Below are 70412 nucleotides of genomic sequence, written 5' to 3'. Positions count from 1 at the left end.
AATACCCCCTTCTGACTAGTTATAATTCTGAAATAATCCCCTTAAAATAAAACCGGTCTGATGTTGGAATGGACATATTTTTTTCGATGTGTGTGTGTGTTTTCTCTTGATGTTTTGACATGTTTCCTCTTACAGGAAAACTTCATCCTGTAAAACAGAAAAACAGCGATCACACCTGTCGGGAAAACAACATGGCCAATTTTTCAGTACGTTTGGTTTTTTTGTATCAACTACAGTCTAGAATAACAAATATTATGTTTGGTAAAATAATCTGCATATGTGTAAAGACCGTAATCATTGTTACTGGTGACAATGGATTCTGGTCCAGACTTGAATTCAATTTTAATGAATGTTTCTGTTGACGTATGACGCATAGAACAAAGAGGCTGGAGCAGTTCCATGTGATCTGGGTTGATGCCTATTGGTGTGAGAAAATATCTCTATGTGTTTGTGTATGTACTCTCAACAATATTAAAATCAACAATATTAAAATACACAACAGATAATTTTTTTTCATACAATATTTTTTGTGACTTTTTATGTAAGAGACAACCCAAAACATATTTCATATCAATAAGAGACGGTTTCTTTTCGAGTCCCCTCTTTAAGTCCCCAAATCCCTTCAAATGCCCATGCCCTTGATATTTTCAACCCTCCCCGTCAATTCTCCTGCCCCCCTAGAGGTGTTTGTGACTGCAACCTATAAATAGGAAAAGACGGTGACATCGAAACAGCATCAGATGTGTATACAGTATCACTGTCCGTCTGAAATACAAAACATAAAACGTAAGAAATTAACTTTTCTGGAAGGAATTACCGTTAACCTTCAATCCTAAGCGATGCAATTGAAAATGCAACCCCTCATCCGTATGGGTGAATACTAAGAATAAATTTGACGACATTGTCTGTGAACTTTCACGCCTATACTTGTACATGGTGTCAACTTGGTGCTATGATCTCTTTTTTCAGTAATGTTACTTTAAAATGTTCCACATACAGCTTATTTATTTTGAAACTGGTATTGCATTCCAGATCTTGTTTTCATATTTCTGAGAAGTCACATTTACAAATATTACTTTACTTTATTCTCAACAACACACTCAGGGAGTGTGGTAAGGTAAAAATTACAAAAATCAAAGATGGAGACTTCAACAAACACTGGACGAAGCTGCTGCTGGGGGAGGAACTAAAGTACAAGAAATAAATTTGGCAAGAGGTAGTTTATCTTTGTGAGTAAAAATATACATGAACTTTTCTCTGTCATTAAAATCAAGAAAGCCAGGATTACAAACTTGTGGATGAAAATAGAATTCTTGATTAAGTGCTGTATTTTGGATATTCTATAACAAAATGAAATTCATCCTAAACTAAAGACTTACAATGTTTGCAGAATCTTTCTTGTGCAGCAACTTTTGGAATTGACCTTCTACCCAATTCTATTTGAAGGTTGTGATCCGAAATTCTAGGTTTTGTTAGCCACTTCCTATAGGTAAAAGATTTATATCTAACAAGTAACTTTCAATTTCAAAATTTGTCTTAAATATAAGTCTGTAAGTTCGGAACTTATTCTTCTGCATTCCACACTTCCTTGTATCATTCTAAATATTTTTTCAGCCATATTTGTTCATAACTTTCACATAAAATATCATATACATTGAAGATGGCGTGCTTTGTTTGTGTTTATGTACATCTAATTTTAAAATTAAACACGGCTTTTTCCAGGCGAGGGTGGGCTTCTCTGCTATCTTGTCTGTTTATGTTTGAATAATTAACCAAAATACGCTGAGGAGCGGGTCCTTAGGAATAAAAGGAGTCAAAGGCACTACGACTCTCCTGGTCCACAGAGAAAACTAACTGCCGGGTGTGAAAAGAGCAGAAGTACCATCGCTTCTTCTGAGCAACTGCAGTGAAAGCGACAAAGCTTTGAATGCAAAAAATGGACCTTGCTTGAACTGTATGCAAAAGGAAGTAATGGTTTGTTGTTTCAGGGCGAGTATTTCGAACAACTGTGTCAAAGTATCTCTCTATGAGTTCACGGGGAGCTCTATTTTCTCTTGCTCACTGATTTGCCATCCTTGACCAAAACGTATTGACCTGGAAAAAGTACGGGTCATGTTCGTGGCCCTCGGAAGTGCATCGGCCACATCTAAATTGGGTTACATTGTTTATAAATCAATTGTGAAAGAACATCGGGTTACAAGCTCTCCGTCAGAAGAAGGAAAGTTTTTTTTGCAGACACAGACCCGCGTAGAATGGAGACTTTCCAAATTTGGACGTGTTCGAGAAGGTGGCAACATTAATTGATGACGTCATGGAAACATACCGTATGCAAACTGAACTATGCCACGTCGTAAATATTCTTTTCTGACCGCGACACTTTTACAGTGTCGGAAGTTTATTTAAATTTATTGGTCTGAGCCGTTCAAACCGACCCATATTGTTGATTGGCTGCATTGTCATTAACGAGTCGCTGTTCTGCATAGTGCCCTCAACGGTCAACAATGCTTTTCTTGTGAACCGCTGTTTTCACCAACATCAAATACTAGGATTAGGCATTTGGATAACATCGTCCAATATAAATTTGCAGCCTTAAGAAATGATTATACTTTTGTTTTTTAAAGTATTTTTTGTGAACTAATGCAAAAACGACTGTATTCCCCTAAATTATAGTGTGATTTTCAAGTACGTATGCACACTTGGAGCCCTACTGGCCACTAATTTTATTTATGGTCCGAATTACTGGCCACTAATTTTATTTATGGTCCGAATAGAGGAGTTTTAAGCCCGTTTTGATTATGCTCAAATTTTCTGCTTTTCCCTTTTTTCCCATGGTTCTTCGTCTGTTAATTTTCTCCACATCGTACAAACAGATGTCATACGCAGACTTCGACAGCTCGATGTAGTACCATTGTTTGGCAACATAATTGAAACACCTAGGGTGGGCATTAAAACTGCAGTGGGTAATGAATGTGCAACGAAAAGGCAACGTAGAGTCCTGATGGCCGTCAATGATAGCATAATCCAAAAATCAGAACAGTGTCACTTTGAAAGACCCTAAAATGCCGAACTACTTTAATTCAACGTTCAGTTATTGTGTAGCAGGAGTGGCATTGGCAACTACTTCTCGTACCTTTGTCTAAATCAGTGACCCTCCCTACTAACCTCCCTACCCACTCAAAACACATTTTGTAGACTTCATCTGTTTCATGGCCAACCCGCCTCGTGCCATTGGTAGTCTGAGTACGTTTTTTATGAATCTGAAAATATTTTGTTGTTTGTTCTTTTAACAGTTACAATGGAATGAGCAGTAGGGTATTTGCCTTGGCATCACGGACTGTATCTATAGCTTTCAACCACTTTAAAGTGTGGAATTCAACCTTTAGTGTTAACAATTGCCTCTGTTTGTACATGTACAATTAATATACACTTCGCGTTGACAGTAACATCGGCGGAAAGATTGAGTACATACAGTACGCTGCATTCTGGGAAGTTAAAAAAGTTTCATTCGGGTATAAGCCACAATTTGTTTATAAATTTTGGATGACCTTGTATGACTTCTGACCTACTTTCAAGTCTCAATTAATTATGCACACACCTAATTTTAGGTTATCAAATATGGCAAGAGGATTTATCTTTCTTGAATGTGGACTAGTAGAGGACCAATATTTCTTTCCAGAGTTTTGGATGATGTTTGGTCACCTAAAACTTTACCCTCAGGTATCTCAACAACTACAACAGGAAGAGCTCTGGTATTAAAGGTATACAGTCACCTGTAATCTAAATATACCCATATATGGTCAAAAGGGCGTTCTATGGTATTTAAAATGCACATGTGAGGGCGCTGTTTTCAAAAAGCGGCCACCCGCTTAAAATCTGTGATTGGTTAGATTTTCTCTTTCCATGGTAACTGTGGCAAAATTAGAACAGGTGACAGTATACCTTTAAAGGGCCAGTAACTGTAATTTTTAGTGATTTTTTTTCACTATATATGTTTTAAATGTCAACCACAGTCTCTTGTTCTACTCCCAAAGGCATGCTGAGATACACAGTATTCAGCTTGTCGACACAGCCTGTACATGTGCAGACTGTGTTAACGTTGTTATTGTTGACAAATGAATCCCGGTTCAGACTAGAATTCATTATGTAAGCAATAACAGTGCATTTTGTAATTGACATACATAATTAATCAAAGTGAAAAACAAATCTTCAAAAGTTACAGCAACTGATAAGATAAGATAAGATAAGGTAAGGTTAGATAAGATGCCCGTGTAAGAACAAGAATACCTAATTTATTATTTGCATAATTAATTAAAGTCTACCTGTTAATGCTAGAGTAATGGTGTTTGCCATTTCGATGGATGTCGCTAACTCTGACAATAAATTCTTTCCCTAATTTGCAGTGACCTAAGACCTACTTTCACATATTCAAATATAATATTTAACATGCGTAGATCTGATATAAAATGAAACATGAATTTCTTCTTCCGTTTTCGCACATACCTCTATAGAAACTTGCAATCTTTTGCCAACATGATTAGGCCCCGTCATTGCTGCTTGCTGCTATATTCACTTCTGCTGCTGCCAATTTCATCGATTTACGGTTCCATCATCATCATCATCATCATCATCATCATCATCATCATTTCATCATCATCACCACCACCACCACCACCATCATCGTCATCATCATCATCATCATTGTCGTCGTCGTCGTCGTCGTCATCATCATCATCATCAAGATATCTATCATTGTCGCATGTCTTGCAGGTCTTGTAAAGTTTCAAATGACTGACATTGTTTCACTGTTTTTCTATTTACTGCTCCGTCTTCGTGAGCTGCTAACGAGTTATTTGGTCATGGCAATTAGTCTCCGCGTTGTGATAGCTAGAACAACTTAGTGAAGGGGATCATAGAGGTAAATTGACACCGTAAAATTTGTTTGCGAAAACAGAAGGTCACTGTATCGTATCCATTTCGTGTTAGTTTCACACAACATGAATGGGGTCAAAATCTTGCTGTTCATTGTGTTTGGTTTGTACCTCTTAAAATGCTTATGACAGTCAACTTTCACAGTCCATTTCTTGTACTATAAAACTACATGTATTATGATACACATCTTTCAGTAAGTACAATACCATCACTTAAGGTACGTTAAGTGTTGGGACCGATATTTGGACTCTCAAACTTTTACAATTCTCTTGGGGGTCAATTTGAAGCTAATGGAATGAATACTTCCTACCTCCATGAATACTGTAAATAAAATTTTCATCGGCTTATTTTTGCTAAAATTGAAGATTTTCCACCATATAGTTAACACAGGGATGGCGGCCATTTTGAATTTCAAGACCCGGTAAATATTGGGTCATTTGTTTCTCTGGTTCCAAATTTTGCTCAATGAACTTGATTTTCAATCTTGATTTAGAAAGGATATGGTTTCAAGGTTTCTTAAGAAAGGCTTGCAAAAGTTTTAATCTTTCAGTACTGAGACGCACGCTATGCTGGACAGCTTTGTTGAAGTGAAGGCAGCATGAATGGAAAAAACCCAAAAAAGTACAATGAAATGATTACAATTCTTTTCGCCAATGCAGACGACATGCATTTAGGCGCATCATTATTATCAATGAAGAACGAACATTTATTTATAAATGGGCACCAATTCCTTTGTGGACATGCATGCCCCGTGCATAAAGGCTGTTTTCGCACGCCAAGCTATTAAATGCAACGATATTTCAATAAGGAATTTGAAATTGATTACCCTTTCAAACTATTTCACTCCTAATAGAATCTAATTCCCCAGACATTGATTTTACTTCATAAGCGGGACCAAGTTCTTGTACTGCATTGGCAGCATGAAATTCAAGTTCAGGGCCAGACATAGGACAAATGCTATGCTTACTTAGCGCAGTTTATCTTCTCCCGCTGCGCTCTGACAAGCCTAGGCCTCTTGCGTCGAGTAAAGACTTTGAAAATATCTGCTGATATATCTGTAACTTTTTGCGAAATCAAAACAGCTGTTCTATATTCATAAATGCCCTTGTGCCAGATTTTAGATCAGCCTCTGGCCGAGTAAACAATGTCTCAGCATAGACACTATCGTTTTATAAGAAAGTATCACATAGACAGATAAAAACGCGCTTTATTCTTGGCATCAGCTATGAAAACGTCGACAGTAGAAGCGCAGCGCGGACGGGCTAATGTTATTCTGCGAAATTTGGAAACATCGAAATGACGAAATAGCGAAATGAAGATATAATGGAATAAAGTAACTGAAAATTGAATGCTAAACAAAATCCGACAAACAGCAAATTGTATTGCCAATATTAACACGAGACGGTTGATTCGATGTAAATTATTCAAGCTTCTCACTCTCCCTATTTTTTGAAAAAGATATTTATTCCAAGAGAGTGGCAAATAAAAAAAATCTGCATAACTGTGAATGTGTTGAGTGAATTGACAAAATTACAAAGTAACTTGTCTGGAAAAAAACCCAGTCATTTAACTAAGAAGAAGAGAACAAGAAACCAAAACCATATCATCATGTAAATGCGTTCAGGTGCATCCTTCTCCTTCAAGTCATACAAGGCTTGAAAACTTCCTGATAAAATCCTCAGCTTTGTTCATCACCCTATAAATTAAATACAATGTATTCATCCATGAAGAAAGATAACATTCTAATTGCACAACATAGGATTGGATGGTAACTTTAATCCCATCAAGAGTTGCTGAATTTCTAATATTCCAAACTGTGTATTTTACAAAGGAAGTGAGTATATGTCTATTGCATTATACTTTTCAATTCCTGCAATTGGTAATTTTTTGATATTGGTATTGTTATCAAAGTATTGTTTTCTGGCAAAGAAAGAAATATATTTCTCCCAGATTTCTTTTACATATTTACACTCAAATAACATGGGTTCTAGTTTTCTTCTTAGCCACAAATATGATAAACACGATTGGAACTAATTTGGGATAATTGGATGGTGAAGTCATGTCTATTTAATCTGCAAATGTAACCTCATCTGCTTTTCTTTTTAAGTTACACACTTGGTTTTATCAGTAATTTGTAATACGATCGCAACATTCAGCCATAGGCCACCTACTAGTAACATTTTTGAAAAATGTGAAAAATATGAAAATCCAATTATCCCAAATTAGTTCCAATGGTGTTGATATTTCCCATCACTTAAATCAAAGGTTTTGGCCATGCTTCTTGTGATTAGACCTCTGTGAAATATTTATCATTTACTATATTTCTAATATTTCCTGCGAATTAAGACCACTGAATAACGGTTTGTCACTGTTGGTGAGAGTAAGATTCTCAGCCCATTTTTGACCAATTTGACCTTTGACTTCATGCCATTTCTTATCAACTAATTTCCAATAAAGTGATTTGGTTTGATATCACGTTTTCAGACCATAATACTCTACGTTTAGTTTTCTTCATTTTGGATGTTTGAACTGATTATTTGATTCTAAGAATCTGGAATTGAATTGAGGAGTGTTTCATACTCTATTTTAATTTCCTCTTGCACATGTCTATTAGTACCCCTCTAATTTTTGCAATTATTATTTCCCATTGTTAAGCCAGTCATTTCTGTTTTCATTCCAGATATCTTTAAGCCTTAAGATTCTACTCTTTGGCCATTTTTCATGAAAGAGGACATCTCCTTCATTCTTTATGTATTTGTGTACCACGGACCTTCACTAAGAAGATTGTGTTTCGATGATGTTAAATTCACTTTTGTCTTTATAGTCCCACCCAGTTATCATTCAATTCAGTAAACCACTTCAATTTGAGTGCATTAATTTTTTTTCTTCTATGTACAACTTTTTGCTAGAATCAATATATCTTTGAATGAAAATGCCCCTTTTTACAACTTCTTGTTTGCCTCTCCATAATTTCCTGTTTGCTTCATAGGTGATCAAACGATACCATTTCGACGCAGCTAGCATATTAGCTATTAATGCCCTGCCGATAAAGGACAGATTTCTCTGTTTCTTATTGTTTCTCTGTATACTATACTGAATGACTAATTCTCGAAGTTTATCCTTTCCTTTGTCCAACATGTTTGGTCAGTCAACAATGATTGACTCTTTCAAAGTGGCTTTTCCTTTTAGAGGGGGAAGACTGTCATCAAACCAAAAGGAGGGTGATACACAATGGTAGGGCAACTGATGAAGGGACCCCCACTTTGACCCCGAAACACAGTTATGAGGAATCACAAACATAAAACCGTTTCCCCAGGACCCAAGTAACATGGCCACAGGCAAAGCACTATCAATTCACCGGTGTCTCGCCATGTATTCCACACAAACTAAGGGAACCGTAACTATTTACGGCCAGGGGGTTCAGAGGAATGACATTAGTAACTCCGAAATTTCGAGTAACCTCCCCTCACCTCCAGCCAGCCATGCTAAATTTGAGAAACCCCCTCCTCTCTACCACAGAAATTTTTACTGAATCCCCTCGGAAAAGTTAATATCAATACACCTATTTGTATAATTTAAGGATAATGCGATTGTAAATACCTTTCAAATCCTGGTTTACCCTGCTAGATTATCATCATTTGCCACATGACGGTAGACTTGGTTCAAGTCGGTGAATTTTAAAAAAATAAAATCATTAATAGTTTCTCTTGTGTCTCTCCTATTTCGTACAAACCTATTCGGAATTTGGCAGCTCACACCAGGTTTTCCCAGCGATTGAATGCGTCACGTTTGAGTCTGCGCAGTAGTGAGTTTCTGTCGGATTCCGGGTGAAACTCCGCTGTATAGCTTTCACTCCACTCATCGCGTTCACCCTACTCATCGCGTCCACTCACGCGCGCGTTTCACATGAAAGCAAAATACAAATCATTGCGTTCACTCCACTCAAACATTCACAAATCACAGACTTGAACCAAGTCTAACATGATGATTGAAAAAGTTGAAACCAACAAAATAAAATTAAAAGTCACAACAAAACATAGATATAAAAGCTCACCCTATAAGAAGTATCCAATCATATAGTATTATTTAATTTGGATAGCTATGGTTAAAGGGTGAATTCACACCAGTCCACTTTTGTCCTAGATCCTGTGCACTCATAATGGCTGAGAGCATTCCCAGCTCTCCTTCCACCTCTAGTTATAACACTTGGCACACATACATACATCAAATTATACTATGTTTTTTATAAAATTGTACCATTTTCAGTCTATAGTCTCATATCATTGTTAATCTAATATTTTGTATCATTTCATAACTGCACTAAATATGTCAGTACAGAGTATATTTCCCAAACAGTTGAGTAGCCCCCTCTTCCTCTCCACATTTTGAGCAACCACCTTGCAGGTTTCCATTTTTTGAGTGACCACGTCAGATTCCTCTGACCCCCCTCCTCCCCGGCCATAAATAATGATGGCTCCCTAACTGCAATGATCCACTCATTCACTATATCCTAGCACTAAGAGCAGTAGATTCAAGGTGTGATGTTGTCTTCATTTTATTATATTTCTATGCCCGTATCTTGTATTTTCTTTTTGGGGGCGGGGTTCCATGACATGTTGCCACGGTTTATTAGCATACGTGTCGCCAATAACGAAACTGTGAAACATCTATCTTGAGTTTGGTTAGCACATCCAAGGTTCTGTGGAAGGTCATTGGGGTCAAGGTAATCGATATTCAAGATGGCGTTCAAATCAATCTACTAATATTGAATGTGATGATGTCCTGTTTTTGTAATCTGAACTTTGGGATGTCTCCAGTAGCCTGTACCATGCACACTACTGCTATAGTGAAATTAGTACATTTTTTCCTGAAAAGTGGCACTGTATTTGTGGACCTTTTTGAAGGTGGTAATACTCTAACTCAACAAGTCAAAGTTGAACATTATGATTAAACATGGAGGGGCAAAATTAAATGACCAGAAAGCAGAAACTTTTGATAATTTTTTTTTTACTTATTTTGATTTCTATGTCAATCACAATTTTTGTTCTACTCCCCAAAGCATGTTGATACGCCTTATATCAACAGAGCATCTACATGTGAAAAATCCATTGTTATTGTTTACATTTGACTTCTAGTCTGGACCAGAATTCTGTTGTCAACAATAACAATGCAACACGTACAGGCTGAGAGCAACATGCTTGGGGGAGTTTACAACAATAAACTGTAGTTGATATTAAAAACAAAAATAGCAAAAAATCATCAACAGTTACAGCTACGGGCCCTTTGAGAAGAAACCAATAGTTTCATGTGATCTGAGAACCTGATGAAATTCAGAAGTTTTCAATTCTTATCAGATACATTCTGCAGAATTGTTATCACGCTGAATGACACTATTCTACAAAATGACCAAGAAGCCAAGTCCATTGTATTTTTGCCATGTCCTGCCATTGTCTTAAACACACTTTTAAAAGAAAAAATACAGTAACGCATATGCTCTGAAAAACACATGATATGTTTGATAATATTTTATTACATTTTGATATACGTATTTCTCCAATACTCTCAATATAGAAAATTTCACAGAGTGACAAACAACACATTAAAACTTATTACCCTAAATCAACACCAACATCTGTTTTTTATTTACAATAGGATGTGATAATTATTCACTTAAAAAATATGTACATTCAGTTTCTTTCACAGCAGCATTATATGCTTGAACATAACATTTGATTCATCAATATTTTGTTCTAATACATACAAAATTTGAATTGCACAAAACATTTTCCACCATTCCTAAGACGACCATCAGTTGAATCACATTACAAAATATGTAATGTTATCCTAAATGTGATGAACAAGAAATTGAATTACATGTACTTGTAGCAAAGACTTTATGTAAAAAAATAATTTATCCCTTATTTATAGTTTCTAAACCTTCAATCTCTATGTTTTCAATTTCAGCAAAATGTTTGCAAAGTTCTACAAATATACATACATCAGTGAATTAAAAAGACAGTTTCTAAAAGGTAATTTCTATGCTAAACTTTGCAACTCTCAGTCCAGTTTGTGTGTTTGCTATGTTGTGTGACAGCATTCTATTAATTATCATCTATATATACAACTTCATTCCATAATTGTGTAAAATCTAAATGAGGCATCTCACGTCGTAGCCGTAAAACACACTTGTGGTAGATATTAGCCAAGCGCCGCAGCCTTGGTGTCATCATTAGGATTTTACCGAAGTGATCATACCCATCTGATCCCCTGTCTGTTGAAAAAAAAGGGATTTACGTTGAGGTAGTGTGCGTCTCAAAAGTGAAAGATTTAAACTTTTGCTAAAACTTTCCTCAATGAAACTTGTACCCATTCTACAGGTATTATCAAAACGAAAACAAAGGTCACAACAAAGGTTTGGTACTGGAGAAATAAATTACCTGACAATTACCAACATTTGAAATGTCATTGATTGCAATATCAGGTTTGTTACTAAATGTAGCAGCGTGCATGCGATATTGGACAATGCTGCCTAAAATCCGGACAAATTTTGTTGTTGCATGCGCAGCTGTAGTTGCAGCTTGTAGTCTGAACCATAGATTCATATGAATTAGTGTGACTTTTAGTAGCCATAGTCACACTAGCAAGTTTTACTTTTACCATTTATGCCGAAAATGCGGACAAATATTTATTTATGCATATTAATGAGAGATAAATGATGTCACTTGCGATCAGTGCTATTCAAAATGGCCACCATCCCTGTGTTAACTCTATGGGGAAAGTAAAATTTTAAATTTTCGAAAAACTAAGATGATTAAAGCATTTCTCACTCAAAGAGCTTTAAAATGAGCCCCAGCAAATAATAGATCAGAAAAGAGTTGTTAAAAATTAAGTCTGAATATCTGTCCCCAAGGTGCATTCTATGTTTTAGAGTCTTGTGTATTATCAAGCTAGATAGAAATAAATGGTTAGAATCAGATGTAAACTGAGAGATAGATATCTATTTTAAAGGACAGAATAGGCAAGGTTTACTAGATATCCACACAACTTTGACAACAAGCAACCTGGCAGGCAGTATACGTTTGCTGTTAGTTTTTGCGAATGTTGTTACAAATGAGGTTGCTGCATTATACCTGGAAGTGTAATACAAAGGCAACTGAATTGTACTGAATTTTTTGACAAAAAAGTCACTAGTGTAGAATATTTGACAAATATATAACAGAAGCAAAACAAATTTGATTGAAGACACTAAGACTCCTCTACAAAGTTCATAGGCCCTACAAAGTCACAATCATTATTAGATACAATGGGGAAAAACAATGAAAAGGAACCTATAAGCCACATTTGAAATAAATTTGACAAAGACTCCAAGTGACAAGACAAAATTTCCACAAAACAAAAAGGGTATTGGTTGGGTAACTATCATTTGCACAAACCTGGGTCAGGTTATCCATTGTACCAAGCAGATTTACAAGTACTGTTTCAAGTAATTGCTACTTTGCATTTTTGACCAATTATTAAATCAAGAATCGCTGTGGTGTGTTACTGGCATTGACCTTTAACCTGCACTATTGCTCTGCTGGAGGTTGCGCATTGTTGAACCAACAATCCTAACTAGCATGTTCAAAATAATTTTTGATTAAGGGTTATACATTCAAAATTGAAAAGTGATACTGAAATACATTTAGCAGTATCAACAATGTAATTTGCGTAGAGTAAGTAAAGTTTTCACTTAGCTTCGTCAAAATCAAAGTTCACAATAACTGACGGCCATTTTGAATTTCAAATATCTGTAAATGCTAGGTAATTTGTTTCTTTAGCATCATGTTCACATGGTGACCCCTGATTATTCTTGACTGATTTGGTAATCGTATGGCTGATATCCTTGCAGAAAAATTGAGCAAAAGTTTGAGTCTTTCAGTTTCAAGCCGCATACTACATTAGCTGTAGTCAAAGATAATTTGAAGTGCAACACCACTTGATTGCTGATTCGAAACTTACGAAACCTTACCAACAAATCAAACAGGTTATATCAAAAGGAGGCAAATTCAGTATCTGCATGTGTACTGGTAGTTTGTTAAAAATATGGAGAACATGTCAGTACTTGTCATGATGAGATGCAAATTTTGACTGATGCCAAACGAAGTACAAAGTCTGCCTCCAGAAATTTATGTCACAGCTGAGGTCATATTAATATTGCCCAATAAATTAAGCCTCCCCTCAATTATTGAGAGAAAATTTAGTTCAAATTTGATATTTGCCTTTGTCATATCTTACATTCTCTCTTTTTCATTTAATATATTAGGAGAAAAAGCTTACGTTGACAGTATTCTTCTAATGCCAGGCAGATCTTGTCTTGGATTTTTCCAATCGGTGAAGTGTTCTTCAGCCCGGGCCAATCTGTTAGGTAAGCAATTCAACCATACAATTGGGTAATGTCATGCATAGGTGAATAGCTTGAGTTCATATCAGTGATGAATAACTGCTCTAAAACAGTCAACTACTTATTGACATTTGAATAATATATACAAAGACACATTTTGTCTGCATACCGGTACAATAATCACACAGCAATTCACTTTTTTCCTTTTTGGGATCAAGCTCCACTATATGCTTCATAATACTGGTATACTCAAGAAATAAACCACCCCCAGCAATGGTATACCATGAAATTGTGACCAGTTCACGACAGAAATGCACGAGTGATAGCGAGTGCATATATGAAGTGAACTGGTCAAAACCGAGAGGTATAGCGTCGCTGGGTGTGATTTATTGCTATTATATCATAACAGTATATTGAAATTCTTGCATGGAACTTCAAAAAAAGAATTTTTGCTCTTGCTGAAAGCTTGCCCATCTGCCAAATGTGGTATATCACAAATATACCATAGTTCTTTTCACGTCTCAACCAATCAGATCGTTGTATTTGCCCCATCAATATACCGGTATGATATAATATGAATTATATCACACCAGAATATTGATGGTGCTATTGCTGCGTTCTAATTGGTAGAGACATGATAATAACCATGCTATATTTGTAATATACCATGGTTGGAACAGACACAAGTTCACAGCTAGAGAAAAATCCCGTTTTTGACATTTCACACCAGAATCTCAATTTAATATCATGATATAATAGCAATAAACCACCTCAGCACCAGGTATACCAGTTAGCTCCAAACCAGTATACATGTATACACTCGGTGTCGCTACTGCACATATGTTGTGAGCTAGTCAAAATCTCACGGTATACCATTGCTGGGTGTGCTTGATTGCTTAATTTCACCCTATTGACTGTAAACAAGTCATCGTTGATGACACAGTCCCCACTTGTTAATGGGTACTTCGATTACAGGTTCTCAGAGAGGATAGAGTCCTCTTCATTTGGTCTGTGATAAAAATGCTTTTGAATAAATTAGCTTGATACATGTCTGAGTTGTAGTCCAGGACATGAAATAATTGTAATAAAATGGCCACACGGTGGCCATATTGGATCGTATCACAAAACAAATAAATGTGCATATGTATGACATAGGTCAATATCCTTGTAGCAAATTTGATTAAAATCGGCTGAGGTATGCCTGAGTTATGGCTTGTACATGAAAAAATCATAACAAAATGGCCGCACAGCAGCCATATTGGATGGTATCACAAAACAAATTAATGCGCATATGTATGACATTGGTCAATCTCCTTGTACCGACTTTGAATAAATTCGCTTGATACATGTCTGAGTTATGGTTCTGGACATGAAAAAACGTAATAAAATGGCCACACGGCGGCCATATTGGATCGTATCACAAATCCAATCAATGTGCATGTGCATGACATAGGTCAATGTCCTTGTACCAAGTTTGAATAAAATCGGTTGAGATATGCCTGAGTTACGGCTCTGTACATGAAGAAATCGCAACAAAATGGCCGCTGTGTGGCCATATTGGATCGTATCACAAAACAAATTGATGTGCATAGCTATGACATTGGTCAATGTCCTTGTACCAACTTTGAATAAAATCTGTAGAAACATGCCTGAGTAATGGCTCTGTACATGAAAAATTCATAACAAAATGGCCGCACGGCGGCCATATTTGATCGTATCACATAAAAAATTGACATGCACATCTATGACATTAGTCAATGTCCTTGTACCAACTTTGAATAAAATCAGTTGAAACATGCCTGAGTTATGGCTCTGTACATGAAAAAATTGTAATAAAATGGCCGCCTGGCAGCCATATTGGATCGTATCACAAAACAAATCGACGTGCATATGTATGACATATGAAGTAATCCTTGTACCAAGTTTGAATGAAATCGCTCCAGGCATCTCTGAGATATCTGCGTGAACGGACGGACGCACGCACGCACGGACGCACGCACGCATGGACGCACGCACGCACACACGCACGGACATGACCAAACCTATAAGTCCCCCCGGACGATGTCCGTGGGGACTAATAACACTTATCTAATTGACCAGTCAATCCCTTGCTGACCTATGAGTCACCTGAAAATTTTGCAATTTCGAATTCTTAACAAGCCCCCTTTTCAAACTACCGGTACTATGTTTCTCTTGGAGAATTATCCATGTGCTTGAATGATAACGTGGTCATACTCAAATGTTCTCTTTAGTTGCACAAGTCAATGGTCAATGAAACACCTATATTGTTAAGTCTACCACTCCTACCAAAATAAAATTAGCTCCATGGTCAAGATACTGTGAACTACATACAAAGGTGAACACTCTGTTTGCTTTAGTATAAAGTTACTGTGCACAGTAGAGCTTAAATAGGCAAATTAAATGATAATCATGGATCAAAACAAATTTTCATATTTGTCGCTCAGTGCACAAAATATGCTTAAACTAGTAAAATCAACAATAAGTCCCTTATTGTCAAATTACCTGTATAAGACCAAAATATTCCTTGGCATACATATCTGAGTATGAAACTTTGTAGTAACATTTACATATATGTTTGGGGATGAATGCTTAATAAAGTTCCTGCACATTATTAACACACACATGCATACAACATTAACCCTTAAAACACAGCAGTGGCACCTTGGGGTAACATACCAGGGTACCAAAGTCCACGGTTGTCAATAAGCGATGTCCAAGAGTCATTCATTTATAACAAAACATATAGAGAATGTTTACCTGTAGCTGTAAGTTGTATAGCAATCAGCAATGCATTTTCTACGTCATCCAAATTCAACAGAGACAGCGCTTCCTCGAATATCTCCATATCAGAACTCAAGACACCAATCTGTGGAAACAGGAGTTTCACTTTCTCTGTTTCCTCTCTCGACATGGAGAAGTAATTGTACCTCATTTCTGTTTTGTTGTAGTCTTTAGCCAGGACTACCATAACGATCTGAAACACTGCATTCTGCACCATAGTGATCTGATCTTCAAGCTGACATGAACGAAACCCTATTAGACAGAATGCAGAAGTTTATCATAAAATATAAAAGCACTTGGCAATGACAATGCTTGCGTTGAAAATCTTAATGATTTCAGAATAGTTGGAAATTGCAATAATCCTATGGGATAATTGAATTTGAAATATCAATCTGAGTTTGGGTTCTATGCCATCATGCAAACTGATCAGTGAACACCATAATGGTGTCAATAAAGTTTTAATGAAAAGTAAAATTGTGTACTTTGGAAGTTTGGCAACTTTCGACACAGGCATGCTTAAGATGGCTATTTTCAATACAGGCATGCACTGGATAAAAATATTGCAGACTTCAAAATGATCTCCCTCACTTTTGCTAAAGCAGCTTTCTTTTGTGCAGACTATATGATGTTTGTTTTCAAACTTTGTCTAACATGAAACAGAGCGTAAAGTCCTCATCTGAATATGATGCTGACTTCTAATATATGAATCATAATCCTATGAATGTTTAAACTTCAACAGATTTAACAGATTAATGTGTATGTACAGATAAGATTGACCCGAGAAGCTCCTGTGGTATATTAAGTGGTACTAAAAGTTACATGTATGGGGAATACATCCATACACAGTACAATAAATTACCCACAATTCTCTTTGATTTGTATCCTTGAAGGTTACTTTTCTTACAACTTTTCAGTTCTGTATGCAAGTAATAATGTGCAGCATCAGAATAATTGATAAATAATATCTAGTAAGAGTATGTTTAGATATTTCAGTGAGAGTTTCTAAATAACCATTAAACAATCATATACCGGTAAGTAACATTCTGTAGGTACTACAAATGCCATACTTTTGGGCAGCAAGTTATGACAAACTGAAGGGGTCACTCTCTGAGAAAACTTAACATGCAAATTTTTTTTGTCATTTTCATTGGAAAAAAAATCACAATCCTTTTATTTCATAAAACTGGTGCAACTAGTCTCCGTACTTTCCATACATTATTCTGTATGGCTGAAGATACAATCAGAGGAAAATTTTACAATGAGAATTGAGAATTTTTACAGAATTTTTACAACTAGACTATGAATTTGTCCACACATGGAAGACATGATAGACTTCACTGAGGAATCTCCGAGGATACAAATCATAATGAATTACGAGAAATCTACAGTACTATGCCATATAGAATCACAAGACATTGCTTGAGTTACAAACTCAAGAATTTTTACAGAATTTTTACAACTAGACTATGAATTTGTCCACACATGGAAGACATGATAGACTTCACTGAGGAATCTCCGAGGATACAAATCATAATGAATTACGAGAAATCTACAGTACTATGCCATATAGAATCACAAGACATTGCTTAAGTTACAAACCAGGAAGTTTCTTGGAAAATCTTAGGACACAGTGAATATGCTTGGAGAAAAGGTTCATTATCTTCTCCCAAAGTGTGTTGCTGGTCATACATCCTGAAGCCAATCTTGGTATCGATGGAGACTGAATAACATGGAAAAGAACAAAACAGGTGGGATGTTATTAAAGGGACAAAGTCGGCCATTTTTCATGAATTTTTTTGATACAAGATACTACATATATTGTTTGGCATGTTGAAAGATATTGAATGAATGGGTGACAATGCATATATTTGCTGTGTTTCCTCTATGCCGTAAAATTACTAATTTTTTAGATGATTTACTAATTTTTTTCATTGTTGATTCTTAAATATACGAATGCAAGGAAGCAGCTAGTTGATTGAGAGCTGAAGGCCCCCAAACCTCAAAATAGTTCTGTCTAAGCACATGTTGTACTTAATTTGAATTTGATTGAATGATATTCCGTATTGGAACGGTTAAGTTTACTTATGAATTTCAAAATTTACTAAAAGTTTCAATACCCAATTCGTAAATTTAGTAAAAAATTTCAGAAGCCAGAGGAAACACAGATTTGACCCAGTTTCAGACATGTAAAACAACATAAGTACATGTAGTATTTCGTATTAAACAAAATTTATGAAAAATGGCCGGTCCCTTTAAGGCTGAGTGGTCAACACTTCACCAATCATGTTCACAAAACAACAGCATTTTAATACAATGAAATGAAACTGATGAAGCGATGTAGCAAAATCAAAAAGATTTCTTTTCTCATCCTGTAGCTTGTGTATAAAAAGAGAAATTTGTCACATATCATCATTTAGGGGTACCACTATTCAATATTGGATCTACCTATCATCAATAGAACCTACACATGCAGACAAGCAAGTTTAATTGCTAGTTGGTACTGTGCATGGCTGACATCCATGATAGCTCAAATATATGTCTGAATTGACTTCGGAAAATTGACTGTAACTTACTTCACATCTTATTGGTTCTAACTCCTGCGCAGCTGAAACAATACTGTGAACAAATGAGGTCAACTGTGGGTCTGAAAAGGCTGCTTTGCTTTGGACCACAGAGGCCTTCGGACAATGGATTTTTGGAGTCGTTGGACGAGAAGCTGTGATAAAACTTCCCATAGAAAAGTCCCTATTCAGTTGCTGATGTGTATCTTGCTCATAATTTGTGGACGACTCTTCGGGTCTTGTTAGTAGTTTGTGACGGGTTTCCCACGTATATTCACGGACATATTTGTATTGTTCTTGCTGGTTAGTTGGCTGCATTCTGAACAACAATTCTTCTGTTATGTCATCGCTATCAGCGTCACATGCATCATCACTGTTCTCATAATTAAATTGCATGGCTTCTGTATCTTTCATGCTTGGCACGCCTTTGTAATCACCAGAATCACAACATTTTGGTGATTCATAGCATTTGGAATGCTGATGTCTTGTGGCAGTTGGAGTATGTTGGGCTAGATGTCCCATAATCTGAGTTGGACAGGATAGAGTGCTATGGAGAGAACATGTGTGCAATTTACTAGTGTTTGGGTATGGCCTTCTGGGGCCAGTCCTTCTATGTCTGTGCCGCCCTGAATGTTTTGCTGAGTAAGTTGGTTGAGTATGCCTGTCATGGTGATACTGACGCATGATTGCTTCAGTCTGATTTGCAGAGCACTGTGAATCACAGCTTTGGCATGCAGTTATACCAGTTTGTGAAGGTACATGTGGTTTCCAAGGTTGCGTTCTGGTAAGTGATGAAGCACACGACTTCTGCAAACACTGACCCTTTGTCATTGCTTTCTGCAAAGAAGCAGTATCCTGCGTATACAATTGAACATTATTGGTGGTGTTAGTCTGCAATTGTACTGTCTGTGGTGATGATCTTGTTGCCATCATCAGTATTGAAGGTGAAGTGGTTTCATCTTCATCTGGATCTGGTAAGCTTTCCAGTAAAGCATCTTTAAGAGGTTTACACTGACTTAGTTTTTGACAATTGCAATTGTTAGTCCTAGTGTGCTCTGGTGATGTATGATTCTCAGTGCTATTCTTTCTTGATCCTGTTGCTGGGATCAGTAGTTCTGAAATGGACTTGGCATTGTCACTTTCATTGGCAGTTGCCACAGTTTCCTTCAATCTCTTAGTTTTATTATGCTGCTGGTCTGCTGTGTCATCATCTACAGGCACAGAAGGTTTGCAATCTTCGGACAATTCTGAGTTTCCAGGCTCAACCAGCTTTGCTTCTCCTTCTTCAGCTTCCATTTTGGATTCTGCACCAAGGACTTCATGCGGACGTTTTCTCGGCTGACCAAAGTTGACATTGCCTTTCAGTAGTTGCCTCTTAATGTGAATTGGTTGCCTTCCGATCCTGCTACCTGAAAACCATGTCAGGCATTAAGGTAACTGGGATTTAATAAAATGCATTTTACTTTGTGGTAAAAGTAAGCATCAGTATGATCTATACGTGAATACTGTAAGTGATCTTGAGAATGACTGTGGTATGAGGTCATTTTACAGAAAGTTTTATAAGTAATGTATGAAAAAAATCTGTAAAACATGTATTGGTATTGGTATTGGTATTGGTATACATATTGAATTGATTGTACTATTCTGCATCCAGTGGTTACTTTACACTTATCCACAAGTCATCGCTGATGACACAGTCCCCGCTCGCATCATTAATTAACTGTGATGCACATGCACACTATAATACAATGTCTGTGTGCCAAGTTTGAATGAAATCTGTTCAGGGATAGTTGAGTAATGATTCAAAAACATTAAAAAATCGCAACAAAATGGCCGCCTGGTGACCATATTGGATCGTATCGCGAAATAAATTGACGTGCATATATATGCACATATATATATAGTACTTTATCTGTGTACCAACATTGAACGAAATCGATAGGGATAGCTGACTTGTGGTTAAAAAAACATGAAAAAGTTTTAATATCCAAAATGGCCACCTGGCAGCGATATTGGATCATATTGCAAAATAAATTGACAAGCATATGTATGGCACAGTACTTCATCCTTGCACAAAGTTTGAAGAAAAGTAGCTCTGGGGTGAGTAAGAAACGGCTGCTGACGGACAGATGGAAGGGACCAAATCTATAAGTCCCTGCCGGACTGGATCCGCAGGGACTAATAAACTGTGAGGAACATAAACTCACGTTAAGGTAGAATGTGACTTGAAATTGAAACACTCAAACTTTTGCTCAAACTTTCAGAAAGAAACCTTTAAACCATCCCCATTTTGAAAACATAGGGCCAAAGTCCCTGAAGCTACTATAGACATGGATACAAAATTAAGTATTTCCTTACTGTATGAAATTATCTCACTATGGTCATCCTACGGACAAGTAAACTAAATATTAAAGCTGTCTGACCAGCGGTTTTGAAAGAACAAGCAACTCAACAGTTGACAGAGCTCTGTTGAGTTATGTAGAGAATAACCTTTTGTGACACATGTATTGATGAAGAAGGTGGATATCTTTGATTAACATTGTGAGTTCTGTTTAATAAGTTGAGACTGTACATACTCAGAGAAAGCACACTGAAGAGACAAAGGTTTGAAACTTAAGAAGTTCAAGGTCATCAAGAGCATTATAAGGAATCATGCTACACTTTCATTGCACTGTTTACACAGATTGCATAATTGCTATAAATAGCACATGAGGAATCTTTATACAGCCCAGCTTTACCATAAAAACCCTATCACTTTGACCACTCTTTTAATTGACCACTCTATTTTTTTCCTCAAAAAGTAATTTCATTTTATCCTTACCAAGTCAACCATAAATGGAAATTAGAACTTTCTCTATCTCTATCTCTATCTCTATCTCTATTGACTATTTTGAGCAATTTCTTTTAGATGACATACAGGGCACAATAAATGACGGTTCAGAATATGTCAAAGTTGGGATTCAGGAAAGTTGCCTTTACATGTTTTAATCCTCCAAGATGGTAAGCATTTCACTATGAACTGTCAAAAAAAGTTGAACTTTCTGATAATTCCACACTAAAATTATTTTGGCTTTGATGATTTCCTAATTAATTCAATTATTTAAAATCATATTAATTATTTTTTTCTGGGTGAATTGATAGGGTTTATACAGTACAAGAATTACATACAATGTAAGTCAAATTTTGACCAAAAATGACAAAAAAATTCCTTAAAAATACAGATTTGCATATTTCATCACAATTTGAACAAGTCTAAGTGGGTTACCCCTAGGGACCTGTATACCAAATAACAAAGCTGTCTGACCAGCGGTTATGAAGAAGAAGATTTTTTACCAAAAACACCTTTTTTGGCATTAATTTGCCTATTTTCAACAATATCAAAAAATTAAAAAAAATAGTTTCTCAAAATCATATTTTTCATCTACACAACAAATATCAAATCAGTAAGTACTGCGGTTCTCAAGATATTTGAGTGGACGGACGCCTCACAAACGGACATACATACATACATACATACATACATACATACATACATACATACAGACTGACGCCGGACGCCGGACGGATACCCATCCCAATAGCTTCTATAGACTATAGTCTATAGTAGCTAATAAAAAAATAAAAAATCAAGTGTCATCATGCAAAATTTGGTACAAGAGAAATAAATGACCCAATATTTATTGACATTTGAAATTCAAAATGGCTGCCCTTGTTATCCTGTGCACACACATCATCCATGTGTTAACTTATGGAAAAAAAATTAAAGTTTCAATTTGCACAAACCGGCAAAAAATTAATTTACTCTAGATATGAAGTATATATACAGATGCATTAGATTTCACCCAACATCAACAAATCATTTACTCTTTCCATGAAGGAACATATGGAAGATAATAAAAATGTTACACATTGCCAAGTTGCAGTGACAATTGTGATAAAATTCACATGAATGTATCCTCAAAACTGAAATGAAGGTTCATGACCATGTCCCCCATACCTGTTATTAAAAGGATGGTACAATTATTGAGGTATCAGCTTAGTAACTCATACCAGCTATGGCAAAAAAGTAATTCCACGGTATGATGAAGTACATGCTGTACCGGTACATGTTAAACCATGGTTGCCCCCACCCCCATGGGAGTTGAGTCACTTAGCCTATACTATTAAAAATCTTACACTCCCGTTGAACATTTTGAATTGTTCTAAATATCTTACTAACAATGTGTGCTTCATCTAATCCCACTTTGTACGCTAGAAGCTGCAATGTACAATCACTATAGTATTGAATAGAAAACACCAAAATATCATTGAAAGCTATGACAACTTGAGTTTTCTTACCTTCAATACTCATCCCCACTGACAAGCACTTTTTGTATCTGCAGTATCGGCATGTATTACGAGTACTTGATTTGATGGTACAGTCTCTGTCACTTTGGCACACATAGCGATCACCACCTCCTGCCTTAATTGTTCTCCTGAAGAAACCCTTAAAAATTACAAAATGACACTATTTTGATCACTACTGCAGCTTTACATTTTAATGTTAGAGCAACAGTTAAACATAGAAGAAACTGTTGAAGTCATTCACTTGGCCTATTTCATATACTGCAATAAATTATAAAAAAAATGTTATTCTGAATGACTTTAATATTTTTGCAGGCTCCACCGTTCAAATTAGAAATTAACATTCCCATACATTTCTTGATGATATAAAAATGTCAAATGTAAATATTTTTGGCTAAAATGACTGTTATAAAAAACATGGAAATACAAATTAATGACAAACAGTATACCAAGTGTTGCTACATTTTTAAAAAAGATCAACAGTAGGTACTGTACATGTAGCCAGATTTCTTGTTATACAGGAATTTCTATTTGATCCACCTCCATTTTTGTCATGAGATAAATAATTATACTAAAGATGCTATTGAGCTAACTTGATCACCACTGTGATAACACCTTAAATACTATAACAATACTACCACTATGCTACTGAATGCTTTTTTCTGTGTTGCAAATATCCATTCACATGGCTCAAAAATTTTGGCCATGGCTAACGTATCTTGCATGCATTTTCCACATGAGAAGATTGTAGCTTATAGATAACTGTCTGACAGCAAACACCGATTGAATACAGCAAAAACAGACTTGCATAAATACCTGACAGTCTGTATTGGAGGTGTAATGTACACGTCGCATTTCTATCAAATTTTGTAGAATTCCCGCAGCATTTAATTTTATGAATTTTACCCCTGGCATTAAAAAATATTTTTATTTCTGAAGGGGTGTCCTTTTTGGAAGTGACTCATTTCAACGAGAAAAATACTTACCTTGCACCCTTCACATGTAACTGCACCAAAATGAAACCCAGAAGATTCCGCCCCACACACTTGGCAAAGTATTTTAGCATAAATAGGAGAGGACTCACTTTCAGCAGTACGTGCACCTATTCATGAAAAGATATAAAAATACATTATGAAGTTAGATTATACCACAGGGTCCGGCGAGCAATATTCGTCTAGAAATTATGAATATGATCAATAAATGTCTTGTATTAAACTTTTTTTTCATTATACAAGCCTTACCTGTGTCTAGTGTGTGCCTATTACTTTACCCTAGCTATCTGTAGATAGTATTTCAAAGAAAACAGTCTATATCTGTTAATTGCCCTCCCTAATCCCCTTCATTAATTTGTTCTGCCGATCGCCAACGTGGGGGCTTATCGCCCTGACCAAATACCTATTTCCGTCTACTACCTTATGAGCTGCTAACGAGGTAGTTGGGTCAGGCGATAAGCCCCCCCCCCCCCCCCCCCCCCCGCCCGTTGGCGATCGGGCAGAACAATTAATGAAGGGATTAGGGAGGGCAATTAACAGATATAGACTGTTTTCTTTGAAATACTATCCACAGATAGCTAGGTTAAAGTAATAGGCACACACTAGGCACAGGTAAGGCTTGTATAATGAAAAAAAAGTTTAATACAAGACATTTATTGATCATATTCATAATTTCTAGACGAATATTGCTCGCCGGACCCTCTGATTATACATTAACTAGTCATGCATGTGCTCTAACTGCCTGTTTGAAGTGCAGTACATGTTTATATATATATATATATATATATATATATATATATATATATATATATATATATATATATATATATATATATATATATATATATATATATATATATATATATATATATATATATATATATATATATTTGTGTGTGTGTGTGTATGTGCATGTGTATATGTACCTTAGCATCTCAGCTCTGCTGTCCATGACCCTCAGCTTAAGGAGGTGCTGCACCCAACACAGAGCATTTTGCTGAAAATCACTTTTCTGGAAATATTCATAAATTTTAATTAATCTGTTAACCCTAGAATAAAATATTGGTTGGGTTCACCTTTTAGCTTGTCAAACAGTTGTAAGTTGCGTGGTAAAGTAATCTGAATTTATGCAAATATATGCAAATCACCAATTTCCTGGCATCTCTTTTCTCCCAATTTCAAGATTTCCTGGCTGGGTCACATATTCTGAAATGTTCACACTATGTTCTTTAAATGCTATACAACAAAACTACTATTTAGTTTGGCAATAAAGTTCTTATCTTTTGAGTAACAGGCATTTAAATTTTGCTACTCATGTATTTAATAACTTTTTAGGTGTCAGTCTTTCAACTCATACCATTTTAGAATGAGGATAGATAATGCAAAATAAACAGGTCATTTTTTGTACACATACTATTGTTTAAAGTGAAATATTACATTTAAGAAAATAGTATCAAGTGTTTGACTTGAATTGATTTTTATCATTAATACCAAAATTGAGGTTTTTTACCCCAAATACACACCACCTTCATCCTTCCAGTAAACTATTGCTACCATACTAAACTTTAGATTCTCTGCTTTTGAAAATATATCATTTGAGGGGGTTTCCTTGTCGTCTTAGAAGCAAAATATTCCTTTAAAAAAAACTGTTGGCAACGTAGAGCTCCCCCTTAACCAAATACTGGGTATTCAGCCACTCAACATACAAATGCCATCTTATGATATCTACTAGAGATAAGCTTGTTCAGATTTGTCCAAAGCGTAAATGAATTGCACATTATTGTGTTTGTCGAGATATTTCAATCACTTATTTGATAAACAATCAAATGGATGACTTATTATAATGTATTCTATCATAATGAAATCAGAAATTTATATCTGGAGTTTTTTGAGGTGTGAGATAACATCTCCTTACAACTTACTCATGTGATTTAGACTAGTTTGAATATTTGATATTTGTCTTGTATAGTGTTGATTTCCATTTCCATGTACTTTGAAACCAGGCTATACTAACAAGCACACATACATGTATAGACAAATACTTTTGAAAACATGACTCTTAATTCATGCAACCCACAGTATGTAGTCATATTTTGCATTCAAGACAGATCTGGAAAACTTGCACCCCTAGTCTTTATTTCATTGGAACTGAGACTTATCCTCAAAAAATAAACATGCTTTTGGTACAGTCCAACTTTCCTGTCCAAAAAACAAATCAAAAGCAACACATGGACCTCTTAATTCTCTCAATTCTCTTTAATTCTCGACGTATAGATTGACAGTTATTCACCATTTGTAACTTTTAATTTAATTCCGTGTCAATACAGGGTAGTATATACCTATCACCCTCTGATTTGATGTTGTGGATAACAATGTGAAATTGTGCACATGACCAAAAGAATAACTGCATGTTGAATTGTGTCGATGTTGTCCTGCTCCCTGCAATCCTAGGCCAGGAGTAAATATGTATGTCATCAGATACCACCAAAGATCACATCAGTTTTACAAGATTGACAGCTGATAATCAGCGACATCATCACATGTCGAGGTCAGTCTTTCATTGACAACAACCTGTTGATAACCCAGCTGAGGTACACATGGATTTCCAAACACTTCATTGGCTCCTCCTCTGGACTGGATCAGATCACACGATGTTAAAGAGGTACACATTTTACTTTGAAAGAGTAATTAAAATAATTTGGAAGTTTGATTAGGTTTCTTCTAATCAGCTTGCTTTCCTCACATAGCAATGAAAACTCACATTAAAGCACTTATGGTTTGATGTTGATTAAGGTAGTGTTGGCATGAGTGGTTATCATACAAAAATCCTGCAGTGGCTTTGGTAATTCATAATATGAGTTCCAGTGGTAAAAAGATCTGATTGGACTAAAGAAGGACATTTTACATGAAATGAAAAAACACAACAAGAGAGTTTTACCAGACTTTGGTACATGTAAAATTGTCAGGAAAGTTAGATGAACAATGATCGTTTTCTGGGGTCGATATTAACTTTTTAACATGGTAGTAAAAATGGACAACCATTTCTAAAAATTGGAAGTCTCACGAAAGCATGTGGTAGTCCGCTTTTCCCAAGCCATATGGCTAATTCTAAATTATATAATTACTATTTCTGGCAAACAAATTAATAAGACACTCAAATGTAACTCTCATTATCCAGTCAGCCAGGCAACATAGTGACAGAGCATGAAAGAACTTTGCTGGTGAAATGCTGCATAAAGTTTTACCACAAAATAATCTATTTTCTCTTCACATACGCTAAAATCTCTCAGTATAACATAAACATGAGACAAAAACCTACATAATATCCTTCATATACTCTTTATTTTTATCATCCTTGATTGCAAAAAAAATGATATAGCCAACATAAATTACGGCTTATGATCAATTGATCACTGAGTGTTTAAGACTTCATTTGTGTATATCAACAAGCCTCAGAATTAATATTTCAAAATAGTTTGATAAATCTTTGCGAGTTGAAGTATCGGGACAAGTATCAGGCCCTTCCAAATAATGAATTCTCAGCAAACAACTGAATCTAGATCTTGGTGAATGTTGTGATTTATATTTTGTAATCATTGTTTACATACATGTAAGATCACGTTGCAGTAAATTTTGATAACTTCTAAGTGACCCTGTGGCTAATATGACTTTGCTGTTCATTTTTACGAAAACAACAATCATAGAATGACTACATATCAATCTGCAATCCACTTGAAAGGAAACTGACATGGCTAGAGAAAATTTCTGTTTATCTTTGATGCAGATTAGTCAAATGGTGTCATCTCATTGCATGATATGGGAAGAGTGAGCTACCTCCAGATATGCATTGTGATATGTAATGTAGTGCAGACTTCTTAAAGGTGAAAAATGAAAATGATCTACATCCTCAAACAGAAATAGAGTCAACGACACTCTGCTCACGTTTGATCAGATGTGGCAGGTCAAAATGAACGAAATACCAGCTAGAGTATTGGGTTGTTCATGGTTTCTTTAAAGGAACAAAGTTGCCCATTTTTCATGAATTTAGTTTGACACAAGATACTGCTTATATTGTTTGACATGTTGAAGATAATGAATGAATGGGTGACCATGCATACATTTGACTTGGGTTTTAGACACAATATATGAAACCATCGCGAAAACTAATTAATGGTAATGACCATTAATTCATTTACGCGTTGGTTTCATTTGTCTAAAACTGGGGTCGAATATAAAACTACTGTCCCTTTAAATCATGATGAACAGTGCTAACAATGCTGCGACTTATATGATAATGGCATGCACCAAACTGCCTCTGAGCTGTTTAACAAGGATAGCAATGTTATCAAGCCAAATGGGGAAATGTCAGTACAACCCTACATGTCACCAGTTCTCTTGATAGAGGTGCAAGTTTACCATAGAAAACAATAATTTGGATAGGGGCATTGTGGTGAAAAGGTTGAGATTGTAAACCAAATTACAACCAATCAAGCAAGGGATCTGTGTAATAACATAAAAAAAAAAAAATCCAGATAGCAGCTAAAAACCAACCAAGACATTGCGAAATCTACCTAAACTACTTGCATACCAATTTCGAAGCTATCTGATCATCAGCAATTGAGTTTTGCGATTTAAAATTTTTTTCTGTTCATTTGCATTTTTTCAGTAAATGATAAATTCATTTGAACCAATTCTTATTCATAGTTCAGCATACACCTACACACCAAATATGAATGCAAAGATGAAATAGGCAGCTGCTCTTAACTTTTTGGAATTGGACCAGGGAACTATAAGTTTGAGATTTTTGGCATTATTTGACATAAAAAATAGCAAACATTGCCCCTAAATGCAATATTGCAGGTTTTGTCAGCATCTGAGCAAAAACTGAAATGAATCATTTGTAAGTTAAGGTCACCCTACGGGTTACACAATCAGTTGATTGCAGAGAATTAATAGGCCCAACACTTGTCCTGGAACCTTGACTCTCAGGAGTCTCCTCTTTCAAGATATTGGTCAAGGCCAAGCTTAGTAAGTACACACAATGTAGATGTGAGACTCTAACTTCTACGTCAAAGGTAAATTATGGTTGGTTTACATTAAAATCCAGAGAAAGGTAGCAACATGACTGCACAGCATCATTGATTATGAACTTTTATGATTATTTCAACTTCAAACATTAATTTGCATATGACATCTTCACCTAGTTCTCTATGAAGCCTCCCCTTATACTGTACCCCTTACCAAACATGAGCCAAGATGAACAGCTTTCCTCAAATAAATTTTACATATTTTCTTGCCTGAAAATTTTGCTGTGTAGTCATTACCGGTAGAGTCACTGTCCTGTCATGAACCAAATTTTGTTTGTTTTAATTGTGTCAGCTCCTACTGCCTTTGCAATACTCACAATCAGAAATGTAAGAGTACATCGCACCCCTAGACAAACATTGGCACATGACTAGGCTACACTTAAGATCTGCTTCAGGGATGCAGACCTTGTCCTCCATTGTGCTTAGACTTCAAAAATCACTTCAGAGGGAAACATGGACAGTGGGCTCTATCATACCTTTGCTCCTAAATTTTGGCCATTTCCTACCACACAGTGATATTCAACATTTAGTGACATGTACAACGTCATCTTGTTACCAAGACATTTATAAACTATACTTTCCATATCGTACACCTCTGGTTGGTTTAGGTGCATGATAAATTTTAGATTGCTTGATTAATCAGTCAGTGGCAGTTACACAGCAGTGAAACTTGGTATTGATGATGGCTGAAATCAGAATGGAAATCATTTAGGAGTGGCTACATGTATATACCATGACTGGATTGATCGGCTTAAATCACTTTTCACAAGTTAATTTCATAAATGTAAATCAAATTTTACTATTTGGGTGTAGATTATGTGGTTGCCTAGGCCCTATACGTCGCTTACGGCCTCCGTTCCTGTGACAATGGGGTCGGAGGCACTGAGGCCGTAAGCGACGTATAGGGTCTAGGCAAATAATGTGGTTGAGAACGCAAAAATAAACATAGTGTAAAAGCAATGTGGGTGCCGTACCCTTTAAACACTACTTAACTGGTGACAAAACTACTGTCATAAGCTGTTCATAGTTTACTGTGGTTTTTGTAATGACAGTGGATTACCAGAAGCATTTAACTCACTGACTGCTGTTAATAAGATTCAGGCAACCAAATTGCTCATCTACAAATGCAATGATTTTCATGCGATTCTCAGTCAGGCAACAAAATTTTTACATTAGACGGGCTAAATTCTCCAATGAGAAGCTAGGAGACAGAGGGTAGATGTCTGTCATACAAGAACATGGACACAACTCTCAAATCTAATCTGCCAAATCCTGTTCTGTAAACAATTAATAAATCTTCAGATTTCAATGAACTGGCTACTGTTTACAAACAACCAAGTTCAGAGAACCAGAAGGTAAAACTATTCAATGATTTCAAAACTCCCATTTCAGCCTTCAAGTCAGTTTCATCTGACCAACCTTTCCATTTAAAAGTAAAACTTCGAGCCTGAACTTGCACTCAGTTGGAAAAAAGCGATTGTTACAAAAAAGTACAGACTTGGGGCTCAAGATCTGCTGTCCAAGAGAATGAGCATAGCAGTGGTCCTAATTTATTAAATGTAGGGGTGACATTAATTCTTTCTGTAGGAAGAAGGGAGTTCATAATTTCGTTGATGTTAAAGTTGAAAAGTTTACAGACTTTCTGTGCTGCAAGGGAACATACAAAAATTAGTTTGTAAAATTACCTCGATCAACCCAATAGTTCCACCAGACAAGGGGCCTAACGGTCGGCAGAGCTCCAATGTGTTATGTAAAGAATAACTATTTTGTGACACATGAGGGACCTGGAGACCTGTACTCCAAATATTAAAAGAATCAGACTGGCTGTTTCGAAGAAGAAGCGTGGAATGTAATAAGTTGCCAGACGCCGGACGCCACCACATATCCACCTATCATATAAGTTCCATGTCAGTGTTGACAGTGGAGCTAAAAAAGTAAACACTAATTCTTAAAAGGCAAAATGATGGAAAAAAAAAAAAATTTATGTGTTCCAAACTGGTGAAAATCATTAAATATTAAAAGTTCAGTGGATTGTACATTGAAAGAGCCTCAATTAGCAAAAGGGTTAAAAAAATATGGACCCCTCAAACACTAGATCATATCTAACGGATGATGTGTTTTGTGAAAAGCAATAAATGGCTGCGATTATGATGGACAAGAAATCAGTACAATGGCAATACAGGATATCAATGAGAAATGGTACGTTTTACCCTGTACCATGTACCTTACCATGTAGTGACTAAGTTGATACTACAGATACAGAAGCTTGCAGTCACATGCTTTTATTGACACTACCACACATAAATTGATCTTGGAAGTGGGTTGTCGACAGTCTCTCATGCCTATTTTGTTTGTATTCCTGTAACCAGTTGTTTGGTTTTATTCTATGCAAATGCTGTCAGGTTTTGCACGTTTCAGTGGCAGTGATTGTCTCCCAGTGAAGCATAGCTTCTAGAGAGGTCAACAGGCACAGGCAGCTGTTGACAGTATACTCAGCAACAATGTCCAGTTTGAATAAATTTGATACACTCTGTTCCTGTTATATTGGCTTGGTAGTTGTAAAATGACATAAATACAGTTTTTTACTAGGTGATATTGGTAGTTATAAAATGATGGACATAAATGATCTGATGTGTTTGATTCTATTCTATGATAGCCTGAGTGTTGTAAATATGCACTCCGTCGACCAATTTGGAATGTTCCACATGTTGTTAAGGTAGTATGCGCCTCGAAAGTGAAAGACTTAAACTTTTGCTCAAACTTTCCCCCAAGAATATTTCAATCATTCTCTTTCAAAATCAAGAATAACAATTGGGGGGTCACTTTGGAAATTTTGGTACTAGAGAAACAAATTACTAAAGATTAACGGATATTTAAAATTCAAAATGGCCACCATCCGTGTGTTAACTCCATGGAGGAGAAAGTTTTGATTTTCAAAAACTAATCCAGTGGAAAGTTTTCTTACCCTAAGAGCTTTAAAATGAACCCTCACAAGTGGTTGATCAGAAAAGAATTTTCTCTTTTGGTTACAATTACTACTTAATTAAGGCAGCATGACTTTGGGATGTTCAAGTCAATGTATCATGTAATTTTTATCGAGCATGGTCTATTAAGGTAGAATGCAACTCAAAGTTGAAAGACTTAAAACTTTCTGCACAAACTTTCAAAACAGAAATTTTTAAACCTTTCTCTTTTGAAATCAAGAATAAAAATTCTGAGTCACTGTTGGTACTAGAGAAACAAATTGCCCAATATTTACTGACAACTGAAATTCAAAATGGCCACCTTCCCTGAGTGAACTCTATGGGGAAAAATAAAGTGTTCGATTTCAACAAGAATAAATTGTTGAAAACTTCATACATGCCATGATCTTCAAACTGAGCACCATAAGTGGTAGACCAAAAAGGTTAGGTATTGTAAAAGTTTGAGAGTCAGAATATCTGTGACTGAGGCGCATTCTGCTTTAATCAGAATCGTGTGATGACCAACATCAAAGCTGTTGCATTAATTAATAGTAACTTTAAAATTTTTTTTTAGTCAGTGAAATTTTATTTATGAATTAAAATATGGAAGGAATTTCAATTTTTCACAAGTAACAATGTACATTCTGTTGACAAAGTAAATACAGAGTATTCAACCATACTTTGGATAATCGATGTGCAGACGGAAAATACTGCATATAGACTAACTCTAAATACTGTCTAAAAAACATTTTCACGAATCCAGACAGATGCTGTAGGCTGAAAATAGTGAGATTACTACCATGACTTTTGAGTGATAAAGTATGGCAAAACTTATATGGATTACATCAATACAAATTCTCATTACCAATCTGATTATTCATGTGATTGCATGCAGATCCTTGGTGTGTTGCCTCTTTCCATCGAAATTCATTCTACCGGTATAGGGCCGTTCATAAAATATTGATGCGTTGTGCTTTGCACTTGATTGTGGCTCATCCAATATGCAATGCACAGAGCTCAAGTCCACAAATGACCATATTTTGTGTAAAACTCTCAGACTGCATAACTTTATCTCAAAACCACATGGCCATAAGGCAGTATTAGTCATAGAAAGAGTGTAAAAAGATTAATAACTTATGATTATGAATGTTGATAAATTATATTTAATATTTCTATCATTATTGTACATTTACAAAAGTACCCTACTGCATTTGAATCCTTGAAAAAATCACTTGAAAAATAATAGCAAAGATAAAAGAATTTAGGTATTCACCTTTGCGGGCCATTCCAACACTGAGACATTTCTGAAACCGACAATACTGACACTGTGTACGTGTTTGCTTGTTTATTACACAACTCTTGTCTTTTGGGCATGCATATTCCACACATTGTCCGCTTTGGTCTGGTTTGGTACTTCGGATGAAAAATTTCTGGAAATGAAAATTGAAAGAAAGAGCAATTGATAAGGGAGTAAAACAATCAACCCTGTAGCTGATTTACATCTGCTAATGTATCTTACCAGTGAAGATTTATTGACCTGTTTTTATGCTCTTATGCATAACTGGTTATTATCTATGGTAATTTACTTTTGGCTAGGGGGTCATTCTGACATGACTTAAAGGGGTCCAGACACTTCACACCAAAACCAGCTTGCCCAACTTTGTCCCAAAACCATTCCGTACCAAAACCACCTTATCCCAAGTACTACCTAGTCCAACAGACCTTCACCCAATGTACCACCTCGAACTAAAACCACTTTGCCCCACGAGCATGATGTGAGCTGGGCAGTTTTAATAGTGTAGAGTTTATGCTGTGTATAAATGCTATTTTCCAACGTTCTCATACATAGTCTATGTATGAGAACTTCGGAACATAGCTTTAACTCATAGCATAAACTCAACACTATTAAAACTACCCAGCTCATATCACACCTGCGCTTCACCCAAAGTATGGTACCATCATAATATTACCAACCAATCCTAAAACAACCATGCCACGATGTATCATAGCATTGTTTTTATCTGCAACTTGGAAGCATTAATGTGTCAGGACATTTTGGCTACCACGAACAATTTATTTTTGCAGGAAACCATAAATGGTACCTTATTAAATTACAAGCGACCTAACGGCCGACATAGCTCCGCTGTGTTTATGTAGACAATAACTATTTTTGACACATGTTGATGAAGAAGGTGGAAATCTTTGATAGCTCAGTTCAGTGGCCAGAAAAAAGTGGCTAAAATAGCTGCAAAAATACACAATTGAAGATTTCATCATACTTTGAATATATCACATCAGATCATTCCCTAAGAACCAAAGCTATCTGATGAGTAGTTTTTCAAGAATAAAATTTTCTGACCAAAAATGGCAACAATTGCCCCCCAAAATAAAAATTGCAGATTTCATTATAATTTCAAAAGGTCAAATTTAGTTCATCTGTAGGAACCTGCATATTGAATTTCAAAGCTATAAGACCAGTACTTTTTCAGAAACACATTTTTTGACCAAAAATGGAAAAAATTCCCCAAAAATTCAAAATTGCAGATTTCATCATAATTTCAATAAATATCATTTAGTTCATCTATAGAAAGCTGTATACCAAATTTCAAAGCTATCAGATGAGTAGTTTTGGAAATATACATTTTTCGACCAAAAATGGCAAAAATTGCCCTAAAAATACAAAATTACAGATTTCATGAGAAATTCAATATATATTACTTAGCTCATCTGTAGAAACCTGTATACCAAATTTCAAAGCTATCAGACCAGTACTTTTTGAGAAACACATTTTTTGACCAAAAATGGAAAAAATTGCCCCAAAATTACAAATTTGCAGATTTCATCAAAATTTCAATAAATATCATTTAGTTCATCTGTAGGAACCTGTATACTAAATTTCAAAGCTATCAGATGAGCAGTTTTAGAAATACACATTTTTGGACCAAAAATGGCAAAAATTGCCCCAAAAATACAAAATTACAGATTTCATCAGAAATTCAATACATATTACTTAGTTCATCTATAGAAAGCTGTATACCAAATTTCAAAGCTATCAGACCAGTACTCTTTGAGAAATACATATTTTGACCAAATATGGCAAAAAATTGCCTTAAAAATGCAAATTGGCATATTTCTGCACAATGTGAAAAATCTGAAATAGATCATCCCTAGGGACCTATGTACCAAATATCAAAGTTATCTGACAGGTTGTTTTGAAGGAGATTTTTAAAGATTTTTTTACAAAAAGTGACAAAAATTGCCTTAAAAATACAAATATGCAAATTTCGCCATGACTTGAACAATTCTGACTGAAGTCACCCTAAGTAAACTCCAGATCAAATTTCAAAGCAATCGGACAAGTGGTTTCAGAGAAAAAGATTTTTTTATCAAAAACACCAAAAAATGCCCTAAAAATACAAATACGCAAATTTCATCACAATTTGATAAACTTAAGTGAGGTCACCCCAAGTGAACTGCATATAAAATTTCAAAGCAATTGGACTTGCGGTTTCATAGGAGAAGGCAATTGTTGACGGACAACGGAGGACGACAGAAAATCAACCTATTTGATAAGCTCCGCGTCGCTGACAGCGGAGCTAAAAAATAGAAAATCGCAAACTACTAAATGCTACAACTCAGGTACCGTGCGTGGAATTGCACGATGTCATCTTCTCGAAGTGTGTACACTTTCAAGATTTCAGTCCTGGGATGACAGAAAGGTGATGAAAACTTTGATGGCAGTGGTTGGTTATTTTCAGCTTTACCAGTTGGCAATAGTTTGTGGCGAAGCGGTGTTGTGTTAGGGTCAAAATGGTTTGTGGCAATGTGACTCTTGGGGTGAAGAGGTTTTGGTACGAGATTGTATTGGTGTGTTGTTGCAAAATGGTATGGGATGAGATGGTATGGTGCCAAGTGGTTTTGGTACGAAGTGTCTGGGAACCAACTGCAATGTGAAGCAATGTGAGTCTTGAATGGGCCTTAGATACTACCCTGTCTGGAAGTGAAGACTGTAGTAATGTGTCCTGAATGAGACGAGTGGAAGATATCAGAGGAATAAGTGTTGTAGTGTTTGGGCAATAGTCAAATATCATCAATAAAGTTTTGCCAAAAGTATAGGACCTCAGTATAACTGACATAATTTATACAAGGACAACCAGAAGCACAGCAAAATGACCAAAGCAAAATATATGGAACGGGTGACTGCATTTAAACAACAGTAGTTGCTGAAGTATGTGACAATACGGACAAGTCCATCTGCAGATACAACTGTATTATGCTAAGCATACGGCAGCGTGTAAATCTGGTGGGAATACTGGAAACATATTGAATAGCTTGGACCATATCATCACCATAGTAGCCAACTGGGGAAAAGGTATGTCCAGGATGCATTTACAAGAGTTAAAAATATTGGCCGAAATGTTAATACTGTGCTAGAAGTCTTATGTTTTTTATTATATGTTGAAATATAATAACATAAAAATAGAGGATTACTTTCAACTATTTGCATAGGAGCAAAGTGTCTCCTTGACATTATTTTTAGCATAGTACCCATACTGCAAAAAATTATTTTATCAATGTATTATATCCAGTTACCCAATCATTAGTTCTACAGATTTCCCAGGCTTCTTTCCATACATATCTGGTTAATTACAGTTGTGTAATCTTTACGGCCCTGATACGGGTTTTGCGGACCGAGGTTGTGCGGCGGAAGGGCCCGAGCGTGCGAGGGCCCGTACGCCGTACGACCGAGGTCCGCAAAACCCGTATCTGGGCCGTAAAGATTTTATCATATACCTTATTGAACAGTTGTGATATGTTTCAGTATTTATCAATAAAATTTTGTTAAAGTTATGAGCGTAAATTTAAAAAAAAACATGAGCCACGCAACTTTGCGGATTAATATGTACGATGTTGTCATTTGTTCTGTTGTGGAACGCGTCACGAGCTTGTTCTATGCGAACGCCAATGTCACTACAGAATGAGCACAGATGAGTAGTCGATCCTGCTCGTTAAAATACACTTTCTCAGCAAAAAATTGAGAGGAGACTATCAAGCACTTGTTTTAAACCAATTTTGATCGGAATAAGATTCGAACGGTCTACAATTTGCTTCAAAACTACAAGCGAAGTGCATAGAAACGGGTTCGAATCTCGCGCTGACGTGCTTTCGAATGAAATGTACGTGGATAGCAACGTGCGTAGCAACGACAACGAAAAAGTTCGAAAAAGCGCGCAGACTACCTTATTTGGGCAAAGTGTGCCTGGGCGTGATACGGCAACTTATTACACACCTGTAAGAGCGCCTTTTCCCATAGGTTTACATGGGTACGTGAATCTAGGTATATGATAAATGCAATTATGCCACACCTAGTAATGTTTAATTGCTGACTTCCACTTGTCATTACACTCATGTTGAATCAACTAGACCTCAGCTAAAATCCTCTCAGTGATGGAGGATTTTGGCTGTTATTGTGCTATCCGTCATTGAATTCCATCTGTTTCAAACAAATGTAGATTTTTCACTCATTCTTCTAATCAAAGAGGCATATGAAAACATTGTCAAGTCTGACCTCCTGCACCAAATGTTTTCTTGCTTCAAATGACTGGGGAGTATCTGATATGATCAGATATGAAATATGATATTTGGTAAAGTTGGTGATAATTTCAAACAGTATATGCCACAATGGTAAGAAAGTTGAGCAAAATGTCTGCAGCATTTCATGAGGCGGGTACTCTACCAATGAACCACCTACTCAAAAATCCTGCAGTCAACCTCTAAAGACAACTGTGGCATTTCTTTCTTGATCACAATCCAGTTCCTACATAATAATATTTACAAATTTAAGCTATTGGCTTGAAACCATTGGGATTCAATGGTGAGTGGTGTATAAAGATGTTGTCAAACATGACCAATTTCAGAAAGTGTCATACGACTTTGATATTGCTGGGGAATGTCTGATATGATGAGCTATACATGTAGGATCTGCATCATGGGGATGGGAAGTTCAACAGAAAACTTGTGTGTGTGTGCGTGTGTGTATGAGTGTGTGTGTATGTGTATATTGCTATCTTAGAACCCCTCCCGGTGTGACTTTAATACTGCTAATATATTTAAATTACCCCTATACATTCAGGCCTGACAGTTAAGAAGCCAGCCAACCAATCCCGCCAAAAGGCAACAGACAGCAATTATTCTGCAGATAGCTGTGAAGAGAGGCTATGTTTTCACTAAAATAAATTATGGTACAAGTTCGAAACATGTTGAACTATCTACTACAATGCTTTACTATTGTATAGCAACTAAGGCAAAAATATTCCTACCAAAAATCAATAGGTCTCAAAGTTGTTCCTAGGGATGGACCATCAGATCTGGGGATTTGGTGGTCAAAAAACAACTGAAGAGAATAAATTAATTGCTTTAAAATTTTGTAGTTATGCTGATCAACTTTAAAGGGAAAAAATGTTGGATGACAAAAAGTGTGACAACGTTGAAAAGATGGTATGCATGCAAGTTAAAGATAATTTTTTTCAGGTTTTACAATGTCAAAGGCAAAAAATTGCATGTAAACATCCTGATGGCCCTTCACAATATTTACAGCTGACATGGGAGTAATTGGCACACCAAATTAGGTAATTACCCAGCACTTGGCTGAACACTTTTCTATATGACCTGGCATTTACCTGAACAAGAGTCTGTTTTATTATCTGGATACTGTAGGAATCCACCAAACTCAGAAGGTAGCTCCTCCACTGAGTAAAATGATTATGTCTTTACTTATTTTACTAGAACAAACCATTTCGACTAGCAGCTAGTTCATGAGAAAGTTTAGAAAGGGGGATAAATTACTGAAGAGTGTAAACACAATTTGTTACATAATTGAAATACCAAAGGAAAAAGAGGACATAAAAATGACCACAAAAGATCATTTTTTAAACTCTACAATATTTTATTTACCCTTTCAAAACTTTCCAGTACAGGCATATCAATTTATTCAGTGGAGGAGCTGCCTGCTTAGTTTGGAGGATTTCTTATCAGTTTTAAGACAATAATAAAACTGACTTGTTTTATAGGCGAAGGTCATGTCATATAGCATACTGCCCAGCTAAGTTGTGGGGTAATTACTTAATTTGGTGTGCCAATCACTCAGACGTTTGATGATCTATCCCTTAACTCAATGGTTCACTGGAGGTTGCAATAATCTGAAGATCATGTTTGAGATATCTTCCAGGAACTGCAGATAAAGCAACAGGAAACCTTACTTTGTACCTACGTTGCCTATGATTTTGTCGAAAAATAATTTATCTGAATATGTACGTAATTGTAGGCTGTTCCATATGTATCATTTCAAACGTGGTTTGTAACAAAATGGCCGGCATGCACACTCTATGAGAAAAAAAAATCATCGATACTTCACAAGTACCATGCAATCACTAGCGGAATCAAATGTGTGCATACGCCACCACTGCACTGTGCGTAAATGCCCAACACGTTTACCCTCGGTTTATATACATGTACATGCATGAACACACAGCAGTGGTTAGCGCGTATAACTGGAGCATAAATGCAACTGTAAATTGAGGTGGTACAGAGACTACATTGCTGCAAATACCTACTTTGCACGCTTCACAGGCATATGCACCGAGATGGTATCCAGACGACTGATCTCCACAAACTTGACATGGTTCGTCTGGTTTCTCTGGAGCTTTTGCCGCAGATCCATCGCATGGGGTCAATTTACCACAACCACTGCTACCAGCATTCGTAACGTCAGTATTATAGCTGGCCGTTTGACTCTGAGGGACTTGACTTGTAGTGATAGAACTTGCCATCATTGCTGCATTACTGTTGCCAAAACCCGTAGGCAGATAATCGAGCGAATGTTTAACGACCTCCTTTTACAGGTACCTCTGAACTCAGTGAAGGGATAAGATACACAGGCGCTTGCTTCATGCTTCGGTTGTAAATCTTTGGCACACGTTCCAACCAAATAGAGATGTAAAGTGCAATTTCGCTTGACAAGTTGTCCGCGACACATTAAATCTGCTGATATACCATCGAACACCTAACGTCGAAGACAGTTCATGGTACTCACGAACAAACAAACACACAGGTAACAACAGAGTTCGTTATGAAGAGTGAGGTCACCACCACGGTGCAGTGCACATGCAAATCGTTGATTATTCACATCCCAGTCACCGAACATCAGATCTAGGTCAAAGTACCAGCCTCTCTGGATACCACGATCTGAAACTTTGAGGCAACGCTTCCTAAATGGGTCTAAAGTGCGAGAAGGGGCCATAAGGGCCCACATAAGGTGAAATGGGCTAAAACTTGCACCAAATCCCAGAGAAGTACTGCGCGTTGCGCCCATGATACTGAGCAAGAGGCCTCCAATTAGTGCACAACCTTTGACCTCACCAAGGCGTCACGGTGCACCAGACTCAGAGCCAGCCGATGAGGATGTTTGTATGTCTACTGAACCATATTCATGTCAGTTCTACACACGGGTGCAGCCAACGGAGCTATTCATAGAAAAAGCTGTTCCAGGAGGAATTTTTGAGGGCAGGGGAAATTTTAATTTTGCTCGGGCAGGGGACATGTTTTTAAGTGGCAGGGGAGCAAATTTTAGTTTTTTCTGTAGGGCAGGGCAGATACCGGTTGATTGTCCTGGGGACAGGGCTTGGTGAAAAACGAGGAGAGGGAAAGCTACTTTTAAAACAGTGACAGGGGAAGTTGAGCCATGGTGTTTCTGGGGATGGGGACACAGGGCAAGTACTTATAACTTTTTATGTATACAGGGGAAATGGAATGACAAAATTTTGAGGGGAATTTTTTCCAGGGCAGGGGAAATCGGCAAGTTTTTTTCGCCGCAGGGCAGGGAAGCTTCAAAAATTCATAGTGGGGAGGGGAAACAGGCAAAAATAAGTGGGGAGAGGGTAAAAATGAAGTTTGAGTGCGGGAGGGTAAGTCGAAAAATTTTCAGTTGGAGGGCAAATTATGAACAGCTAATTAATTACCCTCTTGACTTAAAATTTGTCAGTTCACATTACTTGTCATGCACAATATATCTTATCATAATAAGGACCCTTTAAAAGTGCAGTTTTGTTGGCTGCACGTGTACACAGTCCTGCACGATAACCAATGCACTTTTGCGCGCTCATTGAATTGTCAAAAGTGTTAAATAATCTCGCAATAGTTCAGTTCATTGTATTTCGAAAGAAATTTCGACACGATGGCGTATGAGCTGCATCACTATTAGCTTATAGTATAGTATAGGCTTACCGCGGCATACCGTAATTTATAAGAGCAGAATATTAAAGCGGCAGTCCCCATCCCCTGATTCTTGCAAAAATATATTATAAAAACCTGCCCCTAGATAAGCTTGACACTGAACAGACTGAAGCGGGTAGTAGGCCTACATGGATACCAAAAGATGAATCTGTTTGATTATCAAGAAGTGGTGGTATCAAATTGCATACTCATAAAATTTCAAATCGAAAATTTGAAATACCTCGAAGTTTTCAGATTTTACGCTTAGAATCAAGAAGACTGAGAGACCATAATTTACGTATTTAAAGGCATGGGAAACTTACACAAGCTAGGCATATGTAAAAATAATTTGTCGGAGTTAGCCTACCGAATTGCACATGAAAAGATTTCCGTTATTTTTCTCACGGGAGAAAAATGTTTCAAAAATAATAGTTTTCTATCAAAGAAGCGATTTCATCTTTTTTACTTCTTGTTGTACATTGAAAACATGCCATAAGCTTACTGAATGAGCTAATATTCTAAATATTGCTATTTTCATAAACTGTGCTCATCGATACGGGCTGGCAGTGGCTCTATACAGTATTTTAAGCAACACTTTGATAGCTATTTTTAAGATTTGTATAGTTTGTATTCTGTCAGTATCGTAAGACCCTCTCTACAGGTGTGTGTTCAACTGTGTTGTGTGATGGTAAAGATTGCACTGAATTGAAGTGTATTCGATACTCTCAGTGTTATTAGCGACTGTACACTGAAAGGACCCAAAGGAAGCTTATTTCGGTGATTTGACGACTGGGGCCGATAGGGATCACTTCATGCTTGATGCCCCCGTGAAACTTTTAATTTAAGAGATTTCAAAATGCCAAGGTCGTTTCTTCGAGCAGAGACCCTTCCTTGAAAGTGCGCGCATGTATGCTGCGCCGACCTTACCAAGCCGTGCGGACCGGACAATTCAATGCTCCAATCCCTGGGATTGGGAGTTTTGTCTATTCTGTTAAAATAATCTTCACACTGGCATGGAAATTCTCGTCTTTAGGGCTTACCATTTCACGAGTCTCTGGAGCCCAATGTAGATATTTTGTAAAACAATTATTTAACCGAAAACAATCAGCAGAAACGTTTTTACTTTCATGAAAGCATGGATTTTGCCTCACTCATAAAAATATCAAACCATAAATATTACAGTCCAATAAAGCCAATATGTTCTGTGCTGCGTATAGTATGCCCATATGCTTCTAGCTGGCATTTTGTCTAGCCGTATACCGTGATGCTTCGTAGGGAAAACTGGCTACCTGTTCCGCCAGATGGGACCATACACGGTAAAAACATTCTCTCCGGTTTATTATCAGCGCAGTGTTGCACTGTTACTTTTAAAAAAATACAGTCTGTCTCTGTCTATCTCTCTTTCCTAGTGATAGCGGTTCCTTGAAGTGATTTCATTTAAGGCTCTCTGACCGAAGGAAACACTCACTTTTGGTAATAGTCGGTAACAACATCTTCCGTAAGGACTAGGCTTTAACATTTGCCGGAGGATGGTGCTCACAAGGTGGACAAGCTTTTCATGTTTTGAGTTCAGGGAGGTGTATTTTGTTCCGGACGGTGCTAGACGACAGGGGGATGGGTCTTTTTTCTAAGGGTTGGCTGTTCGGTAATACCACACTTAGATATCAAAGTGAAATCTTGTAAAAATAATTCCAATTATATTACAGATATCAATACATCACGCTCGTTAGTACCAGATGATACAGCACACTCCAGGATGCAGTAGGCCTAATACTGTGAATCATGGTTTTGCAATATCTTACAGACTGTAATACAGGTCAGTGTTCAAACAATGCAAATACATGATGTATAAGTCAAGGAACTTTGAAGTGGTTTTGGCATGATCGAATATACAAAAAAATTCATACTCTGGATTCTCCGGAACGTCACATGACTTGTCAAATACATAAACATCGTATTGAACGAAGACAAAAATGAAACCAAACATCAATAAAGAGAATATAAACGACAACAACAACAAATTATTAGGCTTAATTTAACTCTCATGCTTCTGTTAGTTTTGGTCAAATCTCGTTTAAGCAAAAACTTGACCTCGAATTTAATTGAATTCAAATGTTAACAACAATAATTGACTGTACACATATGACTATTTATTGGTGGCTAAAAACTGGCCTTTTCCATCATGCACGCTTCAGCGAGTAGAACAAAAAACTGCAGTAGATACACAAAACAAAACCACCGAAAAATTAGCCAAAAGTTACAGCTATAAATAGCTAGAGTAAGTTACCCATGGGTCATGAAAATGGCCTATTCTCTCTCATTCGACCGAGTTGTCACTTAAATAAGACAGTCAAGTGTGTACACTGTTCCATTTGTGTCCTATTAGAAGTGACTCAGTGAGATTCCACTGTTCCAGTGCCAATGTATGGAAAGGGTCTTACAAGTTGTTTTCAGTCCGGTTATCAACAGATGCCATTTAGTATTACAACTTTAATCTCAAACTTTTGGTTCCCTGTCTCTGCTAGAGAACACTGCAAAAGTTGTGGATGGGCTGTTTCATAAATCCTAACTATTGTGCATTGGAACAAGGATCTCACTGTAACCTTTATAAAATCAAAATTAATGTTTCTGTTGACACACAGAACAAAGAGGCTGGAGCAGTACTATGTGATCTGGGTTGATGTCTATGGGTGTGAGAAGGTACCTCTATGTTTGTGTGTATTCTTAACAATAAATACACAACACAGAATGTGTTTTTTCCCATAAAATTTACTTTTGTTGACTTTTCTTGAGAGACAACAAAATATATATTTCATATCAATCCAGGCAGTTTCGTTTCGAGTCTCCATAATCTCTTCAAATGCCCCAACATACCGTTGATATTTTCAAATCCTCTATCAACACCCCCAGGTGTTAGTGAATGCAGATTATCAACGAACGCACCAGAAAGTGCGTTCGTTGTTGACTTTGCCAAAGTTAATCCGGCGATAATCTGGTGACAGCGTCCACAGATTAGAAATTTACCCTTGCTTGCTTTGGGGCATTAGGCAATCAGACACATCAGATAATAGACACAACACAGTAGTGATAACTCCTCGCGTAAGATTGTCAAAGGACAAATACGTGACATGGTAAAGGAGAAAAAGAAATTGTTACAAAACCAGTGCAAACGTAAGACCAAGACACGAAACGTTGGTAGTATAAATCTTAATTTAGCAAAACATATCATAGTCAAACGTATTAAAATAAAATAAACCATAGCAAGAAGAACCTTGTGCTGAGACCAATAGATTGAAATGTGTGGAGATGACGGGTCCTTCCTTGCGTCGAGTCTACGAACTTTGGCCAGAACTATAACAAAGACAAGGCGACCTGTTTCAAAAAAGACTTCGGTAAGCAACTCCGTATCCGAAAATACCTTTGGGAAAGTCAAAGCGTTTTCCATTAAAGGGACAAAGTCGGCCATTTTTCATGAATTTTGTTTGATACGAGATATACGTGTTCGACATGTTGAAACATACTGAATGAATGGGTGACCATTCATATATTCGACCCCGATTTTAGATACGAAACATGAAACCATAGCGAAAATGAATTACATGTAATTGTATGTAATTGTCATGACCATTAATTCATTTTCGCGATGGTTTCATGTATCGTGTCTAAAACCGGGGCCGAATCACGGTCCCTCCACAAAACCGTGGTCGAACATATGAATGGTCACCCATTCATTCAGTATCTTTCAACATGTCAAACAATATAAGTATTATCTCGTATCAAACAAAATTCATGAAAAATGGCCGACTTTGTCCATTTAAAACCGTAATTACTGGTCTTATATGTTTCAAAATTGTGTTTAATGAGCTTTCCTGCACTAAACGATCGCCTGTGAAGGTGGTTTAGGGTTCCGGGTGCTTGAAACAAATCTCTGTCTCTCGCAAACGGTCTCGGTATTCAGTGATCCGTCAGTGAACGAAGTTCGAGGCATAGGTTTCTTAACGCACTGGAATTCCTTCATTAGAAGCCCTATTTTGTGCATGGTAGTGCAGCGTATGTCTCATCACCATCGATATGACTAACTTCACTTAATAGTTGCGTAACATCTATACGTGAGGTATCTTATGCCTAAGTTGCCGGAGACAATTGTGATAGATATCAGCCACGTGTTGTAGCCGACGAATCACCAGTAGAATCATGCCAAACTGATCGTATCCAGCCGATCTTTTGCCTGTTGATACGAAAGATTACAGCATGTCAGTACACCGGTATGTTATGAAACTCAATCAAGTTAATAGCGCTGCTAATTTTTTAAACTAGTGCTCATACTGAGTATGATAATCCCTTTCTAAATCTACAATCTGATATTGCAGAATCAATGTCGCAATAAAGTCGCAAAAATGAAAATTCAAGCTACTTATTTCATCAAATAACATCTTGCAAAATATTCGTCACTCTCGCTCAGTGAGAGTAATTGTGTGCAGAGCACAACTTCAATGGGAGCCAACTACCAGAGTTCATTCACATCGACATTCACATTGTGTTAAATTTATTGCCTTATTGAACCAAAGTATATCGTATACCAAACTGCAAGTATGTCAACAACTTCAAAAGCTTCAAAATAAATAAAAATTAAAAAAGCATGTTTCATCTCAGGCAAGAGAAGACTGAAGGGCATTTTCTCACCAGAGCAGTATTCTTCTAACGCTAAACAAAGTTTGTCTTGGAGATTTTCAATTGGTGCCCGGCTAGTCAACTCAGGCCAATCTGTATGGTAGGCAATGGATATATTCATGTGATAGATTAACACACAACACCTTCTGATCTAATTTGGGATTTTCTGATCTTGACCAAATCATGATATTTTCACGTAAATTATTGCAATTTCACACTCTCTCTATTTAACTGACATTTTAAAGTATTAAAAACTGAAAAATAGAAATCTTCAACCTTTAACATCAAAAATCTTATTTTTTGGCAGGTAAAAAATCAACTTTTTCTGACAGGTTTCATTATGACATCTTTGAAACACAAAATAACCTGCATTTAAAGTCTCAGAAATTTTAATTTCAAAAATTAAAAATTATTACATATATTGTTGAAGATCTCTAACATCGGCTGTGTAGACACAGTAGCAGGTGCCTGGTACAGTCTTTTCGGAAGAATGCTAGCTGACCCTGCTTGAGATGGCGTTCAATTGAACGCCATCTCAAAGCACAGCCTGGCCCTGCTTGAGATGGCGTTCAAATGAACACCATCTCAAAGCACAGGCTGACCCTGCTTGAGATGGCGTTCAATTGAACGCCATCTCAAAGCACAGGCTGACCCTGCTTGAGATGGCGTTCAATTGAACGCCATCTCAAAGCACAGGCTGACCCTGCTTGAGATGGCGTTCAATTGAACGCCATCTCAAAGCACAGGCTGACCCTGTGCCCTGCTTGAGGTGGCGTTCAAATGAACGCCATTTCAAAGCATGGGCTGACCCTGCCTGAGATGGTGTTCAATTTAAGGCCGTCTCGAAGCACAAGCAGGCCATGTCAATGTTGGAGAATGAACATTTCTGATGAACAAATAGGCCACCTTGTGTTATCATTGGTGAATAAAACTGATATATTTGAGAGGGTGTTTGTACTGTTTCAAAGTAAAAAGTGAGTAGTTAATAAAAGACTACTGTAGGTAACAGCATTTCAAAAAATCAGCAAATCTAAGTGAACTAATCTTTTATTTAAGAAAATTTAATATGTACATGATAACATTATGTAAACACACAAAAATTAGACATTTTGTCTACCCACATAACACCAGCTTTTCCCAAACATTGTGTGGAGACAATGGTAAAGACCACACAAATCCTGCACATACAGGCAGCAATTTCTTAACTTTTGACTGTTAATTGTTGCAAAGGCTGCCTCCAGAAATTTGATTATTAGTGACTGATCACAAAATAAAACAAATCAATGTTGTAAACACATGTAATGTACCGTACACTTTGGCTATAATTCCTCTCTTGTTAAAAGTAACAAACTAGTTTGCAAGTTCCCAGAAGAAATTATTATCAATACACAGCACAGAGTGTTTCCTATTTAAGAATACATGTATTTAAGAATACATGCATCTTTCACCAATGCCAATTACACAACTACTGCTATAGAATCTAGATACATGTGGCAAATTTTGATTATGGAATAGTGAAAAATAAAATTAACAGTTATAAACTAGCGTCCCTATGGCTGATACAGCTTCACTGTGTTACATGTACAGAATAACTAGAATTTGTGATACTTGTGTTGATGATGAAGGTGGAAATCTTTGTTAGCTCATTTCAGGATGGCCTGACAAAAAAAAATAATAGCAAAAATACACATGGAAGATTTCACCATAATTTGAACAAATTATATTAAGATCATTCTTCAGAACATGTTAACCAAAGCTATCAGGTGAGTAGTATATCGAGAAACATATTTTTTGACCAAAAATGGCTAATATTGCCAGAAAAATACAAAAAGTGTTGATCTTATAACAATTTTAATACATCACATTGAAATAACCCCCAGGAACCTGTATATAAAATGTCAAAGCTATCAGAAAAGCAGTTTTTGAGAAACAATTTTTCAGCAAAAATGGCAAAAATTGCCCCCTGATTACAAAATTTTTAGATTTCATGATTTTTTAATACATAAATAACCCTTAGGAACCTGTTGACAAAATATATCAAGCTATTGAATGAGTAGTACTTAAGTAACAAATTTTTGACGAAAAAGTATAAAATTAGCCTTAAAAATACAAATTTGCATATTTCATCACAATTTGAACAAATCTGATTAAAGTCATCCCTGGTTACCTGTACTCCACATTTTAAAGGAATCAGAAGAGTCATTTTGAAGATGCTGGGAATGTAAAAAGGAGACATACTCCTGACAACGATGCCTGACAACAGACAATCGACATCCATCAGTTTGATGACTTTGCATCGTTAACAGTGAAGCTTAAAATAGAAGTGAATTGCTGCATGTCATTTTGATTAAACATCAGTCCTTCACTAGAACATAATTGATACTATGTTCCACTATATTCGAGGTGTTGGTATATATACTGTATGCATCAAAATAGTCACCTACATGTACAAGTACAGCAGTACAGAAGTTTATGTTGATATCACCTAGCTGACAATGCACATGTACATACACACTTTCCCAGAGGTTAAGCTTGAAAATTGTAAACTTTCAGAGCAGAATTTATCACCTACTTTCTTAGCAATATTGCTGCATGTATTAAAAAAAAGTCTGATTGCAATGTTGCCTCATTTGATTGCCTTTCTTCCGATTGTCTTCCTTCTGATTATCTGGTGTGCTGGATGTAATGCAGTGTTCAACAATATCCTGCTGGATGCAGTGTCGGTTCACAGTACAATAAATTACCCACAATTCTCTTTGATTTGTATCCATGAAGGTTACTTTTCTAAAAACTTTTTAAGTTCTGCATGTAAGCACTAATGTTCAGCATCAGGATAATTGATAAATAATATCCAGTAAAAGTACGTTTAGAAATTTCAGCAAAAGTTTCAAAATAAACATTACACAACCACGGAAGTCATGTTCTGTAGGTACTACAAATGCCATACTTTTTAGGCAGCAAGTTATGACGAACTGAAGGGGTCATTCTCTAAGAGAACTTAGAATGCAAATTTCTTTTGTCATTTCCATTGGAAAAAATCAATATCCTTTTGTTTCAAAAACAGGTGCAACTGGTCTCCCTACTTTCCATCACATTATTCTGTATGGCTGAAGACACAATCAGTGGAAAATTTTACAAAAATGCTATCTCCTCTCTCAATCTTGCATAATTTTCAAAATCATTTAAAATGAGAATTGAGAAAAATGGTGTTCTTAAAAGTACGTTTTCAGAATTTTTACAACTAGTCTATGAATTTGTCTACACATGGGAGACCTGGTAGACTTCTCTGGGGAATCTCTGAGGATACAAATTGCAATGCATTATGGGAAATTTACAGTACTGTGCGGTGGACTTTAACTCATAATTCTTCACTTCAACATGTTTTTCAATCTGAAGAACCCGTTCGCATGCTGGACAAAGAACACTTCTACTATCACAGCTGGCTTAAGAGTGCTGAAGTTTTCCATCTCTTATCTTTTCTTCAGTCTGTTTTCCCAGAGAAACCTTAAAATGAATATTTAAAATTTCAAATTAGGAGAAAATTCAAAAGTGATAGGAAAAAATGAAATTTGACATTTTACAATTTACTAAAGAACAATAAAATTAAAGATGTAAAAATTTAAAGCTATTATTATCAAAGGGAAGCAGTCATAGAAACTGTGTTCAAGGGTCGTATCTGACCCGTACAACCAATGTTAACAGTGTAACTAAGGTATGATGGTGATTGGTGAAAGTTAAAAGTCTGTCATAATCTACAACATTATATAATTTAAAGTTGCAGCTCACATGATGAGGGACATCTGGATATCTTTAACAAAATACCGGTACGGTACATTGTTTGTAAACAAGAAACTCACACAGATGCAGTTTCAACGATGGTTTCCATTGAGCTAAAGATGGTTACTGGAGGGAGGGTCACCATATTTTGTGCAACCATAAGAAGGAAAGATGTGGCTCATTTAGTGCTTCATCCAAAAATATCGAATCATAATACATGGAGTCTATCTGGCAAATTGTTGACAATTTTCCCCCACAAAACATGCCGTATCTGCATGTAATATATATTTGTTTGATAATGTATTTAAATGTACTTTGCTTGAATTGGGAAGTAAAATGTGCATTTGTGTACGAGAAATTGATTTCTGAATTTCATCTAAACAGCTGGTTCACTACTGTATCCATGGTGTCTATGATGAAACTATGAATATTTTTTTTGCAGTACAAAATTAGATAAATCTGTGCATTTATGTATGCCTGATTATTTACATTATTGTTTTTGATTAGACTAGAGTGGTTACAAGTCCATGGTTGTGCAAGAAATTTGATTTTGGAATTTCACTGAAATGTTGATTCATTGTGCATTGCGGTCAATGATGAAATTATGAATAACTTTTTCCAATACAACATTAGATAAATCAGTGCATTTATGTATGCTTGATTATTTACATTATTATTCTTGACTAGACTAGAGTGGTTACAGGTCCATGATTGTGCAAGAAATTTGATTTTGGAATTTCACCGAAATGTTGATTCACTATGCATGGCGGTCTATGATGAAACTATGAATAATTTTTTTTTCAAATACAAAACTAGGTAAATCTGTGCATGTATGTGTGCTTGATTATTTGTATGAATGTTTTTGATTAAACTAGTAAACTAGAGTGGTTGTAAGTCCATGGTTGTGCAAGAACTTTGATTTTGGAATTTCACCGAAATGTTGATTCACTATGCATGGCGGTCTATGGTGAAACAATGAATAATTTTTTTTCCAATACAAAACTAGGTAAATCTGTGCATGTATGTGTGCTTGATTATTTATATTAATGTTTTTGATGAAAGTAGAGTGGTTGTAAGTCCATGATGGAGCAAGAAATTTGATTTTGGAATTTCACTGAAATGTCAATTCAATATGCATGGTGGTCTATGGTGAAACAATGAATAATTTTTTTTCCAATACAAAACTAGTTACATCTGTGCATGTATGTGTGCTTGATTATTTATATTAATGTGTTTGATTAAAGTAGAATGGTTACAAGTCCATGGTTGTGCAATAAATTTGATTTTGGAATTTCACCGAAATGTCAATTCACTATGCATGGCGGTCTATGATGAAACTATGAAACTATGAATAATTTTTTTTTCAAATACAAAACTAGGTAAATCTACACATGCATGTATTATTGCTTCATTATTTATATTAATGTTTTTGATGAAACTAGAGTGGTTGTAAGTCCATGGTTGTGCACTTGAAGAAATTTGATTTTTGAATTTCACTCAAAAGTTGATTTACTGTACATGGTACGTAGCCTATGAGAGAACTATGCACAAGTTTTCCAATATAAAACTGACAATATCTTTGAATTTATGTACATTTGATAATAGAGAGCACCTGTTGCATATGTTTTTGCCTCTTGTCTTTTATCAGTTTTAACTGTTCAAGATTGTGTAGGATACCACTTTATCTTCTTTGCTTGTGAAACTTGTGGATAATGTGTACGTATTTTGTTGGTGATTTCCTATTCAGGAAATATCACATGGACAATCAAAGTTTTGGCCATAAAATCAGCTTCTGTCAAAAGTGACCCCCCCCTCGATAGGTTATAAAAAAGTGACCCTCCCCTTGAACTGTTTTCTAAAAAGTGACCTCCCCCAATTGGCACCCCCCTGTAATTTCTGAAGGCTCCCTAATGATGAGTCCCTTATCGTTGGTGACTGTCACTGTGTCAGGTAAAATCATTTCAATGGAGATGCCCTAACCACTGATATAACTGAAAATATAGCTTTTTACGTACCATCCTCTCAAACATAACTCCAAAGGGTCCGTTTGGCAGTGCTTTCACCTCTTAACGTTCACGCTACGATCACAATTCCTTTCGCTCTGCATGCTCTGCAAGTGCTGACATCATTTCTCGGGAACAGCACGGTCACTCCAGCTCCACAACAGTGTTGACAGACATCAAATTCATCGGCGATATCCAGGTTTCCGTTGCAGTTTCTATGTAGTCCTGCCATTAAATCGTCGGAGTAATGGATGTTCTACATTCGGAATCAGTAACCTTTCCCAACGTAGGAATTAGTGCAGTGGACATAACAAAATCATTCGAATGCCGCGCCGTTTACTTTACACGTTCGACTTGAAACAATGCAAAAGCCTCACAGCTGGGTGACCCCGTGACCTTTACTATGTTAATTTGCAAAGACCATCTTACTTGGTGTAAGAGTTGACGTCTCGCTTAACGAGAAACATATCATTGACTACACCTCCACAACAATCATGAAGACTGTAACATACTACCCAGTATTTTAAACAGTAGGAAAACTTTACGGCATAGTAGAAACAACATGTGTACCTTTAACACAACCGCGCGGCAAGCCCTAGGTGTACCTGTATATTAAAATGGAATATGCCGCCATGAAATGATTGTTCGTGAATTGTTTACAGTTTGTGTAAGACCAGCGACTTCAGCAGCGTTCATCAGCGAGAGAGTACACTACCACTAATTTATCTAGACTGCTCGTCGAAGTTGACTGACAGTTGAACTACTGCCCAGTTCATCACATTTATGCCAGGAGAACATGTCTTGTAGATCTCGTAGCGTGATAAATGCGCAAAGACGGGTTCAAGCGCTGACCGATCAGCCACACATCGGAGCAATGAGGACGGGTTAAGCTCATTACATAACACATTGGCTCGACTTTTGAGGTGCGGAATGGAATGTAAACATCCATGGCATGGGAATATTGACGCTGTTTATCCAGCAAGTTTGGCCAAATCTTTTCAATGATTCCTCAGCCTGTGAGCTTTACCAAGAAATGCTTGTGAATGCACTAGCTGGCGAGCGAAACTTGAATGAAGGTAATGTTATATTTTTTTTAACCTATTGTTAAACCATCGTTTACAAATCCAAGCCCCTCTGATTGTGGGAAAAAGGGCTGCAGTCTGTATACAGTGGGAGGGGGGTATGTCAATATACTGGCCATTAGAAAACCATTTACAGCCATATTTTTATAACATTGTAGAAAAATCACTTGATTGTTTTTCTCAGCTGCAATCATGATTAGTAAATCATTCCTTGTGTGACAAGAACAGTAGAGGTTGAGATAGAGAATTAATCACTACATCATCAACTCTGTATTTGATCCATCAGCATATTGTATTTGCCATCACAAACTGTGAAGTTTGAGCTTAAATGATCTCAGGAGAGACAAACTGTCCAGTTATCAGGATCTACCAAAAACCTCCCCTGGGCATAATTCACAAAAGAAGCCCATCTTTATATTCATCATGGATGCAGTGTCATCTTCAACAAAAGTAAATATTAAGAAAATTGAGTAACAAACGAGTAAAAAATCACCCATATGTTCATTTATCTGCACAAGATTGTATTTTTTACGAGCATCTTATTAATTATTTGTTCTAGCAAGATCTCTGCCACAGATGGAAATGCTTGGGATGCATCTTTCTGTATAAACTTATACTTATTTTGGCATAGAAAGATAAGAAAATATAGCTGCAAGCAGCAATGCCGGGGCCAAAGCAATCTTAAGTGGGAAAAAGAAGGCAAATGTATTCAGAGAGGGCAAAGGTCATTACCGTTACATGTCTTTTTTCCAACTAAACTTTCTTTCCTTATGTTACATCTGTCAACAAAAAATCAGAACACTAGGTTTATTGCTAGCTCAAAATTAGAAATGTGCACAATTATGAGGTACTGCATGTGGCATCATAAGGTCTAAGATCGTGCCAAATATGAAGGGTATAGGACTCTTGGTTACTGAGTTATGGACAAATATGTATATTTATGGAAAAAAGGTCATCGAGTTCACGTGATATTTTGTCAAAAAAATTGTATCCCATAGTTATCCCTATATACCAAAAATCAGACCTCTAGCTCTGTTGGCTTGCCCAAAATTAGACATGTGCATATTTAATTAGGCATGACATATGGTACCATAAGGTCTCCCATCATACTAAATATGATGGTGAAGCCCTTGCGGTTACTGAGTTATGGACAGATATGTATATTTGAGGTCAAAGGTCATCGAGGTCACGTGACATTTTGTCAAAAAAATTGTATCCCTTAGTTATTCCTATATACCAAAAATCAGACCTGTAGCTCTATTGGCTTGCCCAAAATTAGATATGTGCATATTTAATGAGGTACAGCATATCTTACCATAAGGTATCCCAGCTTACCAAATATGAAGGGTGTAGTCCTTGTTGTTACTGAGTTATGGACAGGTATGTATATATGAGGTCAAAGGTCATCGAGGTCACGTGACATTTTGTCAAAAAAATTGTATCCAATAGTTATTCCTATATACCAAAAATCAGACCTCTAGCTCTGTTGGCTTGCCCAAAATTAGATATGTGCATATTTAATGAGGCATGACCTATATGGTACCATAAGGTCTCCCATCATACCAAATATGAAGGGTGTAGCCCTCTTGGTTACTGAGTTATGGACAGATATGTATATTTGAGGTCAAAGGTCATCGAGGTCACGTGACATTTTGTCAAAAAAATTGTATCCCATAGTTATCCCTATATACCAAAAATCAGACCTCTAGCTCTGTTGGCTTGCCCAAAATTTGATATGTGCATATTTAATGAGGCATGACCTATGGTACCATAAGGTATCCCATCTTACCAAATATGAAGGGTGTAGTCCTTGTGGTTACTGAGTTATGGACAGATATGTATATTTGAGGTCAAAGGTCATCTAGGTCATGTGACATTTTGTCAAAAAAATTGTATCCCATAGTTATCCCTATATACCAAAAATCAGACCTCTAGCTCTGTTGGCTTGCCCAAAATTAGATATGTGCATATTTAATGAGGCATGACCTATGGTACCATAAGGTCTCCCATCATACTAAATATGAAGGGTGTAGCCCTTGTGGTTACTGAGTTATGGACAGATATTTTTAATTGAGGTCAAAGGTCATCGAGGTCACGTGACATTTTGTCAAAAAATTGTATCCCATAGTTATCCTTATATACCGAAAATCAGACCTCTAGCTCTGTTGGCTTGCCCAAAATTAGATATGTGCATATTTAATGAGGCATGACCTATGGTACCATAAGGTCTCCCATCATACCAAATATGAAGGGTGTAGCCCTTGTGGTTACTGAGTTATGGACAGATATGTATATTTGGGTCAAGGGTCATCAAGGTCATGTGACATTTTGTGAAAAAAATTGTTTTCAATGGTTATCACTATATACCAAAAATCAGACCTCCAGCTCTATTGGCTTGCCCAGAATTAGATATGTGCATAATCAATTAGGTATAGGATGAGCTGGTCATGTGACATTTTGTTAAAAAACCGTAACACTGATAGATGTCCTTGTGTACCAAATCAGAACTCTAGCTCTAGTTTGAAGGCTTGAATTACATATGTGCATAATCAATGTGGTAGAGAAACATGCCAGGGTCATAGGTCAAGTTCATCCTCAAAATATTGATTTGCAGTTTGATCCCCTGTAGGTCATTGTTCAGTAGTCACTAGCCCCCCCCCCCCCCCCCCCCCCCCCCCCCCCCACGACTCTCACATAGGCCAGAATAAGCCATTGGTATAGCTTAGCTGCAGAGGTATAGGGGAGGTCAAAGGTTATTGAAAAATCAAGAAAACTAATACTTTAAAAATCTTCTTCTCATAAACGGCAAGGTGAAAATTCCTGAAATTTGGTATGTAGCATCTAGGTAGTATGGTCTAAAAAGTTTCTTAACAGATTTTGGATTTTTTCAATTTTTATGCAAATTAGGTGAAATTAAAATTTTTAATAATTAATAACAGCCAGGTCATGTATCCAATCAAAATATGAAGGGTCAGGTGCACCAGTACTCAGTATGCTCAATATGCCCTGCAAATTTGAAAAGGCTGCGCACAACGGTTTTGGAGATCTAGCTTTGCAAAGAATTGTCGGAAGAAGAGGAAAAGAAGAAGAAGAAGAAGAAGTGATCCAGAGTAAATACAATAGGGACAAGCCCCATAGGGCTTTGTCCCTAATGATGTCAGAGAGTTTATATGACATACATGTAAAGTCAGTGGTGGCTAGCCATAGAGTAGATATTTCATAAATGTGAGTGGGACTTTGTCATTTCTCATACCATACATGTATACTGTAATTATTAATTTTATAGACAAAGTCCAACTCTATCTGTGATGTAATAATAAACTACTGGTATATCATGTAAGTGTTCAGTGAGGGACAATGATTTAGACATATGACTCCTGTAAAATTTTCTTTTTCAGGATTTTGACACAGAGATGATGTATGGGAGACTTATTACCTGTAAGAAAAGACCACCAGTCCACCAGCCTTTCATTAACCCTTAAAATGTAAGTGTGATCATCTGACAAAGATCAAATCTGTCCAACATTCTCTCTCTTTCCAGTAATAAGACTGTGTTCACAAACACTTCAGGACGGGGAATGGCGGGGACTTGAAAACAGTTATTTGTACTAGTGCAGAGGAGGAACTTAAAACATTTCTGAATATCAAATTCCTTTCCATATGTTATAGCACTTTCATTTCCTGCCATTTAATTTTCAGCACACCCTTTGGGCACTGTGAGTGATTAAAGCATAATAATGCACTTTTCATGCACATGTAATATTTAATTTTTGCTAACTGGAGACCACTAAAACTAATGGTATATGTATGTGTTATTACATTTGGATCATCAATTAAGCTCACAGTTTTAATCATTATGAAAGCCAAGTCAGAATATTGTTTATTTCTACACAAAATTTAGCTTATTGGACAATTTCACAATCGTCATGAAAGCTAAACCAATAATATTTTTCTGCTTAAAATTTTCCAATTTTTTACTTCCCATTTGCCATACACATGGCAACTGGGAGGTTGTATGCAATGGCATCAAAATATCTGCATGTGATATGTCTGACTATACATTGTATGTCCGTACAGTGTTTGTATGTCTGTCTATCTGTCTGTCCAGATCAAAAACTTCCAAACCTCTGCTCATGTTGAGCTGATTTTTGAGTAGTCATGCCATGTGTGATGTACCGGTAGATGTGCCGTTGTTTAAATGAACCTCATCATTGAAATGATGGCAAAATTCTCATATTTGTATTTTTGTGGCAATATTTTCCACTTTTTGATCAAACTATCTTCTTCTTTGAAAGTGTTTATCCCATTTCTTACAAATTAGGTGCCCAGGTCATTATGAGATGAAGTACTTCATATATGCTTCAGTATAAGAATGATTTGCAGTCGAATTTTCTTAGCATCATTCTGTAGGATTACAATGTTGCTGTATATGTTTGCTAGCACTGAGTATTTTTATAAAATGGGAGTGCAGTGTCATCAACAGTTTTTGTTGTATTTTTCATGACATATCATTACATGTTGTTTTTTTCAAAGTCAATATCATGACCATTTGTTTATCTTTTCTGATCACAGCTTCTGGCCAAAAGAAGTCACCAATGACAACACATACAGACAGAAAAAACAATGTAGACATTTTGTCAACAAAGGATACAATAATTCAAATAAGAGATAGACACCTTGGAAGCATTAACCATTGTGGTCTTGTGGTCTGTGTAAGTCACATGTACAGAAACTACGTGTAGATGAGAAGTGAACATCAAATCTACAGCGATATTTTTTCCTATGATAAGCTCAAGACCTGAAAGTTATGTAGACCTGGAAACTGGACATGTTTAACAACCACGTGCTGAGCAATGAAACTTCATCGGATGAATGATCTGGTGGAATCAAAGTAAACATGTACTCAGAGACTGTAGTGACAGTGATGTAACGGGATGTAATGGAGGAATTCTTCTTGTATTACTGACAAAAGTTTGTTAATTTTCTTTCTGTACATTTCTTAAATTAGATTAAGTTTGTATAAGTTGTATACAATTGAGCTTGTCATTTTCTTGTGGCACATGTAGCCAATGCAGCTGCCCTTCTCACTGTCTGCTCTCTTATTCGGTAGTTTAGTGAAACAGCAACACTACACAGCAAAGCTTCCATTCAGAAAGGCATGTCCAGGGCTAGCAGAAAACAAGCCTAATGCCAGTCTTAAGCTTGTTTAAGGCTAGCCTAAAGCAAGCCCAAAGCATACCTAGCTTGACAGCAAAGTCTGCATGTCTCATTCCCACCTTGTCTGGGGCCATTGAGTCTAAAGGTGATAACTATCATTGCCACTGATTACATTTATGTGTGATTTCCTGCACATTGTAAGAGATAATGTAGTGTTGAAAGCCACTCTGTGGGTCTCAGACTTACTTTGGGTTTGTTTTTGGCTTATCTAAGTCATGCCCAAAGCAGGACTTAATTGAACACAAGTTTTGCTGTGTACTGTATCAGGTGTTTGTGTGAAGGTCTCATGTATTCAGTAAAATTCACTTGTTTGGAAAGGTATTGGTCATTGCTTAACAAGTACAAGGCCCTGTGTCCTAGAATTATTCCTGTCATTTGCTATTGAAAATTGTAACACATACAATTTCATATTTCTATGCTTTGACCATGACAACATCAGATATCAATACATTTTCCTAGACACAGTGCACAATTGAACATCATTTCTACAGGGTTTGAGACGGTGTTCAATTGAACGCCATCTCAAAGAATGCTTGAGATGGTGTTCAATTGAACGCCATCTCAAAGAATGCTTGAGATGGCGTTCAATGGAACGCCTTCTCAAAGAATGCTTGAGATGGCGCTCAATTGAACGCCTTCTCAAACATTCTTTGAGATGGCGTTCAATTGAAGGCCATCTCAAAGAATGCTTGAGATGGCGTTCAATGGAACGCCGTCTCAAATAATGCTTGAGATGGCGTTCAATTGAATGCTTGAGATGGCGTTCAATGGAACGCCGTCTCAAAGAATGCTTGAGATGGCGTTCAATTGAACGCCGTCTCAAAGAATGTTCAATTGAATGCCGTCTCAATTAACTATTGCCTGTTTTATTTTCCCAGAAATGTAATTATTTTTATGACAGATTTAATGATGCCAGAGTGATAATAATATGCTGTGCAAAGTCCAAAAAATATTTATTTTAGAAAAAGCCAATGCAAAGTTACTTTTTTGCCTGTAAAATAGCTCAGTTCAATTTTCTTGTTGTAAATCTGTATTATTTTCTTCATTAATTGTAGAATAAAAATGATAGTCAATAAAAATGTGTTTTTGTACTGTCAATTTTTGGGTTTCACTTTTGCAAGTATGTCTTACATCTGAATTTATTTGATGAAATTATAAGTTATTTGGACATATATAAAAATGTGATTTTTGAACTTGCAAATTTTAAAATAATTACATGGACTGAATGGAAATTTTGAATTGTGATTTTTATGTCAATCATTATGAAGAACCTTCAAACAGGCGAATTTTGCAAACTAAAGAATTGTGCAGGAAATTTTTGCAGCCTGAAATTATAAACCATAAACATAAACTTTTGATAACAAAATTTTGCAAAATAGTAGTCAATTACAGTGAAACTAACAAATTTATCATGTAAATATCAGAAAACCTCAAGATCAGAAAATCCCAAAATAGATCAGAAGGTGTTACACTCTGTTTTGGTAACGTGGAAGGCAATGGAAAGAGGATTCCTACTCTTGGAAAGCACAACAGAGGAGGTTTCCTTTGGTCTCTACTCTTTGATAGCTATATTGAGACAGGAATGTTTACTGCCTATTATGAAAAACAAGTCTACTAAATGGTTCCCTTCTTGTAAATTATTCAGTTATGAGGCCACTTGTTTCAATCCATTTTCCTTGCCATATTGTCAGAAATTACATTCCTACAATTTCTCTGAGTGGTTTGCTTTCACTTATATGTTAGTGCTTCAGCATCAAAACACCCAGCCTATCAAGTCTGCCACGGAGACCCAGCTTATGAAACCCTCCACTTACTGTATTATCCTAGAATTGTCCCTCGCACATCATGCTTTGAGTTTCAAAACTCGTCGCCCACAATTCGGGGAGTTTTGAGAGGTATTTTTAGTGGAATGATGTTTCATGATTACGGTGCCCGGGCTGAGTGCTATTGCATATGAAATAATGATAACGTTTACAAGTTTCCAATATTTTTGAGTCATAGCATTCCCATATTGCATTCCCATATCAACATTAGCCGTTTGTGGTATTTGAATGAATTTTGAAAATATTTCAGTTGCTACTTGAAAAATGTGGGATTAACACGGTATTTTATAGTATAATTTTTAGATTTGTATCATGTAGAACTAGGATGTGTGTTCAAAAATGCAAATTGTGCATTACAATATGCGGTGTTACTTTGGCGTCTCAGGCGTTTTGGAATTTGAATGACATTTTTCAATGAAGATTGGGTCGTTGCATCCTTTTAAAAACATGCAATCACTCGCATTTCCATGACATCACGTGACTTGGACGAGAGTTGATAAATAGCTTGTACAGCCTGGTGTTGATATTCATTAGATAGTCACAAAAACCCACTGTTTTCATTGATATAACAAATACCTACCAACTACCAAGCAACTCGTCGCTTGTCTGTTCATTCAATAGTTGTTGGAATACACTGAGAATTAAAGCACATGACAAACTAACTATGCTTTCGGAAATTGACACACAAACATTAACAAAACAGAGGAATGTTTCACCTGTAGATATAAGTTGTAGAGCGTTCAGCAGAGCATATTCCACGTCATCCAATTTCAATAGAGACAGCGCTTCCTTACATGACTTCATACACGAATTCAGTATACCAATCTCTGGAAACACCATCATAACTTTCTGTATTTCGTCTTCCGTCATGAAAAGGTAATTATTGATAATTTCTGTTTTATCACAGAAGTTAGCAAGAACTACCATCACAATTTGAAACACACCATTATTCACCATTGTGATTTGATCATCATGTGGTAATGAACAAAACCCTGCGAGAGAGAGTTATAGGTTTAAAATCATGTATATGGATTGAAATGTATTTACATAGTGAATATATTGCTGATATGATGACAAATGAACAAAACAATTAATAAATTACTAATGAAGATCGGAAAAAGTAAAGCTTGGACAGCTGACATCAGCTACAGCATTCCATTAGTTCGTTTTCAGTCGTAAAGTACGGGCCTTAACCTTGCCCTTGGACCCGGAATGGGTAACATTACTTGTGAACAGAATATTCCAAAAAGTTCAAACATATGGACTGAAACCATGATAGGCACATACATGTTGCATTGTAGACGGACAGTTTCTGATGCGCCATAATCATTGTATGTCACTAAATTTTTATGTAACTATATACTTACCATCCCAAAAGCATTATTTATTGCTAGCGGTTTTTAACAGAGATACAGGTAAACGTGGAATCTGCATATTGAGTCATTTAATCACACTCCTAATGAATGAGAATATTATATTTAACCTTCAAAGACTCGATTCAATTAAAACCAGATGTAGATATGTGCTTAGCCTTGAGAAGAAATTGAGACAATCGAGTGAGTTTGATGACTAACCGGGAAGTTTCGTTGCAAATCTTAAGACACAGTGAACATGCTTGGACAGCAGTCTCATCATCCTCACCCACAGTGTGGTGCTTGTAAAGCACTCTTCAGTCCATCTTGGTATTGATGTAGACTACAAAACAATGCACAATAAGTAAGACATTTCAGATAGCAAATTTCAGTGCGCGTCATTCATTATTGACGAAAAGACAAGAATGATTAAATAACCTAGAAACAAGAACAATACATAAACTACTGCAAGGAAGTGACACTGGCACAGTTATGAAGCAAAATCAACTGTTTCTACAAGTCATAGTGTACCTGTCATCGTAGTACGATGGATGTTAAAATTTTATGTCTTGTCTATTTTATCTGCAGTTGTACTCCACTAATTTATTTAGATGCCTTGATGGACCTATACGTAGTTCCCCAGGGACTGTACTGAACACTAACTTGTGACACTCGCTGCGAAGACAACTGATAAAATCCCACTTACGTGACATCAAAAGTAGTCAAACATTCATATCCATCCAAGGTAAAACATCGCCAGGCCAGTGAGAAATTGAACTACTGATACTAAGTGATGATACCATGTATTGGTGAACGCAATCTGATTAAAATCAGATGTAGAGTATGGCGACGTCTATACTTACCGCGTGGGTATAGACGTCGCCGTACTCTACATCTGATTTTAATCAGATTGTAGTGAACGTAGCCTGTTACAGTGGTAAACTTATCAGGATTGGTCCAAAATTGACAAATTTTTGAGTGATGCATATGAAAGTAGGGCCTAGTTGTTTTTAATATGAGATCACATCAAAATGGAAACCTGAATTGTTTCCACATTTTAACACTTCACAGTCCAACCGCTAAAATTTCGTGTATACTCACTACATATCTTATTGGTTCCAATTCTTGTGCTGCTGCCACAACACATTCAATAAATGTGGCCATCTGCAGGTGTGAGGTAGCTATTCCATTTCTGAAAGGGGCTTCCTCTGAATGTGCTATCGGCACAGGAGGTTCAGAACTTGAAGTAAAAGTGTCTGAAGGAAAAAACCTTTCTGGTGGTTGGTATGTCTCTTCCTCATTATTGTACTGCATGGACCTTTGATGCCTTGCCATCATACCGTGATAGGTTTTCAATGCGGGTACATGGACATGGTCTGTTTGTCTTGTTTGTTTCATTCTGATTTGTGGCAAGAAGTCTTGTATCTCTGTCCTTCTCTGACTTGGTCGTGTTGTTGGATTATCCTGTTTCTTCATAGGTCCAACATTGTCCAATCACTGAGGGTTGTTACTCTGTATTTTGGTGGTGTTGTTTCATGAAAATGTTGCGGTGTGGGGTCGACATTCATTGGCAAAGATGGTTTGCGATCTTCGGATGATTCTGATAACTCTGCTAGCATCAGTTCTTTTCCTTTTGCATCTGGATGTGAACTTGTTTTCCCTCGAAGGGATTGGACATTGCCTTGCAGTAGCCGTTTTCTAATATGAATTGGTTGTCTTCCAATTCTGCTACCTGCAATTTATTTCAAAGGAGTCAGCACAATGCAATTCAATGATTTTCATTATTGGTATCTACATTGTATGCACATCTCATCTCATATTCTCTCTGACATTCAGTAAGAATAATAAAAGAACACCTCTTCTACTTTCATGACCAAACAGAAACATGCGTAAGCGACATAGGCCTGTCTCTGTGTATATCGGCCATTTTAGAGTGGTAGATTTGATGCAGGACGAAAGTCAAGCATGCAGTTATGAACTTTTTACACAACTGAAAGAAAGCATGGAATTTACCGATTTGTTTTAATCAATATAAATAGTACTGCAATCCCTTTGCTGAGATTACAAAGTAAATGGCAGTCTTCTACCTTTGTAATCAGCCATTCCTCGTGTAAGACCTCTTTCCATTTCGAGGTGCATACTACCTTAAGACCACCAAAGGCCATCAATTAACCAATGGCAGCCTCAGTAAGTATTTCGCCTATTGTTTTTCCACCCGAGCATCTCAAAGCCATCCATACGAAAGTGCCAAAAATGGTGAATGCAACTGAGATGGCCAAAAGGTACACGGAAATGGATAATGCTGCCAACATCCAGCGCCAAATAAGAGTGAGTTCCATCAAGGTGGAAATATTTTGAGTATGGCATTCTGAAATTATATTTGTAATAATATTATGCCTACCTTTAACACTCATCCCCACTGACAAGCACTTATTGTATCTACAATATCGGCATGTGTTACGAGTACTTGATTTGATGGTACAATCTCTGTCTTTTTGGCACACATAGCGATTACCACCTCCTGCCTTAATTGTTCTCCTAGAGAAATCCTTATCGGAAAAAATATCGTAGTCTTTGATTAGTGGCATACTTTTGCAATGAGGGTTTTCAAGGTAATGTACAGAAACAGTGCATTAATGTATCTGGCATACCTTCAATGACGGACTGATCAGGCGGCCTGGCAGCCGGAGGATAATTTTTTGCGGACATCAAAAAATGGCTGACCCCTCCCCCATTCCAACTTTTGAAAACAGGGTGACTCCCCCATTCCGGAGTTCCTTCGTTCTGTTTTGGTGAAAGTGTTGACATGTCATTTGCAGTATTAGGATTTCAAATATTCAATTTTATAGTGTGTATACAGTATTTTGAATGAACTGTGAATGTCTTTCACAGTTTCTGTGCATATCCAGATGTCCAGAACTGTTGTAGATTAATTGATGTCAATCACTTATATCAAAAGAGAGAACAGTAGTAAATCAATAACTTCAGTGGGTATTTAGTCTGTTGTTAGCCATCCAATTATATTTCATGAGAAGCCATAGAGAGATATTTTTATAAGTTGTAGCCAAATCTGATATTCAAAGTGTCTTAGAGGACTTTTCTTTTATCGTTGAAACCATAAAAGCACAGCTAATAACGACAAAAACTGCCTTTTGTTAACTATCATTTAACTCATAAAAAAAGAACACCTCTCATTTGAAAACCGGTGACAGGAAGGAAAATAGCGGCATCAATGAGAATGAGAAATATTTTGCCATTTTTCAATATAAAAAATATGTCACTGTATCAATGTATTGTGAAATATTAGTGCATGTTGCTTTCTCATAGTGATTCTCATATATAAAACAGAAAAACATCAGGATTGTGTCAGGCTTTATATATATATGAACTGCAGATTTCATTATGATTTATACACTTTGCAAAACACACTTTCAACTTGTTAACATCCGAACTGTTACTAAATTATGCAATCCGTGGCTTGATTGATGCTTTGCAAAACAGACTTTCAACTCTCAAACATCCAGATATCTCTGATATATATCTCTGATATAAAGTTACGCGCCCGAAGGTCGCGCTGAAACAATGCAACTGAATGATGCAAATTACGGCTGGTGTACGATGCATTTTCTGCAAGTATGATCCCATGTCGTAATTCGAAAATACACTGACCCCCCCCCCCCCTCTCATTGAGCATTTAAAAACATGGCACACAACCATCACCAAAGCCCACATCAGTGTGTCCCCTATGGATCCACCCCTCCAGGCTGAAGAAACTGACCAGTCCCTAAGCCGAACGTGGCATAGTTACTGTACCTTGGTGCACAGCAGACAACCAGGAAAACAATCTGAGGATTGTTAATTGTGTATACTTGTTGAATGTGTGAATTACTCTGGGCAGTTTGTCTTATACATGGATCACAAAGAAAACGGAAGTTGCATGATAATTATGTGATAAAAACCTGAGCTCTACCAGGTTACTGACATGGTTTTGGGTACAACTGTAATCAATGGCGACATAACGAAACTTTTAGGAAGTTATTCATTATATTACTTGTAAAAACTTTATTTTGGAATTGAGGAACTTAATTGCAAATTTTAGAGCCATACTATGAATGTTAGCTGAGAAGATTTTGCCAAAAATGCCAATATTTTCGAAGATATCATCAATGTTACTATGTGGTAATTCCTTTTGGTGCAAACGACGGCATAAGAAAAACACTTACCTTGTATCCTTCACATGTTATCGCACCAAAATGATACCCGGACGATTCCACTCCGCACACTTGACAAGGTATTCCAGCATACACAGAGAGGGACGGCTCATTTTCAGTACTCAGAGTTCGAGACTTTGGCACGGTGTTGTGCCCTTGAGTAACGCATTCTTGCTCCATTGGGCAGTGGGTTATGGGAACCTGATCCTGTAACTGGGCATTGCCTGTTGGAGGATGGATTATCACAAAATTTAAAAAAATGAAAAAAATGAAATTTAGGCAGAGATTCCCCCATAGAATATTACTACATAAAACATGAAAGCAAGTTCGAATAGCAATTTCAATGTCGAAGCGTAGACTTATCGATTGACAAAACATTTTTCATTATTAAACCAGGTTTTATGCGTTATTAAAATAATAAGACACAAGTTGCAGTTGAATCTGTAACAATCACAGGGAGGAAACTAGCTGTACAGTTCACTCCAGCACATCAAATAGATGAAGCTAATGGCCTGACGTGAATGTAAGGCTGAAATTATAGAGTTTGTATTATTTAATACGGTTATTCATGAAATTGTTTAGTACTACATTTGAATTCGAATTTCGATGAAATGTCTTTAAAGATGGAAGATATAAATTAATGTTATATCATAGACAGTCTGCAGCTCGACACTGTCCGTGGTCAAATTCATAACGGGTAGTCGGTTTACAAATAATCTAACGCGTAGTCTTATAGGTGAATGAAGAAATACTAATAAAGTTTTCGTTTTGACTTTAACCAGAATCGAAATAATAAATGGACTTCCTATCCTAATTTTGTTTAAATATTTTAACCAATGATCACACACGTATTTTAAGGTCTGGTAAAATGTATCATTTTCAATGAGATACTACAACAGTATCAAAGTTAACTAATTCACATCTAGTCGCCACAGCGTACATAGTTCCGACCAAGTCGTATGAAAAGCTGTGACAAAGATAGCAAACTAAAGTCTCGAGTGGTCTAATGTGATTTTGGTAGCACAATGCTACTCGGGGAAAGTTACAAGGTCAAGATTATCGAAAAGTTTGAAAGGTAAATTCGGAAATTCAAACATGAAGTACAATAAAATTCATATTTTCATGAGATGACTTCCTCCATATTATCAAAAAATCTGTTTAGTACAATCAGTAATCGTATTTGTACATCGCCAGACCAGACTTTCACTTCCGCATACCATATTTCGAAGATCAATCAACGTATGGCCGTCGTTTTATGTCAGTTGACTGCAGAAAATATCCATGTTCAATAAGCAATCTACAAACAAATATTTTTTATCATAACCATCTCTAAGTTATCTTGAAGATCAATCTCTGTTGCAAGATAGGAAGGCCTTTGCCATCAGACATCTTTTGGTTTTGACTCACAAAAGTAATTTGGTGACTCTACCGGACTACGCGAAATGTGTCAATCTTGGACCAATCCTGGCGGGTGTAGCATCCAGCAGGGTACGCTTACCCATTCCGGACACCTTTTGTCACCACTAAACAGTTATTCAAGATTACCCTTTTGTTATTTTCATTTTCTTTCTGTTCCTTTGACCTGGTAAATTATTTATTTATCTTGAATGATACTAATTATTGTACCTGGTTTGATATCCGATTCTCTTTATTGTATCCCTACAATTGACGGCCACGCCGGGGACGGCCTACGAAATATGGTCGCGTTTGTAATTTCTGGTGGTGAAATGACAAACATATGTTTACCCATTAGCCACATATTTTATGAGTAAATTAAACTGAAGTCTGATATGTACACCTTATTTTATCAGCAGTATCCATATGTGATAAAGTTGGACGTTTGAAAACATTTTCTAAATAAATCTTTGAAGAGAAAATGTGCCTCATAAACGAACGAGCCACCATGCCGAGGAGACTTTACTGATGTCAAAACTCGTCAAAAGTGTAACAGGTAGATTTTGTGTTGACGCAAAGTTTTGTTTCTATAGATCCCAATAACCCTGGAGTGTTCTGTCTTTTGTGAGTAGCTTAATCATGACACTTCTTGATTGCCACTTAAAATACTTATATTACAGTCAATCAATATGATAAAAGATAATTGAAAAGGCAACATTGGAGCATGAAGAATGCGAATCAAACATGTAAATCTGGTCAAGCTTCAATTTTATATTTCGCAATTCAATATGAAGGGTTTGAAAAAGATGATCGCTAATATAATTTTACAGTTTCTGTCATATTTATAAAATTTGGTATTCTTGTGAATATATTGATTTAGTGTTGTTGTAAATGCATCTCTTGACGTGCGTGTTTTTGTAGTATGTGCCAGTTTTGCATCTGCATCCTAAACGGCGAACTGACCTTGACCTTCGGAGATAAACTTAGTTCAAATCTAGTAGTATGGCAATGATCTACAATTATCGATAGTTAATATAGTCACAGAGTGAGGAACATGACTTTTCCGAGAATAGCATGTGGAAGTTCACAGTCGTGTAATAGGCCCAATTCCAGGAATAAAGGTGCAGTAGTTTCTCTAGACTGAAAGATCCGTCGCTCGAGGGCGCTCTCTACGCTCGGGGGTCGGGGGAGCGTAGGGAGCGCCCTCGAGCGACGGATCTTTCAGTCTGTAGTTTCTCATTATCAAGGGAACCACAGTCCCCTGTGATCTATTCCGCTCTTGGACTATGCGCCCCATAGACGTACGTAGCATATATACACACGTCTATCAGTCTATGGGGCGCATAGTCCAAGAGCGGAATAGATCACAGAGGACTGTGAGGGAACGTTCTGATTCGCGCCAGCAGTTTCTGAGATAAACTGGGTTTAACGGACTTTCAAACTTTCAACTTTCATTATACTTTTTTGGTCTACCACTTCTGGGTGCTCATTTTGAAGCTCATAGAGTATCTGAAGTTTTCACTGGCTTAATTTTTGTGAAAATAGACTATTTAAGTTTTACCAATAATTAACACAGTTAACACAGCTATCGCGGCCATTTTCAGTGAATTTTAAGAGTCGGTGAATGTTTGGTAATTTGTTTCTCTTGTATAAAATTTGGCATGTTGACCGCTGATTTTTATTCGACGAAAAGGAGTGACTGAAAGTGTATTTTAGAAAAGTTTGCCTGGAGGTTTATAATCTTTCAATTTCGAGGCGTGTACTACCTTATAAACGATGAGAGTGTGCTACCCAAAACTTTCAGAGCTGGATTGAATGAAGGTAAGCCTTACAAAGGAAAGCTAGAATATACGGTAGTACTTTGTCTATGATTCGCATTTCATACTTAATCCACTTATATGTGTAACAGATGATTTTCCCTCATAAAATATTTGTGAAAAATTACCCCTACAAATAATACTTTCGTTAAAGGATTGGTTTTTACATATATATTACGTTGCAAGATTACAAAATTGCAAAATTACAGAGTACATCGTTTGTTCTTCGGAGATAAAATGCTTAGTTATTTGCTTCAAGAAAATGTATGGAGCATGTTTGAATCGTCGGCAAACAGTCGAAAAGCACAATAACAAGAGGATTAAGGGAAATTGTTGATATGAATGATGTTAAAAGAGTTCAAGTACTGTCGACCCTTGAGGTACCCCATATGTAACACGTTAGTGCTCGGACGTAGTTTTCGTCAGCATAAACATATTGTGAGCTATGATTGAAATATTCTGTGAGTCAAAGCAGAGGGTTTCCTCATATGCAATGATAGTGCTGCAGTTTTGAAAGTAATATACTGTGATCATTTCTATCAAACGCCTTGGTGAAGTCAGTAAGATTCCTATTGTTGAATTTCCTTGGTCTATCTTGCAATTATTCATTAAATTACCAAGGGATAATCTTGCGCGGCACTTTTCTTAAAGACCATACCAGTGTTTATAGAGTTTATGCACGTTTGTCGTAAAAGTTACTCAGTCGACTGTAAACAGACTTCGAAAAGTCTACTTAAAACGGGCAATACCGATAAATATGGCGACAGTTCCAAGAGGTGTCTTCATCGTCGTAAACCACGTGCCTCTTTACGGCAACAGCTTAGTGCTACCCGCTTGATTTTTGCGTAGGTCAGCGGAGCGGAAATTATTGCTCTGGCTCGCGAGAATGGGTGTCTTTTGAACTTTTTTATGAAAATTGCAAATACCCTGGCTATTTTAACTCACCCAGAAACTGAAAATACTAGAAGGAAATATGAAAAGTCCCTCAATGTTTATGTGTATACAGGAAATTCTGCCCAGTTTAACTGAAACAACACACTCTTCAAAAAAAACAAAAAACTACAATGTCTTCACAGGAATAAGTGTCCTAGATTTGGAAAGAAAGGACGTAAAAGACCTGATACTAGGATGATTCAATCCTTAAACAAGAACCACACATGTTCCACCGATGCAATATTTGTGATACGTGCTGTTTGATGTTTCTCTAGGATATTTACACCCAATTGCCGAAGCGTTCAAAATATACGCCCCGGAGGCTTTGGGCCTCTCTTACTTATGATCTTGATGGCTAAAATGCTTGATTACATATAACCACAACCTCGATATGATGCTAAAATTGGCTTTTTGTCACCTTGGTTGTTGGTACACCACAAAGATTAGATCAAAGATTACAAGAATAAAGGATGACATATACACACGTATGAATTACTGCGGAAATGAAGATTTCATCATTGTAAATTGTTCCCCAAGAAAATCTATCAAAGCCATATGAACTATTTTTGCTATAAGATGTTCCTTAAAAATCATCAGAGCTTTAATATGACCGATCTAAAATGAATCGGCCCCTTTGAAATGAGCCAACAATAATGAATGAAAATTTGTTGATGACAAAGAGATATTAAATGAAAATATCGAGCTATGACAGATCTGTCACTTTGTAACAGACGGTAAATATGGTCCAAGAGAAAAGAAAACGAAACTTCAATATACCTTTTCGGGCCATTCCGACGCTAATA

At 36.6% G+C, this 70412-nt stretch overlaps 2 protein-coding genes and 2 long non-coding RNA genes across 4 annotated transcripts; 1 reads left to right on the top strand and 3 right to left on the bottom strand.

Moving 5' to 3' along the window:
• Window positions 1-10535: 10535 nt before the first annotated feature.
• Window positions 10536-40259, bottom strand: LOC139149349 (nuclear receptor subfamily 1 group D member 2-like). Its single transcript, XM_070721067.1, has 9 exons — window positions 39672-40259; window positions 33332-33488; window positions 24003-24118; window positions 23011-23158; window positions 18685-20081; window positions 17711-17831; window positions 16088-16363; window positions 13246-13326; window positions 10536-11200 (listed from the first exon to the last, which is right to left on the bottom strand). The coding sequence occupies exons 1-9, from the start codon at window positions 39888-39890 to the stop codon at window positions 11031-11033; spliced, it is 2685 nt and encodes an 894-aa protein (XP_070577168.1). The 5' UTR covers window positions 39891-40259; the 3' UTR covers window positions 10536-11030.
• A 4845-nt stretch (window positions 40260-45104) lies between these two features.
• Window positions 45105-61584, bottom strand: LOC139150632 (nuclear receptor subfamily 1 group I member 3-like). Its single transcript, XM_070723068.1, has 4 exons — window positions 61476-61584; window positions 60618-60893; window positions 46012-46092; window positions 45105-45556 (listed from the first exon to the last, which is right to left on the bottom strand). Exons 1-4 carry the CDS (start codon window positions 61534-61536, stop codon window positions 45432-45434), a joined length of 543 nt encoding a protein of 180 aa, XP_070579169.1. The 5' UTR covers window positions 61537-61584; the 3' UTR covers window positions 45105-45431.
• LOC139149348 (uncharacterized) lies at window positions 47029-52368 on the bottom strand. Its single transcript, XR_011556104.1, has 2 exons — window positions 51792-52368; window positions 47029-49503 (listed from the first exon to the last, which is right to left on the bottom strand). It is a non-coding gene; the product is annotated as an uncharacterized lncRNA (long non-coding RNA).
• Window positions 52564-58922, top strand: LOC139149347 (uncharacterized). The gene is made up of 3 exons (XR_011556103.1): window positions 52564-52855; window positions 56260-56346; window positions 57434-58922. It is a non-coding gene; the product is annotated as an uncharacterized lncRNA (long non-coding RNA).
• Window positions 61585-70412: the final 8828 nt, after the last annotated feature.

The sequence above is a fragment of the Ptychodera flava genome, chromosome 14 (genome assembly GCF_041260155.1).
Source record: "Ptychodera flava strain L36383 chromosome 14, AS_Pfla_20210202, whole genome shotgun sequence".
Lineage (NCBI taxonomy): Eukaryota > Metazoa > Hemichordata > Enteropneusta > Ptychoderidae > Ptychodera > Ptychodera flava.
The sequence above is the reverse complement of the archived record's forward strand: the minus strand, read 5'-3'. Positions and strand labels throughout refer to the sequence as shown.

What these genes read in the sequence shown, in the direction of transcription:
- LOC139149349 (XM_070721067.1), bottom strand. Translation starts at nt 39,890, where the DNA reads ATGATGGCAAGTTCTATCACTACAAGTCAAGTCCCTCAGAGTCAAACG. An exon ending in ATGCCTGTGAAGCGTGCAAA is followed by an intron (nt 33,489 to 39,671) that starts GTAGGTATTTGC and finishes TTTCATTTCCAG; the next exon opens with AAATTTTTCATCCGAAGTAC. An exon ending in TGTTGGAATGGCCCGCAAAG is followed by an intron (nt 24,119 to 33,331) that starts GTGAATACCTAA and finishes TTTCATGAATAG; the next exon opens with GTGCACGTACTGCTGAAAGT.
- LOC139150632 (XM_070723068.1), bottom strand. Translation starts at nt 61,536, where the DNA reads ATGATGAGACTGCTGTCCAAGCATGTTCACTGTGTCTTAAGATTTGCA. An exon ending in TCTACAACTTATATCTACAG is followed by an intron (nt 46,093 to 60,617) that starts GTGAAACATTCC and finishes CCTACCATACAG; the next exon opens with ATTGGCCTGAGTTGACTAGC. An exon ending in GTTAGAAGAATACTGCTCTG is followed by an intron (nt 45,557 to 46,011) that starts GTGAGAAAATGC and finishes TCGTATCAACAG; the next exon opens with GCAAAAGATCGGCTGGATAC.